The sequence below is a fragment of the Salminus brasiliensis genome, chromosome 14, assembly GCF_030463535.1.
Source record: "Salminus brasiliensis chromosome 14, fSalBra1.hap2, whole genome shotgun sequence".
Classification (NCBI taxonomy): Eukaryota; Metazoa; Chordata; class Actinopteri; order Characiformes; family Bryconidae; genus Salminus; species Salminus brasiliensis.
This window is the reverse complement of record NC_132891.1, coordinates 28,978,871-29,050,959: the sequence shown is the minus strand read 5'-3', so window position 1 is coordinate 29,050,959 and position 72,089 is coordinate 28,978,871. Positions and strand designations below refer to the sequence as shown.

The window sequence follows — 72,089 nt, the reverse complement described above, 5'->3', positions numbered from 1 at the left end:
CCTGGGCAACAGTTTTGTGCTGTGGGTTCTACTCCGGAGACGCAAATACAACGCTCCCATGCACCTGTTCATGGTCAACTTGTGCATAGCTGACCTGGTGGTGGCCTTCTTTCAGGTGAGCACAGTTGAGTCTGCTCTGATGTTGATCACCTAAACCTCTCTAAGAACAGTCTTTGATGTCTGTATCCACTCCATTTATTGACACAAGCTCAAGCCGCGACTGGGGGAACTACTGCCCCAGGTGCCTCATTGTCCGTTCTGTCTAGTGCTCTTTGAGTCTCTGCTTCTCCACTTTGGTGGCTGGCTACGTGCTGTGCTGTTAGAGTGGGATATGGGTGGGTGGCGGTTGGTGGATATCCCCGGCTGAAGTGCTGCGTCAGGCCCTCCCATCCATACCAGCCATAAATTGCACAATAAGCATGTGGCGATGGGCGTTGGATGTGATGGACAAAATGGCATGCGGGGGGCAGCCACTCCTCCAGTGGCTCATGCTTTGGCTCTCCATGTTTAGCTTTAGGTCGCCAGGTTGCTCAGACTTAAGGTGAGGACAAAGCCATGTTAGCCTTTTGACTGGCCAGGGGTATGCTGATGTAAACCTGACTCTTTGGCCCACTCTTTGGACCGCCTATTCCACATCGAGAGGAGAGCAGTACTGGTGAAATACAGTTTAATTTATTAGACTTTGGGAAGATTTTTATACTGACAAAACATTCGGATAATTAGATTGTTCAGATGTGAACAAAGTTAATAAAAGTGGTTGGTTTGAAATGCTCTGGTGCAGAGAAGCATACTGAGTCACTGTTCACAGTGGTGGTGAAAGGAATCAGACATCTAAAGTATGTAATGACTCTAAAAACATCACAGAAAGTCATTACAGATATGGTTTTGAATATGAGAGCTGAGATATTGTTTTAGGATGGCTTTGAGGTTACAAGACAAAAAATTAGTCACTTTGTGTGTTTAAGGTTGTAGTAACGCCAGGCTCTTGCTGATGGCGTTGCGCAAAGATGATAAGATGGCCGTAAATACCTGCGGGGTGTGTGACGGGATTCATAGATTAAAAAGAGGTGGTACATGGCAGTGAATGTCTCATTCAATGTGTCGATGTATGGCCAAAGGCCATAGTTTGAAGGAAGTAGCTGAATTTACAGGTGTAGTGAAGCATACGGTTATACAGGTCTACCAGCAGTGGCAAAAATCCAAGTCTACAGGAAATTTCTTGTCAGAATTGAAGCTGAAAGATGAAACGTTCCCGTGTTTCACGACTTGTGAATGGAAATTACTTCGCTTCCAGGCAAGAATTTCTTCTAGAAGTCAACACACGTCCTTCATCACCCATTTCTGCAAGAACACTCCACAAAAAACGGCATTTTCTCAAGCCATGAAATCCCCTGGCAATCCCTGTCTGTCTACAGAATTTCCTGTAGACTGGGATTTCAAGTCAAGTCAAGTCAAGAGGCTTTATTGTCATTTCAACTATATACACAGTACACAGAAACAAAACAACGTTCCTCCAGGACCATGGTGCAGCACACAATACAGTGCAGACAGAAACACAAGTGCAACACAGAACAAGTGCATACAGACAGTACAACACAATGCAGACAGTACAGTACAAGAAACAGAGTGCAGACGAGACACAGAGGGCAGACAAGAAAATGTACAGGCAGGACGCAATAAATAAATCAGACAGATGTGCATTCAACGTTATTCTGGAGGATCAGCCAGAAAACAGTAGAGTGCAGCAAAGGATACTGCAGTACTCTAGCAGCTACTTTTAAAATAAACAACAAGAAATTGTGCATAAATACAATGGGCAACTATGTGTAGTTTCTGCCACTGCTGACCGTACATGTCCTGCATTACGTCCATACATATGTTTATACACCCATTTTTCACACATCCAACGAGATACTCACTGCACTGTACCATCTCTTCTCAATCTATGAACCCTGTCACATAACCTGCAGGTATATTTATCCCGAGCATCCTCGTGTAACGCCATCTGAAATAATCTGAGTCTGAAATTACTACCACACAATTTTTAAATACACAAACTGACTAATTGTTTTTGTAAGGCAAAACAGTTCCCAAAGAAAATGACTTTTTTTCAGATTTACAGTAATTATTACAATTTAATGTGAAAGCCATTTTAGATAGCAAGTGAAATGGCTGTGTTTTGAAGACATTGTCTTGCTGGGCAAGGGTAACCTGAGAATCCAGACATTAAGCGAGCGAGCCTTGCTAGAGCAGGGAGACCCGCTCCTGAATGCGGGTGTAGCACCGAAGCTGACCTAACCACACCGGTCACCTACAAGGAACCTCAGGAACCTGACCTAACCTGAAGGCTCCATACGGTTCAATTCTCGGCACCGAATGGTGGTGTCGAGACTCCTTAAGTACCCCCCCAGTCCCAGGTGAAATTCATGATAAAAACAATGAACGATAACAACTGAACCAAACACACATGAACGTAAATGAACATGAACCGATACACTGAATCAAATACACATGAACATAAACGATAAGTCCTGATTTGGGCCTGTGGGCGGCGGCTTGGAATCTCCCCAGGGGAGGGCGCAATACTGAGTGCCTGACAATTACCACTTTAAAAAGTCAGAAACTGATTTTACAATGCATTACTTCACATCAAAACCATATAAATTACTTTTTTTACTTTGCACTGATTTTTGGAACATCTTTGGGATTGTCCTTATAATCTATATAAAAATGATATGCCAATAAAAGTATTTCTGGCAGAGCCCCCTGAAGCCTACCAGTAGACCTATCCTGAAGTACAGATTTCATGAGATGTTAAGATATCAAACCCCACTTTTGGGCTACACAACAGATGCGTACCCATTAAACGAAAAGATGTACCCCATGAAAATAGCACGATGTATCCATGTAATCTGCTACCATAAAATGATATTTTATATATAAATTCTAATTATATAATGAGCTGCTGCACTTTCCAGGTTCTCCCACAGCTAGTTTGGGACATCACGGAAAGGTTCCAGGGCCCTGATGCACTGTGCCGCTCAGTGAAGTACATGCAGATTGTGGGCATGTTTGCGTCCTCCTACATGATAGTGGCCATGACGGTGGACCGGCATTATGCCATCTGCTGCCCCCTGCAGGCGTACAGAGGAGGGACGGTTTCACGCTGGAACACACCAATCGTGGTGGCCTGGGGGCTGGCTCTTGTGCTCAGTGTACCACAGGTAAAAGGGTTCCTGTAACTTTAAGTAAATAACTCCATAAAATGAAGTGTCGTAACTGTCAGGTGGTTATACTACCCACTAGCTTGGTCTGCTGTGTTCACTTGATATTCAAGTTTACAACAGATTACGATGAATTCCAACAGTTTCTGACAGTGTCTGCATAGTTCAGTTAAAACATTTAGAGTGGTTTGGTGTGCAATTGTTAATTGTAACTCTTTACAGTGGGGATGATTGGAACCAGGGGTAACCCTGTCTACAACTCAAGTATAGCCATTTTTTTTACTGCCCAACCCGTGTCCAGTATCTCGTTTCCATGTCTTACTAAGTCATGGCCACTACTAAATGATCTTGTTCCCACTATTTACTAAGGTGGCCACAACTTAACCTTATTCATGTATCCTCAGTGGAGCACTGTACAAAACCACCAGTTAAGTATATTTATACGTACTATATATAGAACTCATCACTTTCTTAGAACTAAACTATCAGCAACTCATGCATTAGGTGACATGCACAACAATTTAACTGTAATATTTAATAATATTTTTTATATTTTTTAATACTGAAATATTACAAATATAATATTTGTTTTCTGCACTATAGCTTTTGAAGGCATTAAACTCTGGTTCCTATCATATCAGTTTCAACTGTTACATCAAAATACTCGAAATGCCTTTGCTCACATCTTAACCATTTAATTATTTAGAAATTTGGAAGACTCTGTGGAATTCCCCTTTAACTAATATATAATAACATATAATATATTTAAATAACATATTCCTGGAATCTCCATCTATATCCTAAGAACTGAAATCCCTGTTTTTCCTTTCTCCCCCAGGTGTTTATTTTCTCCAGGTCTGAGGTGGCTCCTGGGGAGTTTGAGTGCTGGGGGCACTTTGCTGAGCCCTGGGGCCTTAAGGCCTATGTAACCTGGATGACCCTGGCTGTGTTCGTCCTGCCTGCCTTCATCATCACCTTGTGCCAGGTAATGCAAGTCTTTCCGAACCTTCTGGGACTCTTATGTATAATTGATTACTTTGCCCTAAAGTTTTTTTGCTCCCCACTGACTGAGCCTGAAACTTACTCACACAGTTTCTGTTCATTAGGTTCACTTTTCATTTGAAATTGTATTTGGTAACATTGTAATAGCACCATTTGTCTCCAGGGGACAGAGCTTCTTCCTCTGACCTTAAAAATTTAGATCAGTTACAAAACTCAGAAGGCAAACAGTGACTGACAACTCTTTTCCAATAGCTATCCATAATTAACAGCCGGTAACGTTTGATATACTGGCTCATAAAATACAGTAGGAGGGGATCGTCTTTGGCTGCCTTTAAGGAAAGCTGCAGCTGAGCCAAGCATAGCATTGCTACAACAGCAAATCTCCTCTGAACTAAACTACAGTTCAGTTTGGGATGACTTTTAGTGTGAACTGGTTTCTAACAAAAGCAGATGTGCACCTGCTAGCAGTGATAGTAATGCTAGGGGCAATGCTAAAAGGCGCTAAACATTTGGTGTACAAAGACATCAGTCCATGTAAATGAAAATGAAAACTAGATAAAAAACTAAAACTATTAATATTGAAATTAATATTTAAAACTAGTAATACTGAAACTGAACTAAAACCTATAGCTGAACATATTATCTCAAATATAAATACAATTATAGCATATATCAAAACTAAATAAAAATGAAAAGTCTGATAATATGGCCTGGTTCTTTGAGTTGTCATGGCTCTTTATAGAACCTTTGTCTTAAGTAAATAAACCTTCAATTGCTTCCTTTTATGGTGATAGAGATTTGGCAATATTGTATTCCCCAGATATTGTATTTACCATGGAGTTCGTAGCTTTCTACAGAGCCCCTAAAGTATCAAGGTTAGTGTTTTCAATGTTAATGTGTTAAGACACACAATTAATCTTCACGCTCACATGTTAACCTTTTTTAGAGCAAATTAATCATCTTACCAAGTTTGGCTGTAGGTCACTCTCTTTACAGAGCCTAGAGACGTATTAGTGTTTTTATTTAGCGATGTAAACAAACCTTCGCTACTATTGAACTTAACAAGGTGGGCAGTGGGTTGCGGGACTCCCCACCTACGATGCTGCATCGGGACCTCATGTCTGAAGGCCGTTGGGCACGCAGGGCAGCCGCTCAAGTTTTAGTTTGACCTTAAAAAAGGTTAAGGTGCACGTATTTGGTAAGGTAAGCTCACCAGGTTTAGCTTTAGCTTCAGCTGACCAGGTTGCTCAGACTCGGAAGAGAGGATGGAGCCATGTTAGCCTTGAGTTTGGTCAGGGCTATGCTGAAGTAAGCCTGACCCACTTTCCACATTAAGAGGAGAGCAATACTGTTGAAGTATAGCAGACTTTGAGAAGATAGTCATAAGACATACTTTGTACATTTACATTGGGGGCCATGAAGAGCCAGATGAACTCAATTAGACACCTCAGTGTAGAGGGGATGCTTTAGTTAAACTGAGGGGGGGATATTAAATTGAAGAAATGATTGAAGAAAGAATGATTAATTAAATTGAGGGAATCTTTCTAAATATTTTTCCACCTTGATACTTTAGTGGGTTTGTAGCTTTCAGTGCTATTTTATTAAAAGTGTTTTTGTTTTATAAATAAAGCACTCTTAAAAAATAGTACCATTAGGTGGTGCTTCTGGATTCACTGCATGCCTCTGCTAGCACAGTATTCTAAGAGGTCAGACCTACTGAAGGCATTTTACTCAGAGCTGCCATGTTTTAATAAGGGTGTTCTAGCTTGGTGATATTTTACACCACTGAGCAAAGCAGCTCAAAATAGACATTTGTCACTTTTGTTCTGAAAAGAACAAATCCACGCATAAACAAAGGACTATATAAACATACCCACCCACGTCTCTTTTCTCACTGAACTGTGCTTGGCATTAACCGCTTGCTTAATAGCTTGGGTGTCAAACATTTGTCCTCATAGTCTGGAAATGTTCTTCTTAAATGAGCTTCTTTAATTACTAGATGTCTTGAGCCAGGTTTATTACGGGGCAGTTTGGGTGAGTTTGTCATTTGTAATATGGTTGCTGTCAAAGCTGCTCAGTGGAATTTCAGCCTAGTGATTGGGCTGTATGTTTCAAAAGACTGAAAGCCAGAATGTAGTTTCATTTATTTTGTTCAGCCTTTCCTGGCTAGTCTCGAAAAGTAACATCAGACGAAGGAGTCATTCTACATAGACTAAACAATTGCTTTAATAGAATATATAGCTATATTGTCGGTTTTCATTTCAATGTATGTCTTAAAATAAAGTACATTAAAGGAGCTTCGAAAACATAACATGTTTTTCTTAACATGTTTTTTTTTAATGCCTTTGTCAAAACATATTAATAAAAACATAAAAAAAATTAAAAAGTTCAGGCATTTCTTTACATTAACATTTAGCCATTTTTAGGCTTATGATCAATCAGCTGTGTGGTGGTGCGGAGGCAGGGCTTAAACAGACCAGTTTAAAGCTTTAAAAATCCACACACAGAAAACCTAAACAAAAAGCAATGTAATGCCAAACAAAATAAATGATTGAAAATGCTAATTCAAAACTTACCTTATATTATATTATATTTTATTATATAAAATATTCTCAAAACTCCAATTCTGTTACAATAGCATTTCTCACATCATATCTGTGGTTTGATTAAGATGTTTAGTTTAAAATCCCACCCCCAATATTTGGTGCCCATGCCTGAGCTCCCTTGTTGTAATTTTAGAAACTCTGAGCTCTTTATTCCCATGGCCATATATTTCCAAGGACCCATGTTCCCATGGCTGTGTTTTGCCCCCCTGTTGCTGTTCATAATTGCCTTTCATAATTTGGTATGTTTACAAAAATATTACAAGTCTTTTTGAAGTTGATGTTTTTGGACATGCTGCTTCCAAATACACTGCCTTGTTAACAGTAAAGTTGTCTGTTTTTACTCATGATTTCTTTGAAACGTATTAATATGAACATCATCACCAACCTTGGCATTTGTTCTAACAATGGAATCTTTGAGCACATCATCAATAACAACATTTACTCCCATGTCAATACTGTCTTTATCATGCTCTCATCAACTGCCCTCACCATTTCCCCCTTGGGGAAATCTCTGATGCCATTTTAAGGGGCTTTCCATTACTGTATTAACTCAAGTGAGCCCTTGGAGCAGTGAAGGATCATAAGTTTAGACTTGAAGGGCAGAGCTATTTACTTAGCTACTTACTATTTATTTAATTAGCTATTTCTAAACTATGAAGGATACATTCAGATAGGGCCGCTTAATCTGTTATTAGTGTCTGGTGCTGTGTTACTTTACTCTGCTAGCTAGCTCTGTTAAAATGCTAAGGGCTACACAACTAGCATTAACAAGGAAAATCTTTTCATAAGTGTTATTACATCATAAAGATTATTATTCAGGTGGGAGGAATAGGACACAAACGTACATAGGGTAAAATATAACACCCTGCATATGTGATGATGTTGTGTGTTTCCAGTCTTATTTTAGCTCGAGGGGTTTGTGGTGTTGTGATTAGTAATTAAGAAATGGGGCTTACCTTGTCCTGTGTGGAAGGGGTTAGTCTGGTTTTAATGCAAGGGGCTCTAGAGAACAGCATTAGCCAAATTACATCAACATCGTTGTAAACATAGGGATCACCTGTCTCGCAAACTGCTGAATCCTGACTGAGCCAATGATTATATACTGACCCGCCTTTATACAGGAGCCGCTGTGATATCACAATCAGCATGAGGTCACAATGGCGATGTAGACTGGGGTCACTGAGGTCAGCTCTTTCACTGAATGTATATGACTGTATGTAGTGGAAAAGTATTTGCCCATTAGTCACTTAAACAACACATAAACCACATTGCAACTGATAGTAAGACTGAGTTGTTTGAATACGGTGTTTAAGAGGTTAACATACCATATGAATTTGTGATGTGTCATGTGTGATTTATCATATAAAGATGGACCATGGAGAGGATATAGAGAGGATATATAATCCAGTTTCTGGTGTTAAAGAGCAGCTCTACTGCATGTACTCAACATCTTAAAGGCAGAGCTTTTGGGACTTATACATAAAGTACCATTTTAGCCAGATATAATTTATTTTGTTCAGATTGAGTAATTGCCATTGCTAAGTCATCCTAACTGTCCCGCTCCCAGGTGCGAATATTCAGGGAGATCCACGACAACATCTACCTAAAGTCGGAGCGGGTGGTGTCAGCAGACTTCAAGAAAAACCTTGTCTTCTTCCGTTTCCCCAACCTGAAAAAGCAGGAGGAGAGAGTGAGAGGGAGAACGAGAGCAGGACACATGCCAAGGGAGGCCAGAGGAGAATTCCATTTGAAGAACAATAACAGTGAATCTTTAAATGCCTACAGCTCCCAGCATGCACCACAGCCAGACTGCTGCAGCTGCCCCTGTCGGGATGACCAGTGTGGGTGTGAGCTGACCACAGGCTACAGCTCTCCTGATGTGCTGCCTCACTCCCACACTCACACAAATCACCCTAACTCAGCACATCTTCAGGACTGCTCTCTGAGCCAGAAGCCTTTCACTGAGACTGGCCCTGCCTGCTACCAGACGTCTCTGGCTTACTCTGACTCACTGGAGTCCCCTGCAGAGGTCTCAAACCCAGTCCATTATCCCTCCATTATCCCTCCCACACGCTCCCTGCCTCTACCACCACCAGGTGTGTCCAGAGCAATGTCCAAAACAGTGAGAATGACTCTGGTCATAGTCCTGGTGTACACCATGTGCTGGTCGCCCTACTTCATAGTACAGCTGTGGGCTGCATGGGACCCCAACCCACCAGTACAAGGTAAGGTCATAGATCTTTTTTATTTCTTACTTGTAAGGGTGTAAACGCATGGCTCAGCAGTATACAGGCGGGTTTATAACCCCATACATTCCACACTTCTAGCCAGTGGAAGGCCATAACCGCAGCTCAGTCACTACATTCTAAACGAAAAAAAATACTAAATATAAAATAAAAATACTGTTGAAAAAGGGTCTGTTGACTCAACAGTGAAACATTTTTCTGCTCTATAGAACCAAATTAATTAAATATATATAGAACAATCTACAACAAATGTTCTTTTAGAGAGATTTTCTTTTACAGTTAATGCATCACAAAAGGGTTTATCAAGAGGTAAAGGGAAGACCAAAAAACACACTGAGAGAACTGCTCATAGCAGTGCAAATCCGAAACCCCCATATGACTGCAAAAGACCTTCTGGAAGATTTAGCACAGACTCTGGAGTGGTGTCGCAACATTAGGAAAAAAAATATTGGGGGGAAAAACCTTTCCTGCCACCATCAAAGAAACATCTGAACAAACCTGATGCTTTCTGGAGACAAGTCCTGTGGACAGATGGAGTTCAAATAGAACTTTGCCGCAGTAAGTAAATACCAGCAATTTTTTTTGTAAAAACAAAAGGCAAAAATGAAATGAGGATGGCTTCCACAGCTGGATAATGATCCTAAACACACCTCACAATCCTCAAGAGGCACAGGCTGTAGGTCCCTTGACCTAAACATTATCAGAAATGTATAGATAGACCTCCAAAGTACATACAAGATGGCCCTAGAAAAGGCTGTGTTAGCATTTTTTTTCTTCCGTTTTATTTACTGTAAAAGATTATTAAAAATTTTAAATGAACACAAGTTCACTCATATAATTTGGTGAAATGCCTGATGCCTTTCCTGATCATGTGAATGAATTGTGGGTGTCTGTGGTCCCCATGAAGGAATAAAGAAACTAAGACCATGCAACACTTTTAATATTTGTGGCTTTGTATTGACTTGAAGACCTTTTGTGAAAGTGGATCTGAACTGAATGTCTAAATATCTCGGCTCTGTGACAGATTAGGAAAAACTTGGAAATCTTTGTGCCACTTCAACAAATGAGTATAGTCTAAATGCAGTAGTAGACTGAAGGGGTGGGTGATCCCAACACCCCTTCTGTGTAAAATTAACCTCTGTAAAATGATCCATATTACAACATATTACAACATACAACATTTTACCTGGATTGTGATATCATTACAATAAAGCTCCCTGAGCACTGCTACTCCAGGCCAGGAGAATGTCACAACTCACAGCTTGCTTCGATTTAACTGTTTTGTTCTGTTTTCTTCTGTAAGTGGAAACCTTACATAATAAATTTGAAAAATTAATTAATGGAATCACATTTCCAGAAAGGAACCATACTATTTATTGGACTTTTATGAGCCTTAAACTGTTCTAGAGCAGCCAGTAAATTTTAGGGGAATTATACCATGGATTATCTATTAAATATATTGTTAAAATTCCACTGAAGTTGGAAAGCAATGTCACAGCATGCCAGCATCACAGATACTGCTACAGGATGATATATCGCCCAGCACTACACATTTGTGGTACGTTAATTAGTGAGCAGTTTAAAAGTCTATTCCAAAGGTTCCTGGATCAGTAGCACACACATTATGCTGAGTTTTTTTTTTCTCTCTTTCTCTACGTAATAACTCAAGTCCTGACGGTGGAGTGTGTCCTGTGGCTGTCCTCCCTCTGTCCTCTCCTCCCTACTCAGGCAGCACATTTGCACACGTATCCCAGTGCCAATGAAGAACCTGTTTTGAATAACATGTGACTGTCCCATGCTGCTGTCTCACCCTTAGCCAGATGCTGGTGTTTCAAAAGCAAACAGCATTGCCAAAAGGTTTCTCAGTCAGAAATACACACACAGACACACACACACACACAAACACACACTTGATTTAATTACTTAGTATTTAGCTGTGTGTCATATATCCACCGCACTTTTCTCTTTTTTTAGCACCAAATCTACTATTGCAGCTGCTTTTGATGAAGATTTTTTACACTATTGATACAATTCCACAAGGGTTCTTTGAGGTGATGGACAGTGATATCGGTGATAAAATCAAATCAGTATTGACATATATTGTACATATATTTCAAACCAGTATTTAATAAACTCATCAATTGTGGACTACTGCCCTAAAATACCTGCATTTTATTCATTTCCTGGCATTTTCTGTTATCGCATAACAATAATTATTTTTAATTATTTTTATTATTTTTTATTTTTTTTTATCGCAACTTAGAGATAACTCATGGCAAATTATGATCAATAATATCAATATCAGCATTTAAATTTCACTGGCAATTGAATTTGGTAAATGTGTTGTTTGAGTAACTAAGGGGGCATTTATTATTTTTCCTAAATAACATTTAGTTTTAGTTCACTGAGAATGGTTCTTTTATGGCTAGCCTAGTTTATGGATCACTGGAGATGTTTGCACTGTGTCTTGAGTGTGTATCGGTCAGCAGCCAGTAAGATAACTGATATATATATATATATATATATGGTATATACATCCAGTATACCATTAATAGAGCACTATATATATATGGTTTATGGAATAACATTTGCAATAGAAGTGGAAAAGGTGAAATGAAGGACCCTGGGTGGGATATCTTTCATGTGTGTATTTTTTCTATGAGGTGTGTGCATTATAAAAGAGGATAGCTTGACCTCTGCTGTGATGTATTGCTATCATCTACTCCCCTTTCACTCTATAGGCTAATTCCCTTATACGACAATGCTGAGATATACAGTTTGTGCTTGCTCTCTCATATATTCATGCTCTCTTTTGGTCAACATGTTTATCCATCTATATACACTACATGGACATAAGTATTGGGACACCTGCTGTTGTTGTAGTGACTCCCCAACCTATCCCAAACGTACTGGACCGTCATTCCAAAGAGCACAGTCCACTGCTCCACTGCTCAGTGCTGGAGGACTTTATAAAAAATATATTATATTATAAAAAAGTATATTTTTTCTCTTGGAAATGTACTTTTATATTTAGAGAATATGGAATATTACTTCTTCTAGTCATTATTGAGCAGGTTAAAATATGATTTTTGTGTGTTTTTGGAAATGTGAGTGGTGACAGTGTTTGTTAGTAACTAGCTAACTAATTAGCCTAGCATCTCCTAGTTCTATTGAACATTGTCGTAGTAAATCGACTGCATCTGGTGTAAGTGTTAATTAGATTTTTATTAACAAACTATCATTTTAAGTGTTTTCCACTCGTTTCATTTTCCAGCAAACGTTTATGTCATGTCCACTTTCAAAAGCTTATATAATTCTGGATGTAAAATGTAGCCTAAAATGTGATCATTTAATACTTCCTCTCAGGTGTGGCCTTCACCATACTAATGCTGCTGGCTAGTCTGAACTCCTGCACCAACCCCTGGATCTACACGGCCTTCTCCAGCAGCGTGTCCCACGAGCTTCTGTCCTTGCTGCACTGCCGACCGCGACCCACACACCCGGGGTCCAATCTTGAAGACTCCAGTGCTATCCACACCACCACCACAACCAAAGACAACACATACTGACCTGTGGTAGAGCATAGAGCATGACTTTGCTCCTTGAACGCCTTGATAGCAGCAGAATGTGGAGATTTACAGTGGCGCACGTCTTCACTCCAAGCACATGAAATATGAGGACTCCGGTGACATCAGTGAGATTTGTCATTGGAAGATGCTGCACTGCATTCATTGTTATGTATGGAGTGTGTTTAGGCGTTTAGCATAGCTGGAGCTGCCAGAGTGCGCCTGACTCAAGTGAGCGCATCTCCGAGCTCGTCTCATTTATTTATGACCAAGTGGGACCAATTCATAACATGAACAAGAAAGTGATGGAAATTCCATGCAAAACAGGACGCTTCCAGATACAAGCAGCTAGTTGTGTTGTAAGCAGTGCGCCTGCGGATATCATGAGCTGTTTGAGATGTTTTGAGCAGACTAAAGAACTGTAACAAGACACTAAATTAAACTTGGAAGAAATACTAATATATTGGATCTATTTAACCAACATGGGCAGAGAACTCGAGCGAAAAAAGAGGATGCTCACTTTCTTTTCTTTTTCTTTTTTTTTTTTTTTACAAATTTCTGCATTATGCAATTATGTAAACAAAACCATTTGGAGTGGTTTAATGTGAAATTCATTCATTGTACAGAATCATACACACAGATTTCTTTGCAGCGGTGGTGATAGGAACCAGGAGTTGCAGTGTCTACAATAATGGAAATAGAGCCATTTTATTTACTATCCAAAACCACCTGTAAATCTAAAGTCTTGTTTTCTATACAGTTTTGATATATAATGTTGAAAATTCTAAAACTGTGGGAAATTCTGAGTAAATTATTTGGGGACTAAATTACCTTTTAATGCCCCCTGCATGTCTTAGGTGTAACACGCTCAAGGGCAGGGGACGAGAAAAAAGAAAAAGAAAAAAACTAACAACATCAGTGTTTCTATAATTTTTTGTAGAAAAAAAATCCTGAATTTTGGCCAATTAACCCTCCCATTCATGACATAACTTCCCCTTGCACTAGCAGTGCTCCCAATACTGGGAGTGTAAGGATTTAACATGCAAAAGCCAGCCACCATCTTTTTTCAATGGGCAGCTGACACGCTCGGAAAAAACGCTATGTCCCCACTTCCACCACACCAGCTAACAGACACCGCGTTAAGAATGATGAGGGGAGAGAGTCTGGAGAAAGCACGGCCAATTGTGCCCTCTCCAGCTCCAGCCACTGGTGGCAAAGCGGCATGGCATGGGGAAGTGTGGTACTCTGCAGTGGACTGGTACGCTATCCATCTGTCCTGATCTGTGGTAGGCTCCAGGTAGGCTCTGGACCCTCTGTAACCCTGACCCGGAAGAAGCGGGCAGGAAGATGGATGGATTCAGACACCAGGAGAAAAAAGTCCCATGTGCTCAGTAGTGATCTGTTTTGTCACAGACAAAGCATACACAGCCAATAACTTTCTATGAGGTGGATAATAGAGGCATTACATGCTCCAGACATCTGGTTCCTGTCACAGCTGTGTGGAACAATTCTGATTCAGTAAGGTTTTGTAGAACAGAGCATTTCACACCAAACTGTGTTTACATTTTATTGACTAAATTATGTGCAAAATTTAAAAAACAACAACAACAACAAGACATTAGCATTCCCTTTGAAGAAGAAAAACAAAAGGAAATGACTAAGCCATGGCATCCAGCCATTCTGACACATTTATCAGCCTTTATCAGCTTCTTCCGTAAATCTTGCTTACTTTTGGATTTTGTGTTCTCATGGCAAGGAACGCTGATGAGGATGCATTATGGAATGCATGCACGGAGAACCTCTCCAAAGGGATGACTATAAATATTTGTCAAAAAGCGATGATGAATGGAGTGCGAGTATGGAAAGTAGGACTCCAAACATGGCCCAAAAAGACTGGAAAGGAACGAAAGTATGGCAACATTCCTTGTTTTTCTCAGACGTGTACGAGTAGATGCACAAACCAGTATTGATGAATTTTTACAAGTATTTCAGCAGTGTTGTATCATTTCATTTCTTCATTTCATAAATGTAAAAATGCCACTAGTACTCAAGTATTTACTCTGATCTTCTGAACAAGGCCTACAGTTGCAGTCAAAATGATTAAACCCTCATTAAATTAGGTTCATTAGCAAAATGTACAAACATTCAGCTGTTTGCAATAAACCAATCAAACAAGACCCATTTCAATTTAATATTACATGTGAATTCTTCAAATTCAACACAAAATACCACTTTTAATGATGACTGCAGTCTCAGAATTACTCAACCTTTCTTAACAAGTGTCTCAGTACTTAGTAGAGCACCCTTTTGCTGTTATGAGCTGCTGCAAACGTAATGCATAGCCAGACACCAGCATCTGGCAGCATTCCTCAGTAATCGTAATCCATTCCTCATGGGCAGTGGCTTTGACCTTCTTCAAATTCCACCCAAGATGTTTTTTGGGGTTTAAGTCAGGCAACTGTGACAGAACTTTTTCTTACAACCCCAGAGCATCAGCAAGCCATCACCATGCCTAACTGTAGGCAGGGTGTTCTTTTCAGCGCATGCTTCAGTCTTCTCCCTCCACACCAACCGCTAATCCATGTGCCTGAAAGGGCACGGAGACCTTCAGCATTTTGTATGCTCCTTACTGTGCAAACTGAAACCTCAGTGCCTGCTGGCACCAAATGTTGCTGCAGTGTTTTCGACCACCTGCCTCATCAGAAATCTGGTGGTCATAGCTAGTGATATCTTCTGCTTTCTGCCACATCCAGGTAGTGTAGCCAGTTTTCCTTTACTTCTGAACTGGGCAAACTTTGCTTCCAGATGTATCTCTAGGAACATTCAGTGCCTTTGCTGACTGATCTTTTTGTATCACTTTCTTTGTTTATGAAGGCAGTGAACTCTTCTCTGAATTTTTTTGCAGACTCTCTTGACTCTTTTGGCCATATTTCTAACATGCAGTGAAGCATCACAGTCAACACACCCATAGCCAGCCAAATCTGGGATTCTGTTCAGTGGGTTGAATAAATCTGAGACTGCAGTTGCCATTAAAAGTGTTATTTTGTGTTCTAAAAAGTTTCAAAGGGAATCATTCATTTACTTGAGTCCATATATGGAGCCTAAGCTGCAGAAACAGCCTGTAAATCTAATTCTGTTTTAAATCCTATCTATTCTTCTGTCTTAAATCTTATTTGGTAATTTAGTGATACATTCAGTCTGGGCTGCTTTTTAAATGAGGCACAATGCAAAAATAGAATACAATACACAAGTAAATATTAAGGATAAGTGCACTTTAAGATTTGGCAAAATTTGTAGAATCTTAAGTTCTTCTACCAGAAGTTTCAGAATTCAGTTTCTAGTCTAAACAGGCCTGTAAACTGTCTGGGAAGCTACGTGGACAGAAGCAGAATATGAATGTCAGATCAAACGAGTGCCTTTAATGTCACTCATATCAACATATATAATAATCTGTTTTCATGAACTTCTCTTTATCCTCTCCTTTCTGCACTTACATATTCAGCATATTGTTACAATACATTTAGCAAAGCATAATGACATTAATAATTCTGTTAAATCCCTTAAAGGATTTTAGGCTCTGAACTGCATTTTAGAGCCAATCATTTCATTTATTGATATTAGCTGTGTTATGTGTAAATGTTGACATTGAGCATTCAATTGTTTTTTTAATAATATTGTCATTTATTTAAATATAATAAATGTATGCAAAAATTGTGTTTTTTGTATTTTGCTAATTCTGTAGCAATATCAGGGACGTCATCAGACATTGCTGTGCCCCACTAAATCACAATGGTAAACTGTCAATTTTATCTTAGATTGCTGAGCAGAACTACAGGACACATCGTGCAAATTAACTATAGCCAAAGCTTGAGCAGCTATAGCTTTCATTCAGAGGCAGTTTTTTTTTTCGGTTTCACAGAGTAATAGATGTTTGTAAATATTTAAAGAAAAGTCAGCCACGCAACTGACAAGGTAATAATAACACATAGCTATGTGTTTTGGTTACAGTAATTGCTAAATGTAATTGCTAACAGTAACTAATGTTAAATTATCTTTAACTCTTGGTCATATGGATTTTACCCTGGAGTTTGACAGTAATAAAATAAGAGGGCTCTAACAAATGACACAAATTGCACAGATTATGAATCACTAAATTACTAAATAAGATATAGATATAGATAGATTGTAAATTTAGCTTGAGGTTGTTTAATGCATTTGCTAACTAACAATAAAGACAATGAAGATGAATACCTTATTCAGAAATGAACTGTTTTGATGACCTTTCCTGATGATATATGAGAGAAATAAAACTACAATACGTATCTTTCCTGTCAAAACTTAAAACCGAGGATCTGCAAAGTAGCAGCAATAAAATATAACCTATAACCAGTTTTCCCTTAAATTTTCAGATCAGCAAAAAAGTAACTAGGGAGACAGTAATTTTGTGTTACTGCTACATTTGTCGCATCCAGCAAGCCAACTGGCTATTTCTGTTGAAGAGCCTGTGTACATATAAGACTCCCACGCCTCACACTAATAGAACTCTGCTCTCCACTCCACACACCAGAGTGATGTTGCTGCAGATTTGTGGCCATGTTGCCTAATGGCGAAATGTGCATGTGATACGCAGCTGCTCAGTCTGTATGTTTTTATACAGCTCTACATCAGATTGATGGAATTTCTACTGGAAGAAGGAACAGTGGCAGTAATTCAGTGTTATGGTTAAACTTTGGCCATTCATCCATGGTCCATGTGCTTTCAGAATAATTCCTAGGTAGCGCAGGAAATGTGTGATGTCTTCACCAACTAATCGACTATTAAATTATTTGCCAGCTAATTTGGTCATCCATTTTAGTCAAGTAAGTCAATTCCTTTTTGCACTTCTAAATAAAATATGGAAGGAGTTAAAGGAGCACTAGACAAGATAAAGAAAAAGGAGGGAGTGAAAACACCAACACCGGAAAAATGTTTTCCCTTTAAATACGTCTTTCATTTAACGTTACTTATTCTGCATCCAACCTCTGCAAGTAGTAATTCTCAAACACTGAAATGTGCAGGGTAGTCACTTCATGGCTCTGTTTGGGTAGCATCTTTTTATTAAATGACCCACCTGTGATTACGTCACAGCAGCCAGCGCCTAGGCTAAAAGGTGGAACACAAGGTGGAATGAGAATTCGAGGACGAATGAACCATTTATGTGTTGCTTTTGTTTTATGGAAATTCACTTTTTGCAACAAAAAAAACGCAAAAAAACAAAAACAACCAAACAAACAAAAAAGTAACTATAAACAACTGCATTGCGGTAACACAAGAAGTATGGTCTGAATATGTGAATGATGTCAAGTCTGGACATGGTAAAGGTATCCTTGTGATGACTCGGGTTTGGTGTGTGAGATGGGCTTTTTTACGCTGGTAGCTGAGTGTTTGCTAGTCAGCTAGTCAAACTTGCAGTTTGCAGGTGTTCAAGGTAAAGGTGCATGTATTTGTCACTGTACAGTGTACACTGCACAGCGAAATGTGTCCTCCGTGTGTGTGGTAGTGAACAGTGGAACACACACACACACACACACACACACACACACTAGTGAACTAGGGCCAGTGAGTACACACACACCCAGCACCCAGAGCGGTGGGCAGCCAACAGAGAGGGTAAAGGGCCTTGCTCAAGGGCCCAACAGTGGCAGCTTGCCAAGCCCAGGAATCGAACCCACAACCTTGTTATCGACCTTGTGCTCTAACCGCTGAGCCACCACTGCCCATTAGTCCATTCCAGTAAACTTAAACTGTATGCCACACTCCACTCAGTGAGCAAGCATGAACCAACCCTTGCAAGTTCATTGACTTCAGAGGACTTGTGCTGATGGCATCATGAGGCCACTGGTTTTGAGGTGATTGTTAAGGTTAAGGTTTCCCTGTCAAATAATGAAACTGGTCAACCTTCTGTCTCACAGAAACATTTATAGCCTAGAGAAACAAGTGAACGCTGAATGGATGTGAATGTGCGGAGGTTGATAAAGGATAGTTGGAGTCCCCTCTAAAGTCTGCTTGAGTTAGACCCAACCTGGTGTTGTATTCCTGAGTAATGACATCATTACGATCAGTATAAATCCGTTTAGGAGCACAACAGCAGCAGCAGGGAGACTCTTAAATCTTTCCGTTATGTCATACTTCATCACAGAAAGTTCAGAGAAGGTTTGGGACAACACTGACGAGTTAGGTAATGCATATTGGAGAATATAAGAGATAAAGCAAAGTAAATGCACGGTTTGTAAAGTTCTATCTGGCTTCCACTCATTCACATTCTTTATAGACAATATTAACAGCTTTATGTTAAAGGAGTATTGGTCAAGATTCAGGTCAGACTGATTTGACAATCCTTTACTTGTGTTTTATGTCTCTTTTTATGTCTCAGGTTGGTATTGTTTGCAATACCAATGGACAACAATGCATTATGTTGTTTATTTCGAATCCATACATCGTCACATCGGAAACACGTCCATAGCCACAGACATCTGTTGGGTGGTGTGGTGGAGCCGGGGACCCCACACTTTCTTCCGAGTGTGCCGGCTACAATTCATACATATACAGCTAAAAGTGTACCCCAATAAATTTGCACAAGGATATTTCATATTTATTTTACAAGGATTCATATTCACAAGGAGCTTTTGCTAAATACACAATTTACTTGAAGAATTGAGAAAACAGTGTTGCTACAGCTACATTCATACAGCTTTTCTCCATTATGGAGCTTCTAAAAAGTGATTAATGGGCAGAATCTCCTGCAGAACCAGTAAAAATGTCACATTTTACTATAGTTAAGTTTATAGTCAGGGTTGGGACAGGGGTGCTATATGGGGGGAGGGGGAAAGTTAGTTAAAGTTGACTCTAAGTGCCTGTGACTGACAGAGGCTCTAAAAATATATTAATTGAGTGATTCGCCAGAATGGTTAAGAGTTTTGGGGTCCAGTGACATATATTTTAATAGGGCCCAAAATTCCTGGCAGTGCCCCTGGATTAAGTTCATGTTCAGGTGTAGGTTCTGGTAATAAAATCACTCTGGTTGCTTTGTAATTTGTGCATACGTATCAAACTATATTTAGTACACACTGTACGAGTTCTGTAAAGGTCTTTTAGCCTTGACACCAGGCTGTTATTGCCCACAGCAATGTAGGGCGCTTACCGCTTCCTCCATCATTTTCTAGCAGAACAAACGGAGACGGTAATGGAGTAATGAGGCATTGAGGAGATGAGGGTATCTTATACACATGCTGATGCCATTGCTAAAATAATAATTGTCTTTAATTATGTTCTACATATTTCACAGATTTGAAAGGTCCTTTAAATATTACTTTATGAAGTGTGTTAGAGAACATTTCCAAAAGAGCATTTCAACCGACTGTAATCGAGCCCATGGCTGGGTTTAATCAATCTTAGAGAACTGCTCTTTACACTTGATATTCCAAGTCTCCCGTGTAGGTGACAAGTCTGAATTCACCACGAAGAGTCTGCAAAATGTCAAATTTTGACAAGCGGTTCCAGGCTGGGAAATTTCAATGTCTCTTCTTCCAAGCAAAGTCTGCAGTTTGCCCAACAGCTGCAGTTTTGAGTCTGAGTCCAGCTACTTCGTCTGGGTCCTGAGAATATTTTAAAGTTAAAAACAGGATATGCACAAACGTTCAAGTGCTTTGAGATTAGTTTTTGGCTTTAATTTACTTTAAGAGCTTGATGAATCTACGTGAACAGTACTGAAAATCAGACGCTGCTCTAGCAGAGCCAAAATGGCAGGAATAGTCATTATTCCATTCAAAACAAGTCCTAGGGAACATGGTGTAAAAATTCAAAATGTTTGTCTGATACTAAAGTGGAGTGTTATTTTAACATCCAGGAACGCTTTAACTAAGATGTAAGATGTAAATAACTAGTTTAAACCGTCAGAGTCACATTATGTAAAAAAACAAACAAACAAAAAAAATACAATATACAGAGCATGGGTAGCATCTGATCCAGAGGGATGATTTCAAGTTAAGATCAGATCCTGGGTCAAAAACACATGCTGATCAAATGCTATTAAATCAGTGTGGGCTAATAAAAAGTCACCCTAGGGAGATTTGTTCATAGTCACACTTTCCCTAAGAAATATTTATCTTAAGATTCACAGCTATACTCTACCATTCTCTTCTTGTTTGTTTTGTGCCGTTGCTCTAGCCAGACGCATTAGTTTCCAATAACGATGAAATTACTTACACCTTGGATTTCAGTTCACCTTAGACAACCCCGGTTGAAGGCCAAGGGACTGGCAAAGTAGTGGATACTGAGCACCATGCTCTACAGTGCCATACCAGACAGACTGCCAGAATTACAACTTTGGCATGTTCAGTTACAACTGTCACTTTTCAAAGCTTACACACATGGAAAAATCAACAGTACACTTCTGTGTACAGTTCTGTCTTTCTTTTCCCAAAATACAGAAGGTTTTTTTAATGGGATCAGAACATCAAATTGGATACATTATCAAAATCTGAGTTCAATAAGTGAGAAAGCAGCCAGCATTCTGACTCTATCTTGCTGGTATTTCATCCTTACATAATGCAGAATCTGGAACTACGCAGGTCACTTTCGCTGTGTTCAGACTGCAGGCAAGTCGGACTTGTTTCTCAAATAAGATCTGTTGTGATGACTGTCCGCCCTTGTTATTTGTGAGTAATCATATCAGATTTGCGTGTCCGGCCATCGCGATCCTATCAGCATGGACTGCTGTGGTAACGTCCTAGGCATAAGCGGGACCCTTTTGCACCCTTTTTGGATCCCCACACTTCTGCAACTTTTCCAGATTCGGCATGGCCGCTGTGTCATTTGTTGTGAGTGACACAAAAAAAACACGAAATCTGATTAAAGCGTCAAGAGCGTCTACACTGAGAGACATCTGTAAAAAATCTGATTGCAATCGTATTTCAAATCTCCTCCAAATGAGGTTTGGATTTCATGGTGACTTTTTGCTGTCCAGACTACCACAAATCTTTTTGGATACAGTCTACAAAAAAAAAAAAAAAAAAACTAATTAGAGCCACCTCTAGTTCTGAGCTTAAAATAACAGATGGCAGCTAGATGCATCACTGCATCAACTAATGATGCAGTGAATCAGCCTTACACACAAAAAGCACAGAGAGAGAGAGAGAGAGAGAGAGAGAGAGAGAGAGAGAGAGAGAGAGAGAGAGAGAGAGAGAGAGAGAGAGAGAGAGAGAGAGATCTAAATGACAGCTTGCAGTATAAAAGATACAGCATAATCCACCGGACCATCCAGCTAAAAACAAACAGACTAAAAGTATTCCAGCAGTACCACCATACACACTTAATTACCAAGAAGAAGAAGAAGAATGCAGCACACAGTCACTGGCTCTGTTGTCAAAAGAATGAGAGTTCAATCCTTGGGAAAACTACATCCATCTGTGGCGGAAAGACCATTAACAGGCTTTCTGTATCTGGTTGGGTAAAATTACCCTCCCTCGGCCCAGTCAGTCAGTGGGTTGCGCACTTATAAAAGCACTTATTATGCAACCCTTTTTTGCAAAGTTAGTAAATAATGTTTAAATCCTGATGCCTTTAGTCTCTCTCTGGTGAGGTATATGGTTTATTAATTTAACAATGGTATAGGGTATAGGCCGATTGTCTTTTAAAGTCATTTAACCCCATGAGAAATAAATAAGTCAGTGTTGTAAACAGAGCAGCAACACTCATTATTTTGACCCTATAAGCAGGGCTAGTAGAAGGGAAGATGAAAACAACTAAAGAACAATGTAATCACTGATGTAAAGTTATCAGCAGTGATTTAAAGGTAACAAAGTCGGACAGAGAGCTTTAAAGCTAAAGCAGCAAGTGTGCTACTAATTAGACTAGGCCTGTCACCATTATTACGTTATCAGCTTATTGTACAATATATGGACATGACCTCAATATTTTTGACCGGCCTCAATGTTGCCCATTGTGTTTACTTAACCCATTAACGTGAATGAGCTACTTTGTTTTAAAAGAGGGATTTATTTTATATCAGTTCTTGTAATGGGCCTAAATCAGACTATGAACAAGTCTTAAGTCACTGTGGTTATAATTACTGAGACTTAGACTAAGAGTAAGAGCTTTTCAATGCGCCACTGAGGATTTCCATTGCTAACACTTGCTAACAATCTGGAACACTTGCCTGGTTGTGCTTGTTTAATTAGTTAGTCTTAAATAGTTGATCACATGTGCTTTTGTTTAGTATGAGTGAAAACCTGCAGCTACACCAGCCTTTTGTGGACAAGATCGGTGACCCCTGCTTTAAACTGTACTGGGAAAGAGTTCATTTCTCAAAAGCTTAGAAATCTGCTCTGCACTAGTGACACCTGGTGGATCAAAAGACAAACAGCATGTGGAAATCTCACTACTCTGGGGGAATAATTAAAAAAAAGAATGGAAAATTAATTAAATAATGAAACAACTGTACTAGAATAGGCTGTGAGCTTGTTTTGATGTATTTATCACTAAAAACATTATTATTAGCATTATTACCATTATTTACTCCCAGACCTTTAGAAAAACTTCATTGGTTAAATTTGATGTCAGTAGACACGTAGGCCCAGTGCTGGTTGTGGAGAAATATTTACAATGTCATGTAGAACTTACAGCACAGGGGGATCAATTCCAACCCCTTCTAATGAATGCATACAAAATGTCTAGTGATAAACATGAACCTATTGGTACCAAGCCTAATGCCAGGCATTGGCTAGAGATGTATAAACCCTCCCCCCATTAAGCTGTGGAGCAGTGAAACAGTATTCTCCGGAATGATGGTGCTCCATACAATACTGTTCAGATGAGTTGGCAAGGTGATCATCCAACATCCTGACCTTACAAAGGCTTTTGTTGCTTAACGCAATCAAATCCTCACAGCAATGCCCCAAAGTTGAAAGCCTTCCCCGGACAGTAGAGAAAGTTACTCCAACAAAAACAAGATCAACTCTTTTTAATATCCTTGATTTCAGAAAAAGATGATTGAGCAGGTGTCCCAATACTTTTGTCTATATAGCAGGTATGTAATATTAGGGATGGGGAAACTGAGAGACGGAGTCCAGCACAGTTGGATGCCCTGCTCGAACACGTCTACTAATTCTGGCAACCGACTAAACAGGGGACTTGAATCAGACGTGCTTTAGCAGGCAACTATGCAGGAATCCGTCCCTCCAGGTAACTTCACAATACCTTACGCCATGTAAAGATGCTGACAGGCTTCCTAGTTGAAATATTTAATTGCAAAACACCAAACAATATTTCATAGCCTATTGTGCATGATTTTGGGAATAAATAGCTTCTGAAAATAAATTATCACTTAAGCTAACAGGACAATCACAGGTAAGGTTACAGTAGATTTGATAATGGCAGTCATACACAGAGGAGTGGCACAGATATACTCTCTTGCAGTATGATTACAAAATGGGCAGTGAAAACTTCCCCACTGTTACCGTCAAGTCTATGACGTTTCTTTTGGAATTAACACTGTGAGGAACTGAACCACTGAATCTTCACAAAGACAGATCACACCACTGTTCGTGTCAAGTTCTCTTTTGTTCATCGATACAAACAGACTTGCTTGTATCGCACTTCCTCTAAGTCTCAGTGTGCGTCCAGCTTACATGTCCTTCTGAATTTCTCAGTCCGTCTGCTGAGATGGTTTAAAAACGCCTCTTCCTTTCTGCATCGCATTTCCTCTCCTCTGCGGGTTTTGAGGGGGTGATACAGAGAAAGGGGAGGTTTCGGTGGAGGATTGCTCATGGCGAGAAGCAAGCTCCTTGAAGACGGAATTCATCTGACGACAGACTTCCTGCAATAATACACAAGTTATTGTATTTATTTTTCAGAAAATGAATAATCATTGTTCTAAACAGCTGTATAGATGTAGGATCCACTGCACCGTACTACCTCTTCTTAATCTATAAATCCTATCACACACCCCTCAGGTATTCATAGCCATACTTGTGCAACACCAAGCAAGGTGACTAATGTTTTGTATTGGGAGCTTAAATATATATTAACTGCAGTAAAATCACTGTAATGTGTGAATTATTGCTTTATTTTATTAAGCAGGTCTTACACAACAGTACAGTATAATATATTATATATTAGTATGTGAGCTCTTTGTATTCTAACTCATTCTCACTGTATCTGTCATTCTTGGAGCAAAGCAAGGTTTCTTAACCTTGTCCACTTGTATTTTGGATTCCTTTTCGAAGTCTCCTTCCGTGGCAGACCTTCTCTTCTGGAGGCTGATTGAAAGAAAGAGACAAACAAACACATTGCACATGTTTTGTCTGCAACTGAGAGGACAACATGCTGTCCAAAACTTCACAGCAGATGATAATCTAATTGTAGAGAACATAAAGTCTTCAAAAATGCACTTTGGTCACATACTCCAATGATTTACGTAATGCCCCCGGAGAAGTGGATGGCCACAGTTGTCCTGTGGGTATCTGTAAGGTTATCTTTCCACCAACTCCGTGCTTGTCACTGAACACCTTGGGCCTAAAAAAATTTACAAAGATAACATTGCAACTGCACAATATACATATTGTTATCATGGTTTCAAGACCAATCACAGTTCCAGAGGAGTGTTTTTGTGGGTGTAATGATGAATCAATCAGCCATGCAATTGCCATTGCAATCATGTTCATGTAGTCAGTTTAAGATTGTAAGACCTACCTTTATTGTACAGACCTATGAGTGTTTACTCTTGTTTTTGCAGAATGACATACTTTTGTTCCTATTGTGCTCAATTGGAGAAATACATTTTGCGTGCTGGACATTAAAATTGGTATGGCCAGCACCCAAAATGTATTTCTCCTTTAGCTATTAGCTAGCAAAAAACAGTTCAACCTGTAATCTGTAACCCATCTCTAAACTATAGCTTTTATCTGACCATTACGGCACTACAGTTGCTTACGTGCAGCCCACAGCAACCATTGAAAAACACCACAGTGCAAGCCCCACCTGAGACACCACAGTCCTTGATTATATTCATTATATATTTGTGATTTGTACAAAAGATAAAAATACACAGAGCCCATTCTGTTTTAATCACAGAGTTGTCAGCGGCAGTGGTTTGCCTTGCACCATATAAACAGTTCCATTCGCAAAGGTTAATTACCGCATGTGGCTTGCCCCAGATGACTGTTCCTCTGCTTGACTTCCTCCACTACTGGTTCTTTCAGCATCTTTGTCGTCCTGAGCCCTCTCCACACTGAAGCATGAGTGATTTGAAAAAATCTAATCAAACATTTGAATATTCTTTTCTGACAACAACACTACTAAAAAGTGTGTCTATCTGTGCTTTTGGCCATTTTTGAAAACAACACTGTCATACAGTGTTAGAAACGATAGAAACAAGTCTACATGAGCTCTTTTAACAGCCCAGTACAGGGTAAACAGGCAAGTCGATTTTTGACCAAACTACTCAACTTTCTTATGGTTCTTATGAATGACTTTATTTGCAGTTTATAGAGTAAAAAGAACAAGAGCCATGGGAAGACTCACCTTGGCACACTGATGTATTTATCTGGGATGAGACCCTTCGAGCCATTTACCTCTCCTCTCCACCAGTCAGAGGAGGCTTTGTTGTGAAGTATGAGATGGCCACCCTGTTTAAAGGATAGCTCAGCGGACGAACGTGCCGTGTAGTCAAACAAGGCCACTCCTTCTAGCTCTGCAAAGCCAATGCAGAAACAACTGAGCAGGTTTTGAAATAATATTCATATCCTGTGGGCTCCTGAGTTAGAGATAGCCATGGGCTAGAAACCATTGTGTGGGATTTCAAAAATTTATACATTTTGATCTCCTGCATGAGTGTTTATTAATTCTACTTATTGTTTAAATACCCAAAGTTTGAATGAAGTATTTGGATCTAAACTGTCGGATTTAATACTGCTTTTTTACACAATGATACTATTTACACTTCTGGTAGCTGCTAACTGCCTTTCTCTGCCTTGTACTTGTACTGAGCAATAACAATAAAGCTGAACCGATTTACCTATGATTCTCCCAAGCTGGGAGGGTAGCAAGCTTTCTCCAAATGACAAGAAATACCACTGCTTATGAACTGCTGCTAATGCAACATTATTGGACAGCTTAACGCTAAGTGCCAATTCTGTTATGTCAATGTATGCCCCTGCTGAATGTTGAGAGAGTATGCTCTCTTGGACACCCGGATCCGAACTCAAACATTTTTTCACAATAATAAACGTTTAAATCCTGCAATTTCTAATTGTTATAAAAAAATTGTTAATGCTGTATACATGTTTTCAGTAAAGGTCAGTAAAAAATCCCAAAGTTTTCAAATCACTCCTACACTTTTGTTTTCCCACTTACCTTCTTTGATTTCTTTGCTTGGAGATGCATCTGATTCCATCTCTCCTTCCTCTGCTGCAGGCTCACTGCAGATGCAAAAATCTTAATTGTTTTTTTGTTCTTCCCATGTGCTTATATATACACACAGTCATATCCGAATATTATACCTAGCCATGGTCTGGAATGAACTAAAGCTAGTAAGTAACTGATATGTTGAATCAGGTGATTTTTTTGAGCAAAAAAAATAATCAAACAGTGTTGGACGCTGGCTGTCCAGGCCATCAACTGATGACCCCTGATGTATACTGCTACTGACCAGATATATTTTGGGTGGTGGTCCATTCACAACACAGCAGTGACACTAACATGGTAAACTAAGTGTGGCTCTGTGGTCTAATACTGACTGCTGATGAATGACTAGAGGATGGCAAACAAACTGTGTCAACAGACAGACTGTAGTCTCTAACTGAACACCAGCAAGATGGATCTAAAAGGCGCTGTAGGTTATTTTGAGTGAATATATGGCTGCTAAATCAACACGGACATAACACACACAACTGCCGTTGACTCGATGTGAAAATAAAAACTACAAATATGTCTAAATGTAGCCAAAAGGTAAAAACTGGTCTGATATAACTGGGACTTGAATGGTCACGTTGATGTTTTTAGGGGGAGAATGCTTAGACCACCATTTCGAATTAACAGAATAATAAAGTCATTAAAATACATTTAACAAAGAACACAAAGAAAAGTAAGTTGCACATCTGACTTTATATTATATTTAACAACAGACATATATATATATATATATATATATATATATATATATATATATATATATATATATATATATATATATATAACCAAATGTAAGATTTCAGATGTTCCAAACTCCAAACTCCACCCCTCTCAAGAAATCAAGAGTCCTGCTAATGCCAGATCAGTACCTGTAGGCTACAATTGCACATCTTTTTTTTTTTTTTCTAATAAAGTTCTCAGTGAGTGCAGTTAAATGTATGAGTATGCGGGTAGGGTTCTCACATATCCTCTTGTTCTAGTGTCATGCATGTCTCATAGACTGGTCCCTCTAATTCAGTCTGGCTGGGGAAGATGCTCTCATGCTGGATTATGATGGTTTTGACCAGGGCATTGATCTGCTGAAGAGCAACAGCGTCTGCATCCTCAGGCCCCCTGATCAGGCTGGGCCCAAAACACACAGCCAGATTGTAGGGCTGCATCATGTTCTCATCGCTGTACTGGGAGACACTGCACACACACACATAAACACACAAACTTATAACAATGTACAGCCTAGATATGCCGTTAAGAACTGTTAGATCAAGGCAGTGTACTCACTGGTGAAGGAATGCAAAGAGGTATCTCATAACAACAATGAGTGGGGAAGGGTATGAAAGGATGACTGTTTTTAACTGAGCTGCTTTTTCCTCCTCATCTTCTGTTCCTAGAAAAGACAGACAGTAAAAAGTCAACCAAGAATGCAGTTGAAAATAATATTATCTTGTAAGATTACAGGCTTCTGATTTCTATGTTTTTGTTAAGATCTATTCTTTCTGACCTTATGGTTCACACATTAATGTTTGTAAGTCACCTACGTCTTCAAGATAAGTTAATTATTCAGGCAAGATTATTTTCTTTTCTCCATCTTTCAGAATCAATATAACTTTAATATAACAATAATAATTTTTATTCTTGTTTGGGGACAAAACAAAAATACACTAATCTTGTTTAAAATGTAAAACCAAAATGTTTCATATCTAACTTAATGTGTTTTAGAGATCAGTTAATCTTCTACTCACTTAACTATTCAGAGTAACAGAAATGTGCCCAATATAGCATTATATATATATATATATATATATATATATATATATATATATATATATATATATATATATATATATATATATAAAAAGTGGAGCCTCACATGCAGGAATGCAGAGCAGACTCCTTAAAAAATCCAATTCACTCCCCAGTCCACACAGTACATATACGGAAACTAAGCTGCCCAAAGCAGCCCATTGTGATTTTAAGTAACTCATTAGAGCTCAACCTCGCCCATTCATATTACTTTTTTTAAAAGGCACAACGGCAGACATAACAGACATTAACAAATAGAATACAAAGAAAACAAACAAAACCATTAACTGTAATGTTACAAACAATAGTCACAAGGTTTAAGCTGTGAATATAACACTATAAAATGTTTAAGCTGTAAAATGTAAACTATTTAAAAAATAACATGTCACATTAAAGAAACACAGACACACACACTTTGTTTAAATGGTATTGTGGTTCTCTTTGTATTTTCTTCAGGATGAATATAGATCACAAAAAAAGTTTTTGCTTTTCTTACGTCCGCATTCCATCAGCTGCTCGTAGCTGTCCTTAGGAAATAGCGGGTTTTCCATTCCTCTGAAATACAGCTTCAGCACGCAAGCCACTGTATCCATGTCACACACTTCGTCAGCCAGCGGGTCATCCCCTACACAAACACACAGACACAGAACGCATACAGAGAATACTTTCCCTATTATGAATGGCCTACAGTGGTGAAGGAGCACATATACAAAGCTCAGAGGAGTGAACATGCGTACCATTCTCAAAGGCATCTCTCAGTTGATTAATCTCCAACTGCGAGCCAGGTACTCGGAAGATCCCCTCATGGTGCAAACCTTACAAAGGAAAAGAGGAAAGTAGGACGGCATGGACTGGTCAATCTTTAAAGTTTTGATTAAAGCAGGGTTTTCAAACTTAATTTTGTTATGCAAACAGTTGATTACCACAGAAAGTAATGTCAACATTCCTGTACTTACCTATGACTAGAACCACCATCATAACTGCCACAGGTAATATTTTCTGGCAAATTTTAGCATTGTAAATACAAATGAGACAAACAATTTGCTGATATGATTAAATGGATATCACCAGTACTTACCGAACACTGATTAAATACATATTTCATGACAAATAGCTAAATAATTTAAGTGGTTGCAAGTAGATCACTGGACGAAGATCGGTCATTACCAATGCATTTTGTCTATGGCAATGTTGTGAAATATATTGTGTATTGTGAAATAATAATTTTTGACATATTGCTAACTAAAACTAGCTCCCTTATTTATAAAAAGGCTGTAATTTATTTATTCAAAAGTAAAATTGGTGGTAATACGTTAGTGTTACGTAGTGATAATACTAAGTAATAGTTTTTAGTGTCTGGCAACGGTGCATTGATACCAGAGAACAAGGAAAGTGAAACTGGTAGGCCACTCTTCTATATCTGTCACATTCAAGATTATTGTTGTTACAGTGTACAAACTGTGGATTTGAATTTACATGAGGGAAGACTAGAGTTAGTTCCTTTTATTTTTTTATACACTAATTTAGCTTTAAATAATTTTGCTTTAATTTAGCTTATCAGTTCAGGTATCACAGTATAACAGTTTACCTGCTACAGCTAAACTGACATGCGTTAAAATGTTTTTCAGAAAATAGTAATTCGGGGGGTTCTGCAGTCTAATGCGCTATCACACTTTAGATCTAGCCTAAGCAGATATGATTTCCTAGGTGTATTCTCCACTAATTAGCTCATTCCAAGACTAGACCACTGTATTATGGAAATTATGGTTTGCTCTAGTCTCAATCTTAACCACAAAGTATTAACATATGGATTACCATTAAGGTTGATGAATCTGATGCAGCTCTCCACCACTAGAGGAATTGGGTGTCCAGATGCCTGTAAAACAGGGACGGAGGTTCAGAGCATGAGTCTGAATATATGCTGTTTCACAACAAAGAGAGAGAAACTACCTGGATGTAAGAAAGCATGTCTCCAGAGAAGGGCTTCTGGCTGATCTGAGAAGCAGTCTGATTCTTTTTCTGACGGACGGACCTCCTAGAACGCTTTCTGACACCAGAAATGTAACTGTGATTAACACTTGGAAGAGTGGAAAGTACAATGATGTATTAAAGGAGCTGCTCTGCTGTCAGGCAAATCATTAATCAGGCAAATCATTACTGTACACAGGGGTATACTACGTATAAATACATTCACTGTCCATCTTAGAAACACCAACCTTGTACTTCAATTCATCAGCCACTGGTACCATGTACCTTAAAGGTTCACAATATACTGTACTGTATTATAAATCAGACAGTTAAGCCATACAAGTCTTAAAAAAATTATAAAATATATTTTTGGTTTTGTATGTCCATCCTTTGCTTTCACTATAGCTTCCATTCATTCCAGGAGAATTACTTATATTTTTTGAACTAAATGTTTTTAGTTTATTTTGCAGATGTTTTTTTTCTCAGCAAAAGCTTTTGTATAGCTCCATATCTATTTAGTGTCATCATGACAGAAACACTGGTGGTGGTGTTTTTTTTACTGATTTTTTATTGATTTTCTTTTTTCCTTATGTAAGTAGATTAATGTCCATGTTATCTCCTCCAACATATCTAGAGCGTCTTCAATAGCATGTTTTAAAAGGCTGGATTATGGACTATGGCTGTCTACTAGTCTGTGGCTCCTAACTTACTCCCCCAATAAGGTGCCTATGATTGTCATGCAGCGTTCGTCAACCTCTATTGCCTATTCACAAATAGCCAGTGTTCAATTTCTGTGGTAGATTGTTGTCAGCACAAAGATTACAGATAAACAAGAATTTTGCACTCTGAATGCCATTAACAAATGGATTAGGCCTAATATGACCAAGGACAAGATAACAAGATTTCAGGTTGAACTTTAAAGCACCATTATGTGGAAAATGGTATATTTGGGCTCCCCCTTCCTTTTATGGACAGGTGAACATGTCCATTTGTAGCGGTTTTAAGGCAAAATTGCTACTTATATGTAATGTTGCTTTCAGCTGCATAGTCTCTACATCAACCAGATGAACTGTACTGATTTCATTACGTGTGTTTTGCACTTGTTTTCCCCCCCTGCCAGATTCAGAATTGGTGGAAATTATAAACTCATTGGGTGCATTATTTCTGAGGTACTTAAGGACAACAATAATTAATATTTTCAGACAGAAGAAAATAAGAAATCCAGATAGACTATAAAATATTACTTTTTTATACTCTGTTTTCTCTCTGTTCTCCTTTGGACACACATTTTAGCTAGTGTGGGCTGGTTTAAAGTAATATTTAGAATTATCATATGCCTTTTGAGAAATGCAACATAAAACCTAACAAAAAGCAACATAACATTCACATCTCAGATTCCAGGTGTCTGTACTAGGTGGATCTACAAGGTAGGTGTTTCTAATACAGCAGGTGGTAAATGCACCACTCTTGAAAAGCAGTTCATTAACATCAAGGTTTATGTAATTTATATTGAGTGGTATCTCACTTGGCTTGAATCATTGGCTATTTAGGTAAAAATTGGTCAAACCTAGAGCTGCCTACCTTTGATGACGGCCATCTATAGTCTCAGCTAGTAAAAGGTAGATAAAAAATACATTTTAGTATATATTTAAAACGTAGGGTCAGATTCTAAAGATCTAAAATTTGATTTTATGGACTCATAAAAACATTCATTAGGATAAAATGTACCTTCTCAGTAAATCAACTTATAATAGTTAGTACATTTCATGACAGAATGCTTATTTTCAATTGTCCTACTGCTCTTGCTGTCTTTTTAAATGCTTCCTATTTTATTGTTGGAAATCTAGGAATGGTTTATTGTTTAGTTTAGTCCACCTTTACCTTTGGTAACAATGCTGTGAAATCATCAGTCAACTACATAATAACTAATACAATTGACATGCGCAGACTTAATGTAAACTCAAGAAAGCTCATTTTAACCTTTTTGTATGGCGACTTTGATCAGGTCATGCTTCGCCTGTAGTTTTGACATTAATGAGCCGTTAACGAGATGCTCCTTCACTTTCTGTGAGACAGTAAAAGAAGCAGAATGTAAATAAAAGGTAGATACTGAACAGATAAACAATATTTTGCCAATCCGGCCAACCTGTACTGGCAGTAAAATGAGAATATATATATATATGTTTAAACCACATTTCATTTTTTTAAGTCAAATTACCGTAAAGTAGGAGTTCTCTGTCTCTTGCAAGTTGGCTCTACGCTTTGCTTGACTGATCTTATAGCTTGAGATCTCACTACCAGTCTCCACTGACTGGCTGGTGGTGAGATCTGCGGTGGACCCAAAAATATCTTCACTAATGCAGTCAGCCAGGGCAGTGTGAGCAACCTCAAGTATTTGATTACACTGTGGGGGAGAATTGCAACAGTCAATGTTAACATAGGTCAATAGTAGTGTTCGCTATTGTACTCTTTTGATTTTACAGTTTTTGTGATTCAGCCACATAATATGGCTGATACACAACTTTTAGCCAAAACATTAATGAAGATGAAGTGAACAAAATTCATTATCTTCATCTACAGTGACATCTGTCAAAGAGTGGGATATATAAGGCAGCAAGCTGAAAAGTCAGTTCTTGAAGGTGATGTGTTAAAAGCAGATCTGAGCCACTTTGACAATAGTCAGATTATGAGAACTAGATGACTTGGAGCACCTCCAAATCCAAGTGAAAAAGCAACTGTGAACCCGCAAAAGGTCATGAGCACCTAAGGCTTATTAATGTAATCCACAAAGGTTCCACCTCAAAAACATTATACACTACTTTAAGTTAACTTATCTAAGAAAAGATCCGCTGCAGAGGTCTTGTAGAGTCTTGATGAGTCAGATCCGTTGTGGCGGCACAAAAGGGACCTACTCCCTATTAGGTAGGTGGTATTAATGTTATGGCTGATCTGTGTATCATCTATTGTGTCATAAAAAGAACTATTTTCAGTGGTAATCTTATCAACACATTTAATGAGAGGAATGTTCACTTACTGAAGGGTTTTTCAACAATAAGACGACAAATTATAACCATTTACATTTTAACTAACTGATGCTTAAAATGTGACAAATAAAATAATTACAAATAAGTTACAAATAATAAATAATGTTAAAATAATGTTATGCATCAAAAATGGCTTCATCTCTGTTTTTATTTATTTCTACTTGATTTGAAGACTGTGTCTGTGATCAGATTGTTGGAAATTAAAATATTCCCTACATATAAATAGTACATCAGCTACTTTCAGGCACCCTGTGTGCACCTGCATAATTCAAGGTGGAACAGAAACCTGCTTTGAACACAAACGATTGTTTCTCAAAATTTAATTCAGGAGTTGTTGTAGATGACTGCTTAAGCCTGGGCTTTATCCACAAAACATCCAGTGCATATATTATATATTAACTTATTTCATTGGTATTCTGTCATCTGCATGTTTGCTTGAGTAACATGGTAAATATATATGATATATAATATACATACACATATATGATATCACAAAAAATAGACCAAAGTTGTCTAACATTTTCCTCAAAAGGTAAACTAGGCAATGGAAAACAATCAGACTGCACATAATATCAAACACATTATTTAAATGCAATTGATTAAGATGTTATATTTAATTATTACTTGTTGACAGTATAGATGAAAATATTATTAAGCAGAAAATATTTTGTCTGTTATTTGGAAACAACATGAAGGGATAAATAAAAAACAATATACTGTGATTTTCTGTTTAGCAAGTTTTCTGCCTCAAGATTTCATCAGCACTTTTGAAAAAAGGCATTCAGATTTTAACCCATTCGGTTATAAACCAACTCTCACCATTCTTTTGTCTGGATGCATTTAAAATATAGATTTTTTTACTTCCTACCAATTATTTAAAACTCAACCCAAACTGTAGAGGAACTGAATCATATCACATCAGAATTATTTTATGTATTATATGCAACAAAGGTGGTTTTGTATGATTGAAAACAGTTAGTGATGTGTAATCCAGTGTTTCTCAACCCTGTTCCTGAACATTTTAGCAGAATCAGGTGTGTTGGGAAAGGTAAAGCAGGGAAAGCACTAAAATGTGCCGGGCAGGGTCCCTCCAGGACCAGGGTTGAGAAACACTGGTGTAATCTATGTGCATTATGTTGACTAAATGCTGAAAGTACCTCTTCATTGTCTTTTGAGGAAAGCCTGCTCTGCAGCTGATGGAAGCGTGTCTCAAGCTCACTCTTCATCTCACAGTCTGCACTCACCTCACACACCTGCACACAACAGGATATTCTGATTAATCTTGTGCACACCCACATACACAAACAAACAAGGCAACACTCTCACATGCACAGTCACACATTCACATACTTCCTCGCACACAGAAATTGCAAAAAGATGCACAAACAAACAGGACAACACTCTTATATGCACCTTTGCATATGCACACACTTCCTTTCACACAGAAATTGCAAAAAGATAACCCCCCACATTCACAAAAAAACAAGGCAACTCTCACATGCACCCACGCAGGATGACAACCCCCAACTCTGCAACGATGCCTCACAGGGAATTAAGAAAGCAATAGAATATCACTTTAACCCTGAGCATTACCAACATTCCTGCAGGTAATGCCCCATGGCAAGTATTTCCATTAAGGTCTAAACGCTCATGTTTTTTAAAATATATTTGGAATCATTGATTCACTGATGAAATTTGACTGCATAAATATAGTTCTTCGCTAAAGTAATGCAAAAAGACAACATTTTCTCGCGGTCTGAGGCCTACATTTTCCCACAAAGCTAACAAGTACGTGGGCTGTGGAGAGGAGATGTAATCTTAAGTAAGCTGAGGTGGAATTGGGTCTCCTTGCTTGACATATTGTGGGATTACAGTGCATATGAAAGTCGAACATTTGTCGAACCTTAATACCACAACATTAGCGGTAGATAGCGATGTTAGTGCGCAGGCCGCCAGCCTCGTCCAGCATCGCAACTGGGGCAACCGTACTGGCTTCGTCAAGCATCACTATCAAGCTGGCTTCGCCAACACTGCTAACGTGTTACCCACAAGCCATGAATATGAGGTCCTGGGCTTTTCACATTGGAAAACTAGTAAATGTGGTCTACATCTTAAGGCTCTGAGGGCAAGGCTTGAGTCCTTTACCAGGCAGGATAAAAATGCCGCAGCACCTTTTACAACATAAATAGCATATATTTTGTTGAAATGCCATTGACGATTCTATGCAGCAATATTAACTTTGCCTGGTTTCTCTCGTTTTTAATACAACCACCCTATTGAGAAATACGAGTCATTCCATTCAGATTTAAAGCCGTTACATTTCTCATCCTTTTTTAATAATGTTTCTGGCATGCAATATTAAGTGAAATAGCAACAATGTGTGGTAAGAGTAGTAGACATGAAATACTCAGAATGCACTTTGTCATATGCAACGCATCTTAACTATTGTCATAAAGTAAGATGTGAAGTTTTTATAAGGAATGTGCAACAAATTTTAATATTCGATTATCCTTAAGAGTTAACAAACAGACTATGGTTAATATTAAAGTGATGCTGTAGGCCTATTCTTTAGGTGTTCATTTAGCACAATAAAGACTGCACTCAGAGAAGTAAATACATTTTACAACAAGTTTTATTTTAAATTAACTGAGGGATAACTGTGATTGTTTGTGTCATATGAGTGTTTAGAGATCAGTGCTTATAGCTGCATCCTTCTCAATCATGTCCTTAACAGTGCTCCCTTAGAAACAAGCTCATGTTTAGTGAATACAAAGTTTACACTTTACAATCCTGTAAAACTGCTGTTTACCGTGAATGTAACAAATACCCGAATAATGATATTACTATAGGAACTTCAACCACTTAACACATGCTCTTAATTTTTCAGGTAAGGGTTAGGGGTCATCCGAACACAGTGTAAGAGGGAGGTACCTGATCTCCCTCGTGGGGCTGGTACTGAAACCGAAACGGCAGGCAGAAGGTGTTCTCGTGAGCCTGCATTAGCGCATCCCGGTCCTGGTTCTGGTCCAGGCCGGACTGAGCGCCAGCCAGCTGATGCAACCCACAGCCAAGGTTCTGGTGAGCCTGTAGGCGTCTGGACAGGTAAATGTGGAGCACTTGGGACAGGGACTGATGGAAACCCAAATCGCTGCACTGTGAGAACATGTAGGGGATTAAACCTGGAGTGAAACCTTTCAAACCTTCCTGACTGACTCAGATTTTTATTTTTTTTTGGTTTACTTTGTTTTCTTTTTTGCTGTAAAGCATTTTCTTGTAAAATGATTTTGGGATTCAAATGTGCTAAATAAATATAACTTATTATTATTATTATTATTAGCTGAACTATAATAGAGTTAAAGTGTCAGTTCTTGTAGCCTCAATGTTTGAAACTTCAATAAAAAAGCTACAGTATATATAGTACATAGTCCATAGTATTTATAGCAACTGTTCTAAAAAATCTGTTTGCTGTTGTAAGCTGCTGAGTTTGGCTACATCTGCTAGCTTGGCACTAACACACTGTAAATCAAAGGTTTCAACATTACACAAATGATTTTCAATTGGGTCAAATTTCAGTGTTTATAAAGGAACAGGCCTGCCAGTTTATTTCCTTAGCAACTAGGCCAACCGGCTCAACAAATAGCTACTTTATTATTATTTGTTTAGGCTAAGTATTTACTGAGGGTTTCACTGTTAAACAGCAAACTCAAAGTAAAATAGACAACACACACCTGCATGGTGCTAACATAACATATACAATAGAGGCACTGGGGAATATTATCATAGGGATGTTAGTGTGACATAGAGTGAGGTAGTAAAAGCCATATGATGATCTATGATTATATTACTGTTTTATTATAATATGTGATTGGCACCTGACATTATTTATTGAACATTAGTGTATTTAAATGAAGTAATAATGTTTTTTGTAATTTAATGTTTTTTTTTATCAGCAATAAGCCACTTGAGGCCAAAGTTAAAGAGTAAAGCACACCCTTGAGTGGCTTTACTAACTACACTTAAACATAATTGTAAATACATTTATGGCTATTTTCAGGTAACAGTTTTCACCTGGAAATGTTTGTTTTTTTATCACTGTTATTGTCTGATGCATGCATTTGCAATTAAAGCCCATCAGAATACTCACATCAAAGATGGCGGAGAGATCATGGAGGTAATACTTGTTCATGGAAGCGTTTGCTGCTTCCAGATTGAGCAGATAGTCGTTACGTGCTTTGGTACACTTCAGCTGAATCTCCTGAACTTTACACTGCCTCTGCACACACAAAAAGCAGCAATGCTATCAAACCATGCAAGAAGACACACAAAGTCCCCTCCCACACAAACACTCAGTGAACCACACATCCGTACACTGTCATTTAGAAAGGGAAGTTCAATTACATGGTGCGTACATATGCCCAACATCACACAGCCAAATACCGAAGGAAGGATGTTGGTGGGCTGCATGGCATAGCATGCAAAGAAGCATGATACTTGTACAATGGTTTCTAAAACCAAGGTAATATAAAAAACTAGTCTGAAATAAAACTATATCATATACTATACCTTCACAGCACAGGGACTCATACAGTGCTCAAAAGTTGTCTTTGGAAAAAATAAACTTTAGTTCAGACAGTACTATATAAGGAAATCTTTTTTATTCTTTACATTCCAGGCCAACACAATTAGCTACTAAAACTGGCAGCTAGGTGATGATTGCTGTGTAATGCAATGTACCTCGGTTACAGTATATTACTGTACAGCTGTATTACCCCTACAGTAAATTAGCCGTTTACTGCCTCTGTCTGAAGAAAAAAACAAACATAGCTAGTCACCATTCTCAGACAATTTAAAGTACTAACCTTGCTGTCATTTTGTAAACACAACCTAGACGACTGCCTAAATAGACCTGGCTGAGTGTAAGCTTTATAAAGCTACTGGCCTCATGCTAACCAGCTGTACTCTTATAGCCAGTGTTTGTTCTGTTCTGTTGTGATTTATGTCTTTATTTCTGCAACTCAGAGAATGACATTTTCCTTATGTTTTGTTTTCTACATTTGTTAGATGTAACTACTCTCTACAGCATTTCAACATAAATGAACAAAACAACATGCTCCAAAAGACAGAATACAATTTTACATGTCAACTTGTTTACATTAACCTGCATTAAAAGTTAAAAATGATTTTACATTAAACTAAAAAAGGTCACTATTGTAGATATGCATGTTTTTTGTAGACAGTCTGTATGTGCATTTAAATGGCGTAAAACATAAATACAATTATGCTGATCAGAATGTTACTACTGTAAAATACTTTAATTTTATATACTTTTATATATAAACCTGCTTGTTTATCAGGCTTGTTGGTATTAAGCATTTCCAGCTCTGTCTGTGGTATACTGAGCGGTTCCCTGTTTTTGCCTACCTTGTTGTTGGGCCTTGTTTTGCTCTTTGTTATCCTGGTATGTTAGCTCTGTACGGTTTTCCATTCTTGCATGGTTTTTGGGTTTGCATTTTTCTAAAGCTCATGTCTAAAATAAACCCAACCCATCCTTTTATACCGCGAGCAAAAACATCCTATTTCAATCTGCCCTCAAACACTGCTGAATTTCAGCACAGCACTAAAGTCAGCCTTCTGCCATTACAATGGAACATTACAGTCATATCGAGACCAAAAAAAAAACATAGATGACGTGGCTGATATTTTTACAGATTTAAACAGGCCAAAGCTAAAGTGACAACTCACCTAACTTTAGTAGGCTGGTCTTTTTATACCTTGAACACAGTGAAAAACAACGTGCTTAACCCAGCTTAACCAGCCGTTTATCTGCGCTCTAATTACACCACATTCAGTGTAGGACTGGCCTGCTTTGTTCTATATCTGCTATTCTATATTACATGCTCCCCAATGTATGATGTCTTTAGTGGAAAAAGTATAGTTTTGAGCGGTTCAGCATGTTGAACACATTGTACACTCATTAATGTGACAATTAGTACAAAAACAATAGAAAAACAAAAGTTAACAATACCTCAAACAGACTCAGCTGTTCTCTACACCACCAGAGTCCACGTTATTTTGAGACCAAGATGACAGCGATTCCAAATGAAGACCAATACTGCTTGTTTATGGTCTCGAGACTAGGTACTACGACACTACTGAATACTCCACTCTGGCTACTCCCCTAACTGAATGGACACTTGCAATAATCTAATAAATTTGTTCTGAAAGAAGCCCACACCACAATGCACATTTTAAAAGTACTCTTCCGCTTCCTCACTTCAAGTGTATATTTTAGGACATGAGTTTGTACACTTAACTAGGCTTGTTTAATGGCCAGAGTGTGGCAGCTTTTTAACTTAAGTACATTTTTGACACTTGATTTTGGAATTTTCAGTATATCTGTAACCTTTCCCAAAGATGTTTTGAGATTAAGAGACTTAAGAGAATTAAGGCTGGTGTGTCAGATGATGGCTTTCCAGGAGCAAATCTCTAGTAGATTTAATCTCATGTGGATATAAATCATCATTATCAGATACAGTTATCATTATCAGAAGTGATTTGTGTACTTTAATGCACAATGAGAAGGGGGTCAGGTGACTGTTTCCTATTATCTGCTATTGTTCAGTTGGACTTGGATTGATGATAATCAATAATAATTCAGATGAAATAATTTGTGTCAGAATATGGTAAAGTACAATTTCCATAATGCTTTAACAAATGAAACAATTCTCTAATGACAACTATTTTTGACCACTGTGCGTTCATAGTAATGAAATGAGTGCATCAGGCACAGTGGTATTGCTGGGGTTTCTCCCATTGCACTCTATGGTTGCACTCAACCACTCTCCACCAAGCAGCGACAATGTGCAAAAAACCCTGCAACACCCCTGCTTTTGTCCAGGTTCCAGTGTAAATACACTGTAAAAGTGTTACTAGGTCAAAGTAAAGTGTCCTCAATAACACAGAGCACAAAGACAATTAACTCTGTGAACTGCACACTCAATTGGGTTAGCTGGCCTAGATTGAACTGTAAGTGTGACCCAGTCTATATCAACAGTTATTGCTACTTTGCTTTTTTTTAAAAGAACATTTAATAATCACCAACCTGGAGAACACCAGGGCCCTAAATTGTAAAGCTGAATTCCTTTTAATGAAACTTTTCATAGTGTGCAGACTACTATCAGAGTCAAGCTAATATGCACTCAACAAGCACTTTAGAAGAAACACCTACACAATCATGCAATTATCTATTCAGATAATTATGTGGCAGCAGTGCAATCTATGAAATAATGTAGATACAGCCAAGTAGCTTCAAATAATGTTTATACCAACTATTAGAAAGAGGGGTAATATTAGTCAATACTAATCATCACTTGAATTCCACAGCCTATCTGAGTATTGTTGCTGTATATCCCATGTGCATTCATGGCTACAACTGATCCATCTTCTACCGGCTACTTTCAGTATGAAAATAAATCATCTCACAAAGTCATTTCAGAACTGGTTTCACAAATATAATAAGTTCAGTGTTCTTCAGCAGCATTTCCAGTCACTAGATCGGAGTCCCACTGAACACCTTTGAGAAGTATAAGAACGGGAGATTTGCAGTGCTCCTTCTTAATTAAGCAGTTACTTGGATGGAGATGGAGTTTAGTTTACTGTTGTGTTGAGTAAATTATTAGTTTGAAGTCTACAGTGATCATGTTGAGCCTCTAGCACCTTGTTTGCATGTTTGTAGAGCTGCTTTGTGATGTAGCTGCTATAGACTGCATACAGTCAACAGTTGTAGCACTGTTAAATGGTTAGTATATTAGGTGACTGTGCTATATGATTTCTGCAGTACATGTTCGGAAACTGTTGATGGCAAAATTTACAGCTATAATCTCCTTCCCACACATATTGGGCTTGTGATTAAAAGGGTAGAAATCTCAGTTACCCACCTCCATGTGCTCTGATAAGAACCCAAGGTTAACAACACCTATGAGACAATTCTTCTTTCAAAGGTTCTTTCAGACATTTTTGTCAACTTATTCATTTATGTTTAATATAGAGGTTTAATATTAAGGTAAACACTGACCAAAAATCTTGTAGCTTACAACTACTGCATTGTGTCGTGTCGGTATTGTGTTGTGACTCTTGTAGATACGTATTGTTTCTGCTGCCGATACCTATGCCCCCTCGGTATAGTTATGTCATTCAGTAAACCTTTTTTTGGCCCAGAAATACAAAACACAAGCCCTTCTTTTTAGTTATTTAAAATGCAAATCATGAATGCATTTGTCCAGGTTCCAGTGTAAATACACTGTAAAAGTGTTACTAGGTCGAAGTAAAGTGTACTCAATAACACAGAGCACAAAGACAATTAACTCTGTGAACTGCACACTCAATTGGGTTAGCTGGCCTAGATTGAACTGTAAGTGTGACCCAGTCTATATCAACAGTTATTGCTACTTTGCTTTTTTTTAAAAGAACATTTAATAATCACCAACCTGGAGAACACCAGGGCCCTAAATTGTAAAGCTGAATTCCTTTTAATGAAACTTTTCATAGTGTGCAGACTACTATCAGAGTCAAGCTAATATGCACTCAACAAGCACTTTAGAAGAAACACCTACACAATCATGCAATTATCTATTCAGATAATTATGTGGCAGCAGTGCAATCTATGAAATAATGTAGATACAGCCAAGTAGCTTCAAATAATGTTTATACCAACTATTAGAAAGAGGGGTAATATTAGTCAATACTAATCATCACTTGAATTCCACAGCCTATCTGAGTATTGTTGCTGTATATCCCATGTGCATTCATGGCTACAACTGATCCATCTTCTACCGGCTACTTTCAGTATGAAAATAAATCATCTCACAAAGTCATTTCAGAACTGGTTTCACAAATATAATAAGTTCAGTGTTCTTCAGCAGCATTTCCAGTCACTAGATCGGAGTCCCACTGAACACCTTTGAGAAGTATAAGAACGGGAGATTTGCAGTGCTCCTTCTTAATTAAGCAGTTACTTGGATGGAGATGGAGTTTAGTTTACTGTTGTGTTGAGTAAATTATTAGTTTGAAGTCTACAGTGATCATGTTGAGCCTCTAGCACCTTGTTTGCATGTTTGTAGAGCTGCTTTGTGATGTAGCTGCTATAGACTGCATACAGTCAATAGTTGTAGCACTGTTAAATGGTTAGTATATTAGGTGACTGTGCTATATGATTTATGTTTGGAAACTGTTGATGGCAAAATTTACAGCTATAATCTCCTTCCCACACATATTGGGCTTGTGATTAAAAGGGTAGAAATCTCAGTTACCCACCTCCATGTGCTCTGATAAGAACCCAAGGTTAACAACACCTATGAGACAATTCTTCTTTCAAAGGTTCTTTCAGACATTTTTGTCAACTTATTCATTTATGTTTAATATAGAGGTTTAATATTAAAGTAAACACTGACCAAAAATCTTGTAGCTTACAACTACTGCATTGTGTCGTGTCGGTATTGTGTTGTGACTCTTGTAGATACGTATTGTTTCATCCTGCTGCCGATACCTATGCCCCCTCGGTATAGTTATGTCATTCAGTAAACCTTTTTTTGGCCCAGAAATACAAAACACAAGCCCTTCTTTTTAGTTATTTAAAATGCAAATCATGAAACATCACTCCCATGTAACAGTTTCCCAGGCAAAGCTACAACATGTAACATGTTTGATAAATCTGATAGAATAGACCATTTTTAATACTCTAAAAAGCTTATGTAATATACATTACTGCAGGAATGCTACATAGCACAATGACCATGGTGTTACTCTGGCAGGCCTGGGCTATTCTTGTCTGTAATAGTTTGGTATAAAATGGTAATGAAGCTTACTTTCTCTATCAGTCTCTCTATCTTCTTGGCTGTACTCTGTTTCTGTTTCTCTTCCTGTTTGGCGGCTTCTTTCAGCTTGAACTCAGCGGATAAGTACTCCATGTGGTACTGGGAATATGTCTTCATCGTCTGCAATTCAATATTTAACATTTGTGGTTAGAAAGGGGCATAGGCCAGATTTACAACAAGCAATTCCCATTTAGAGTGACTGGAGGAGACTGTCACAACTGTTTCTAGATTGGTCACTGCTCATTCATTTATTTATATTCATTTATACTGAACATAAACGTGACACACTTACAATCTGCAGCTCTGCTGTGACCTTCAGGAGTTCTTCCTGCAACTGGGAGCCAATCTCTCTACTCTGAAGGACAATGCATAGAGATAAATGTCAGAGTAGAAGACATGAGGGTGACACAAAATGAAGATTCCTAATAGGAGTGTCTAAGGAATAGTTTTCTCCCCTTACCGCAAATTTTGTCAATCAGCCAGTACGTCTAGACTAGTTTTACATTGAAAAACTACACCCAGTAGCAGCATTTCTATAAGGTCTATACTCTTATATTAGCTAATTATTACAAGAATCTCCTTCCACTGTCTCTTTAGTGTCCATTTCACCAGTTGAATGGAAATGGATGGTTGAATATTTTTGTACTTTTTTGTATTTTAAAATATAATTAGAATGGACAAAGAGAACAATTAAATTGTCCTGTATAAGTGTATATGTAAAATAACAATGAAGGGCCTTAAAAAAGATTAGCGTATAGAATCTGTGCTTTCTATCATGTTTTAATAACTGTATGAAATATGCATGTACGACTTTCATTCTTGTTGGTTACACTTTGTTTTTCCTGTGCAGGTTTCCTGGGCATGCTGAGCACAATCTAAGACATTACATTTTTAATAGAGTAAAAGCAGATTAACTTAATGAACGCAAAAATTGTCAATGTGTAGAATCAGAGCTTTCCGTGAGCTACCACAGATCTATCAAAACAAGTCATGAGTCTTAATTGCAGGATGAAATGTGATTTCTGCCTACTGGCCTGTCTATTACTTCAATTATAAATTAATTTAAAACTCACTCTCCACTTTATTAGAAACATCTACCTGGCACTCAAGTTTCATTTTCTGAGGTCCACTTACTTTATATGTCTTCTACCTCAAGGATTTCCTTAACTGTTTCTCACAGCAGACCAGACAGTCCACATTGTTCCTCTATATCCAAATGCAAGTTGGGTTCGAGCACAAATGCTGACTTTCTGGGGTGGGGTGGTCTCTGCTTGTCACCAGTGTACATTTACAAATTAGAACAGTTTTTAACCATGGGACTACTGCTGACCCGATCTTATCTGTGTGTTGGAATATTCTCAACACATCAGTGACTGTGGTATAATAGTGGTGCTGGAATTAGCAGCGTGGCCTGGGACATGAGGTACACTGGCAAGGTGTTCTAATAAAGTGTCCGGTGCGTGCAGTTTCAGTAATACAGAAGTCAACGGAAATACCTAGAAACATTAACAAGCAAATGTGTATGTGTTTGTGTGTACCTTTTTAGCCAGGCGCTGGACATGCTCCAGACTGCGTGAGAGTTGTTGCGGTAGAGTGGTGCCGCAACTGTCACTCAACGTGGTGTGATCTTTACTCTCCTGACGTGTCTGAGATAACAGCACCTGCCAGCACTGCACCACAGACTGACTACTGCACTCTTTCCTGAGAACCAAAGACAGATAAAAACACAGATAGAAATGTTAAGAGGGTGCTAGACTTCTTGTTTATTACAGCATAGAAACTGAAGTTCTTAATAAACCTTTTGTCATTATGCAAATACAGAAATCACTATTCATTTACTATTTGAAAAACTACAAATCTAATATAAAACTTATATATATTAGGCTTAAAATCTGACATTGTTGTAAGTATTCATATATGTGTATTTGAAATGTTGTAGGAATTCCACTCATTTTTCCATAATCTTTGCATAAATAAATGGTTATGTATGTTTATATCTCATCCACAGAATTACACAGAATGTCCTTACAATGAGTGCAATATTAAGAATGTGTCACTAAGGACACTAAAGACCATTGAGTAAGCAGCTTTAGCATTGCCATGGTGTTCTAACAACTTGTCTTATCCATATGACATTTTTAAAGGTGCCCTGGAAAGGTGAATAAAGAAGGTTCAGTATATGGAACTGACATATTGTAAACCCCAAACACGGCAGCCTCTTTATTAATAAGAATTAGGCTATAACAGGGCTGCAAAAGGGGTTAGTTCCAAAATCCCAATACAGCTTGGCTCCTTAAAAAACACACACATACCTCAAAAAACACACTAGCAACTAGTTAAAGCCCTTATAGCTGTAAAGTTGTGACACAGCTTTGGGAATCAAGCAGGTATCATGCTATGATAAAAGCTAACATTAGCTACCCAGCTTCTCCATCTCTTCCCTCAATCATCCATTAAAAACAAACTGACCTACCTCAAACCAGAGCTAACCAGACATCAGATTGACGGAACCCAATCACTGCACAGTGCTAGGAAGGCAAACCAGCGATTCTCTTTGGGTTTTTTTTTTTGCCAACCATAAAAGGAAAATCAGTGTGTTTCATTCACTTTTCTACTACTGTCGTTTCACGGAGGGCCAAATGCAAGAGCATAAACAATACCCATCGGAAACATACCTTAAATCTTAAACAGAATCAAAAACTTTTTTGACTTACTTTTTAATCTTGGAGGTGAATTTGTCAGCAAGTTTATCCAGCGAGCGGGCATACTCTCCCTCAATCTCTCCTCGCCTGCGCAGGTAATCACTCAAATCCTGCAGCACCTGACTCTTCTGCTCCAGGTGACTATCAAACACACGCAGCTGCTCTGCCAGCTGATTACGAACCTCTGGGAGAGAGAAAAAGAGTCAGAGGAATAAGTGCATTAATTATCTCACGTGAGTTGATTTCATCTTTTTTAATTTCTTTACAAATTGCGAAAGAGGTGGAAAGTATAACATTAAAGGTCAGCTTCCCAAATTCTCTCAAATCAGGCCTTAGCTTACAAAATACCTGAGGAATAGGCAGGTGTTTTTATTAATGTGTATTCTTGCCAGATGCATATCAGCTAATTGTTTACTTGACAAGGCTATCATGAAATCATGTGCCAGCAATTAACCATCAGTGCTGCCATAATGCTAACTTAACACCATCTATCAGTTGTATTCATTCACATTGTATGACAGTTATTTCTACCTCCAGCTGACTGCAAACATTCAAAATGTGAATAGCGTCACGAGTGCAGGTAGCTCCAGGAGGCTTGGCTGGTGTAGCGTAGTGGGTAACAGCACTGTCTTCCAAATGGCAGACAAGGGTTCGATTTCCTTGTCCTTGGGCAAGACTCCATACGTCACATTCACATATTTGTGTAACATCACTTAAATGTAAGTCACTCTGGATAAGGGCATCAGCCAAATGCCATAAATGTAAGCATATCTAACATTTATTGTGTAGAAGACGGACCTTGATGGCATCTGCTGCTAAAAACCTAGCAAGTGATCTGTGAAATTGTCTAGTCATGCCACTATGAAACTGACAGTTAAAAAGCTCTGCACTGAAGCAAAATCAGCCCCCAACTTCACATTAAACAGATATGAGTGATTTGCATTCATAAAGCGATATTTTTATTCATTTAAAAAATGTTTAAAGGTTTGGCTGTTTCTGTACTTTTCCCACTGACTAGTGCCTGGTTTTCTAACAGCACTAGCATTTCCTCATTTTAAATAGCAAAACAAGGGAAGGGGACATACATGTATTTTCAAATATGTACTGTAGCTGTGGCCTATTCACAATCCCCTACAGTGCATTACTTACACAATTTTGTAGTGGTGTCCGAAAACACTGAATTTATAGTGCACTGTGACAATCACACAATGCTCTGTAATACACAGTGCACAAAAATGTACACTAAGCAGACATGGAATACCTATAATGCATCACGCTTTCTAACTGACCATCAGACTGTTTATGCGACACACTCCGCTGCTGCACAGAAATGAGCTCACACACATAACGATGTGTCAAACTGTCAAACTGACAAGTATAGCAATGAGTAATGACATTAGTATTTCCAGACAGTAATACATTAATTAACCCTAATAGAGTTGGCGAGACATAATTAGTCATAAGATAAGATAAAAGATAAGATAAGATAGTCCTTTATTAGTCCCACACTGGGGAAATTCTCAGTAATGGGTCACGTTTTTAGAATAACTGCCCCAAAACTGATAGTATGATTATGCATTTTGGAATGAAACATCATTTCCTTTTATTTTTTTTTACCCCTTTTGCACAGTTCAGTTCTTTTTACTAGCTTTTGCTTCCAGTTATGGTCATCCTACTTAAAACAATCCTAAGTGCACTAAGTGTTTCATTTCCTACTGTTCAGAATCACAACCTCCCACCACTTTCAGGCCAGAAGGAGTTTTTTTGCAATTTGTACTCCCCTAAACGATTAGTAGCCTTGGATATTCCAGCCTTGGGAATTCTTCAGGTCAAAAAAAAAAAAAAAAAAAAAGCATGCACCATCATTTTTTTTGTTAGTTTGTGCCTGGCTCTCCCCTACATCTCAAAACTAATCACTGAATCTGCAGTTTAAGGTGTTATCCCATACTGAAGTACTTTTTCCAAGGGGAGCCTTACTGGCGTATATAAATTCTAAAGCAAGAGCAACACTTCCCTTTGTGTTGTCTTTACCACTGCAGTGCACAGCCTTTTCCGCACGCTTAACTTCATTAGTGAGCAAGTGAGGAACAACATAAATAGTTCCTCTCTGGTAAATGACAGGCTTATTTTAACAACTTCTAAAACGTATGTGCGTGTTTATTTTTATCTTGTACAGGGAAGGTAATAGAGATGTTGATCAAATACTGTGTAACTGACTGTGGATACATGGCTGCTGTCTCCACAGTGAACTGCAATAATGGGGCAGACGTAGGACTGTTCGAGTTCAAACACGTTCAAATTCTGACATGAAATGTTCGAGTTCAAACGGGAGAGCACTAAAAGTGCCGAAGTAAGCATTTACGAATCGCAGCAGTGCATAATTCAGCAGACTGTGTATCTCCATAGGCCGCAAGCTGAGAGCGAGTTCCACTTTTTGCCTCAGGCTTTTAGACAACCTCCAAAATCACTCTCTGGTCTAAACTAGTGAATATTTGCATAACGACACATTTTGAAAATAACATAATCTGATTCCATACAGCATGGAAAACTATTCAGCTATGCACATTTCCATCCTGAAGGAGGGTCACTGCTGGTACATGACAGATCGCACAGTGCAGTGGTAACGTCTTATCGATAAGTACAAAACAACTGCCACCGACTGTGATTAAGAACTGTCAAATGAATAAAATTTTAAAGCTTGATTCATTTTCTGACTCATTAAACCATGGGCTCTAAAGATCTGCACCAGAAAGTAATCAATCCCCCAAGGTAGTGGAAGACTTAAGACTATCCATAATTTTCCACAATTTTGCCTTTCACATCCTCAGACAATGCTTTGCTCTTCTCTCTTTATCCCCATGCTCGGTGTGATACTCCGGCACAAAGATTGAGTTGTTTTTTTTTTAAACTGGTTGAACATCTTATTTCTATGCTGCACCTTTGATTTCTATAGCCATCAAATTATCAAAAAGCCAATTATCAATTATTTCTTGTCATTTTTACAGGTGCCAATAATTTTGTCCAGTCCATTTCAGGGGTTTTGTGTGGAATTATATAAAATTATACTTTTTCCTGTGCTTTTCTGTGTTGTTTCAATGCAAGAAATATTAATATTTGGTGTGTGAATACCAAAGCATTTGTAACTGCAACAAATGTCTGGGAGAAGTGAAGGGGTGGCAATATTTTTGGCCATGACTATACATGACTCATTATTTTTCTTTCTATTTACTGTCTTTTGTGCCAAAGTGAATGAGTGCCCAATCTTTACACTGAAATAACTCAATGGTCCAGTGTTAATATCTTAATGATATAGACTCTACAATGCTTTTACACTGTGTATTTACTGAGACACTATATGGACAAAAGTATTGGGACACCTGCTAAGGGCATTGAAGGAAAAAAAAAAAAAAAAAGAGTTTGTCCTGCTTTTGTTGGAGTATTGCCCAGGAAAGGCTTTTTGAGCACAGCTGTGTAAATCTGATTACATTCAGCGACAAGAGCGTTAGTGAAGTCAGGATGTTGGATGATCATCACCCCACCTCAACCCAAACGTACTAGATAGAGAACCATCATTCCAGACCAGAACCCAGATCCACTGCTCCACAGCTCAATGCTGGGGGCTTTAAAAACCTCCAGCCCACGCCTGGCATTATGCATTAGTTCTAATAGATTCATGCTTATCTGCTTCACAGATCCTAGTCTATTGACAGTACTTCTCTACAGTGACTATGCATATACACATCTGTGTCACCACTAGCTGCAACCTAAATGCATTCATGAGAAAGGGTGTCCACACACATTTGGACATATAGCTTATCACTGTTCTCAGTTGCTTACACATTCGTTGATTGTATTTGTGAATCGAAAGCTAAAACGTTAAAAGGATCCTACCTTTGATCTGTGTGTCGTAGTCTGTAGTCGCGGCCCTCCTCAGTTTGACGTTGTACGACGACATCGTAGCTCGGACTGCATGCAACTCTGCTTAGGACAGAACACCAGTTAAGTGGCAATGCAATGGCAGAGCAGAGATTGTAGCTACATGTCAGTGCTGTCACTGAGAAGCGTAGACACTGGCCACCCACGAGTAATCACTGCTGGTGGTTTGGTTAATGGTGGACTTTTTGCTTATACATGCTTGTAGGTATCCAGTGGCAGCCAACATCGTCCTCCAGACCAACATGTGTTCAAGTATATCCTTAAAGTGTATTTGTTTTCTATTAACACTTTATAGGCGATGCAGGAGCCCGCTGCTCTCACATGTACTGCACTGCAAAAGCAGTTCGTCACATTTCAGAGGTCTGTGTGTGTGTGTGTGTGCAGCGATGTAGCAGTGATACAGTAATATACAAATATTTAAAGCACCTAAGCAAACTGTTTCAAACTATTATTCCATTTGTAAAAACATTTAATACCATTATTAGCTACAAATGTGGGGAAAAAATCAAATTGAAACATTTAAAAAAATGAGCTGTTTAAAATATAACTAAGGTTTCTCCTCCTTAACCTCAGAACTCATGAATTTGTTCAGTTTCACCACCAGCAGCAGCAGCAACAGCAGCTCGCCTAACCCCAACCAGAGCCTGTGTGACTGAGCAGACCTGCGGCCGCTGGTTGAGATCTGAATGGGAGTTATCGTAATTCTCAACCTGGCGTCTGTTTACAGATAAAGTCCCGCCCTTCCACAAAAAGAGCCAATCAGCTTGCTGGTTACGCTCGAGCAGGGGAAGGGCCATCTACAGCAGGGTCTTTTTTTTTTATATCGGTCATTTGAAACGGTCTCTCCCGGTGCACAGGTCAGTGTCTGGTCTTGTGTGACGAAATGACTGCCCAGCGGCGTTGCAAAGATGGGCATCGAGCGAACAGGCTATCCTACAGACCGGCTTCCTGTTTACAAACGTCACTGGGTGCGCGCGCAGCCAAGGGGCACACGCGCTTTGGAGAAATAGCCGGTGACCAGAGTGTAACCTTAGTCAACTGTAATCACAGTTCTTGTTGACTTGTCGATTGCTTTTCATCGTCAATTTTTGGCAAAGAGGTGCGATCCCCTGGGAATACTGAACATTGTCCCCATCCATCTGCTTTGCGGATGAATAACTGCACATAACTGCCCTGCCACGAGGAGAGCACTACATGGATAAAAGTATTGTGGCACCTGCTTATTCCTTATTTCTGTCAAAATCAAGGGCATTTCAAAATGAATGAATACTCAAAAAATGAGTATTGTTGGAGATTATTATTATTATTATTATTATTAATATTGCTGTGAGGATTTAATTGATATTACTGATAGTTATTACTGATAAGAAAAACAATGGTTACTAGCTACCCAATTTAATAGATTTTCAAATAATCTTCTGAGATGTTTGCACGTTGCTGTACATTCTGTGTTATGATTATACATTGAAATATATACTACAGTATATAATGCCATGATAGTTGTATATATAATTATAGAATATAGCTTTATAATGAAGGATACACTATTAATGCAAGTGTAGTTCATTAGTTACAATTAGTACAGGTTTAACCCCTTTGCCTCAACCTGGCTTTAGTGTTTAAGTATTTTATTCTGTCATAATTCTTTATAGCACAATATACTATATTAGCACAGTATTAAATATTACAAATATAATGTAAATGGCTGCAAATGTTTGGATACCCCTGGTCAAAATGTTTTGTTGATCTCCTAAGTGATAAGAAATGAATAAACCCTCTACAATGTGGGTAAATATAACACATCAAATGTGCCAAAATTCCTGTACTTATTGTGTTTGATTGAAATATATTAGATTAAGCTAATAAACAGTAATTGTACAATGTACAAAAAGTGCAGAAGTGTGTTTTCCGTAGAGGATCTGTAACTTATTTTCATTCAGAAATTAACATTGTTATCTCAGTTCTTTTTCATACAGTATATTAAATTACTACAGTATCATGCATATGTAGTGCATGAAATGAATATTATACATGTTGAGGTATTTCTTTGCTAATATTCATTAATTAACATGGTTAATTATCTTTAACCACTTGTTTAACCCTACCGAATATATAATTGTCCTACTTCCCTAGAATACAGTATATTAGTGCAGTGTTACAGTGCTGCTCATTTTATGCACATTAAATATGGTAAATATAACAATAACAACAGCAGTGCATTTTAATGTTTACATGATACTTTATGAGCTAACTGTCTATACAGTGTAATGCCATATATACTACTAATCTTTGAGTGTGTCTGTTTATGAAGCCAGTCTAATCCTACTACTCCTTTTTAGAGAAACTGCTGGTCTGCAAATCTTTTACACTGAAGGCAGAAGAGCGTAACCCCAAGTGAAGCAAGTCCGTCTTAAACAAAGAAACAGCAGGCCACTAAACCCTACATATAGTGCAGAAGGTATGTGGCTGTGCACATTTGCCCTGCAGCATGCAGCGGCAGCAGCAGCAGGTTACAGTGCATCCCCCCCGCCTCATGCGTGCGACCACGCAGGTCGAGGTTAAGCAGCAGCAGATTGCACTTACATTCTACAGCCTCAGAAAAAGGGAAGAGAGCAAGCTTCCTGTGTTAGGAGCAGCAGAGCCCTCAGCAAATCATGCCCTGGCTCCCTCACTCTCACCATGAGTCACCCCTCCTCTCTCCTCTTCTGTTTCTGCTTCATTCTCTCTCTCTAGATCAGACGTCAAAGAAGTGACTTCCTCTTTCACCCTCAAACGAAACAAGCAAACTGATCATTCGTGAAATTTAACTCATTCATCTGGGGCTTTTAAAGGCTTCACTACAGCGGACTACAAGGGCTACAAATTCAGTATCTTCGTTTTCTGCAAAACTCCTTGTACTTTCTTTTTCTGCATTACATGAAAGTACTTCAGCATCTTCAGTGGTTTCTGTATGACGTGTCACAACACATACTCACTTGAAAGTGGGTGCACCACCTAAAAACAAAGGTGAGGGATAAAAAAGGTTTTGTGGAAGCACGTCATAGAAGAACCACTTGGTTTCCTGAGGAACCCTTTCAAAGGGCATTTCTTAAGTAAACTTTACATCGAGAACCTCCATGTAACCTCAAGGCGCTATAGAACTGTACACACAAGCCAAGAACTATTAACACTCCCTTTGGGAGTATAATTCTTCCCAGGAGTATCTTCATGGTCCACTGTCAAACTTCTAAGACTAAGCTGTATACAAAATCATAGTTCTGTTTATGACCCTAGCCACTGTGAAAGGGTTTAAATTAAACCAATGATGAAAGATCACTTACGGAAAAGTAACAAGTATAAGCACCAGTAACCACATACTGTGTTTCTGAAGCAGGGTCACATGGACCGAATTAGACATTTGGTAATGCAGACTGTAGACTTACCCAAGACTGATCCTCAGTGACTCTCACATTGGCCTTCAAGGCATAAGCCTTCAAATCCTTAACAGCAGCAGCCAGACGTCGTTTCTCCCTCACATTAACATGTGCCTTAGTTCTAGACCAAACATAGAGAAATCCTCCTTTCGCACACTCACTCACTCACTCTCTCTCACTCTCTCTCTCTCTCTCAGACTATCTCAGACACACACTCACACAGCGTCAGATACAGTAAGAGTATTGCTGTAACAAACTCTGACTGACTGAGAGAAGGCAGAACTTCACTTTCTAAGTCCCTCCCTGCCTGCCCACTCATTTTGACACGCACACACACACACACAGCCTCTCAGAATTATAAGCATTCTGCACAGCCAATGGTGTCTCCACACTTCACACTCAGCCATTCCCACACCCCTTTTAAGCCAGCCATAAAGCTGCTTGGCTTCACCTGATGCATGCCATAACATCAGTCCCTGACCATGTTGAGTGGAAACAGTGGATGATTAGTGCATATCTGAGGGGAATGTCAGTCACTGCCAGAAATTTTGCACAGCCCCTCGCTGAAGATGCCCACAGAAACAACCAACCAACGGTGCCTGTGAAATGCCAGTAGCAAAAAACATTCACACTTTAGCAATGTTGTGTAAATGACACCCCTGTTTTGTACAAGTTAACAAAACCTATAAAGAAAACATTTAAATCCAGTATTTTTTCCTGCATGTTTTAGAGCACAATTTCTGATATATGCATTTAACATACATAAAATGCTGTAACTTCATAAAATGCAGTATTGAGTATTTCACAATATCCTATTTTTGCACAGCCAATCAGATAAAAAAAAGAACAGACAAAGAGGGAGGAAAGATTAGTCTGCTTCTCTTTCCGGACATAAAAGTATTACAGTAAAGAACTCAGAGCAAATATGCAGTTCATGATGAGAACTGAAACTGCCTGTTTACTTGGATGCTTTTTTTTTTAATGGACAGAGCTTACCAGATATTTTTATTTACATTTTAGTAAAATGTTTACTAAATTTGGCTGATGCTCTCGTCCAGATCCTGATAGCAAAGTAACAAAATAAACAATTTGATTTTATGTCATTTTTTAATTTTTCTTGGCTTTTGGTTGATGACCTTAAATCAATAATGAATCAATGTTGCCTTAACTAATAAAGTAAAACTGACCCAACTAAAAATAACTTATTTAGAAAACTAGCAACTCCAGTAACTGTAACTGTAGTTCAACATAACTTGTCTATTAAACAGATATTGCTAAAAATCGAGGCAACATTAACATGTTTGTTCAGTTGATAAGGCAGTAAAATTGTGTAAACTCATAAAAAGTGCACTATAATCAGATACTTCAGAAATTTGAACAATTAGAGAAAGATATTGTTCACCAAAAGACAACACCTTTAGGAGAAAATGCTTTTGTCATCTGTTACATTACATTTGAATTGCCCTCCTATGCAGAACATACACACACATACATGATATGTACAAAAGTATTGGGACACCTGCTTATTTACTGTTTAGGGTTTAAAGAAATGTTGACGTAACGGTCTCTACTTTCCAGTGAAGGCTTTCTACTACTTTCTGAAACATTGCTGTGAGAATTTGATTGTATTCAGCGACAAGAACGCTAGTACGCTCAGCATGTTGGAGGATCACCACCCCACCCAATCCCTAACTCATTAGGAGATTCTGTCTCCACTTTTGAAAATGGTGTCTATTGGAAAAATATAATTAATAATTAAAATCATCACGATGAACAATTCTGCACTTCTCAATGTTTAAATACAATGTACACAACCAGTCAAAAGTTTTAGAACACTCCCAGTTTTTTTTCAGTAGTCCACTGGCAGTGTTGTTTAGCTGCTTTTCTTATTTTGCCATCTTAGCAATGATTTTCTTACTGACACTCCACCTGTCAAATCTGCAGCTCCAAGTCATGTGAGCCACCTTGACTCTCAGAAACTTCAGAGAAACCTCAATTTTCCGTTTTCTCTAGTTTACAAGAGTCTTTTGATGGTGTAGTACACAACTATACGCACCACACATACCACACTTTCTCTAAATGAAAAACTCACACTGTCAAGAGTAAGAATGCTCCATCTGTATTTCTTTGTTAAATTTGTCATTCTGATAGCAATCCAGATGTGCAATGTTATCTATCCAGCTGTACGTTGTTAACGCCCCCCTCTTTTAAAACTTTTATTGCTTACCTTCGCATATCATCCGTGGTCCCCTCAGATTTCTTAAATGTAGTGATTACACACTAAGGTGCCATAATTCCCAAATTGAATTAAGCTAATGACCAGTAACTGCAGAAGTGTGCTGACAGAAATCAACAGTACTTGTAATGTGACCAGGGTGCCCAACTTTTGCACGTGTTACACAGTACTGAGCAAAAGCGTTTGAAACTAGTTGTGTTTAAATCTATACAACCTGGAGCAGACCGTCCTCACAAACTGAATGACCATGCATGAAGGACACCAGTGAGGGAGGCTACACACATTTCATTAAGAAATGTCTTCCCTTTCTTAATGATGGATTTAACTGAACCAGGGGATGTTCAATGATTTGGATTTTTTTTTTGTATCAATCTCCTGACCTATAATCTTCAATAACCTTTTCTTTTGCATTGAGTGTTCTTTTGTCTTAATGGTAAATTTATAGCCTGGAATAATGATTAACCAGTGACTGGACCTCACTAATTGCAAGACTGTTACTATTAACTGCCTGGACCTTTAAAAGGGGGTGAACATTTATGCAGTGAACTATTTTGCATTACATATTCTATTTAACTGACATTACTGGGTAGAAATCTGTGTTTGTGTAAAATCTTTTGTTACGATATATTGACGATAATTCCATTTATAAAAACAATTAAGACTGCCTTAAATAGGCACTGTAGTAGCGGTCATTGTGTTTCTTTATTACACAAATGAAGTCACTATATATATATATATATATATATATATATATATATATATATATATATCTATCTGTCTATCTATCTATCTATAGATAAAAAAAACTGTTTAATTATACTTATATGGTGGGCAGAAAGAAAGTGCTTGTTTTACTGAACTTGTGTCAAACTGCCGTGAGGAGTGTGAGAAGAACAGGAAATGGGGGGTGAAAAAAAAAGTATTTTCTTGTGGTTACACCCTAATAAGACACAATGTGTGGGGTTTTAACCACACAAACAGAAGCAACAACTGAAATCATACAGAATTCAGTATTCAATTTGAGTGGTACTGCACACATGCAAAGCGATAAAATATAAAAGGACGTCCCCCCCCAACCCTGAACCCACCCACCATCGTTGTTTTGGTTGTCTGAATTAGGTGAGGTTATTTATCCTTTTAAATTTTCTTCTTTAAAATAACACTTAACCCTTAAATATGCAAACTTTGCAGCAACCAAGAGAAGGTTCATGTGACATATGTACATAACCAGACACTGTTTATCTCACGAAGCCATCAGTGACATACAGGGTTTCTGGGAACAAAGATAATCACATCATCATAAGTACTGACCAGAAATGCATCTTACAACACTGCAGCAAAGGCATACAAGCAGAATTGTTCCTTGCACTTACATCGTTGGAGCCACAGCGTTAGCGGCAAGCATAGATGCCAAGGACTAGCTGTGCCAGCTTTTCTGCTGATGAGGAGCTAGTAAGTGTGAAAAACCAGCCACCCCCTCAACAGCCTAGAAAAGAACCTCAAAACACAACACAATTCACACGTTTTCTTAACCAGAGTCACAGTTTAATTTGAATTGAAGTACAAAATAATAAACTGCCATCATTTTTTTTTACGCTTTGAAAACTAAATAAAACAGTATTCATTCTGATAATCAAAATTATGGTAAAACGGCACTAAATTCCAGGTAGAGGGCCCTTCCAGTATCAGTTCTGAGTTTACAGGCAATGTGGTTTTGTTTTACTGAAGTCCTTTAGCTTCCCAAAGGCCTCTATGGTTGAATTGCTGATGCCAGTGATTCTGCCTTTACTGTAGGTAGACACTAAAAACATAACCCACATTTTTGCATGTTGATTCTGCTCTCTTCTGTTAATCAGCAGTTCATAATTAAAAAATTCTATCAATGTCAATCAGTGTCTCATTGTCCCATGTTGGGTTCAGCAAGTCATGTGTTCGGAGCTTGGAAATAGAGATGTTTCCGAAGGAAGTTGAAAGATCCAGGCATCTGTTTGTAGAGGCCTTTAGCAGATATCTGAGACACTTCGTTGTTCACCTTTGGAAAATAACATGCAACACAAATATATCAGGGGCATTGTGCAAAGCAAAGACCTAAAACTGGCAAAAAATAGTCAAACTGATGTCTGTCTGTACTTATAAGGATAAGCCCTAAACAAGCCCATGTAATTCTAAATAAAGCAGACACGCACCAAGAAAATGATTAGGAAAACTATGCTAATACTGGATGATGCTTCATTTTGCTCTGAAAAAACATCCTCAACACTTCGTGGCATGGATTCCCAAAGATGTTGGACACATGCCCTTGACACTCTGGTCCACACTGACATGACTGCATCACAAAATCCCTGCAGATTCATCAGGAAAACTTTAATGCCTTGTCTCTCCCATTCTACAGCATCCCCGTTCTGTTGCATGGGGAAGGTCTGGGGATGGGGAAGAAAACTGAACTCAATGTCAAGTTCATGAAACCAGTTTGAGACAACTTTTGCTTTTGGGGCACCATCATGCTGGAAGTCAGATGATAATGGCTATTAACTGGCCATAAGTGTTACTGCATGATTTTGCAGATGCATCGCACAGCTCCCGTAGAACTGTCTGATTAGAAAATTGCATAAATGTGCATTAATGTATCAAAAGTTTTCCCTTTTCTCCCAATCCCTGTTCTCCCCAATCCTCCTGACTCTAGGAGGGTAATGATGTCTCCTCCTGTACATGCAATGTACATGCGGCATCACCAGACACCCAACACGCTCTGAGGAAAGTGCCAGGTCCCCAGCTCCACCCCACCAGCCATGAGACGCCTGAGTGATGAGGGGAGACAGCATCATCTACCCACTCAGAGAGAGTGCAGCCAACGTTGCTCTCTTCAACTCTCTTCAACTTCAATTCAGGTCCCAGTGCTGGGGCTCATGTTCATACATTTAAAAAAAAACAAAAAACAGTTTCCAAGGATGAGTAATGTCTCAAACTAATTACTTATGGAAACTTGAAATGTGATTTTAGGTTTAGCTCTTCCAGACGTCAAGCTTGCACTAGTGGGGAGAAGTTTCCAGTGTATCACTTATGAACACATATCTGTTTATATATTTAGTTTGAAAAACAACTGCTCTATAAAATAGTTATTTATTAATATAACTATTGCCTATGAGTCATTGGTACAGTTACAAACATATGCACAGAGAGAAATGAAGCATACCATCATTAACATAGTGACGAGGTCATCAGTGCCAGCATTCTCCTCCAATATGCGATCCAACGTCTCCACGTACCAAGAACCTTTGAGTGTATCTCTCCATGACACATATCCTGGAAACAGAATTCATTTAGGACTGTTGGCAAATGCTAACTTTCTCTCCCTCACACCCTCCCTCCCACACGTGGGTGCTATTAGCACTCGAATAGCTTTTGGTGCTGCGCTTTAACAACACTGTGACTCTGTTAACATCTGGTCACTGCATGCGTCTTTAGTATCAGCCATATAAAATGCCAGTGTAAACGCACCCAAAAAGCATTTAGAACAGATACAAATCAGATTGCTCAAACCACTTTGAGCCACATACAGCAGTGTTAACTCATCTATCTCTCTCAGATGCATTCGACATTCAGTATCCCTCCCAGTACGACCAAAACCAGTAATAATTGCCATGCAATGAGCAAAAGAAGCTTTGAGTCTGAACCAGCCACCCTTCACTTTAACCCTCTGTGCAGTCAATACACACTAGTGAGCAAACACACAGAGTGACAGTGAGCACATGTGCCCAGAGTGGTGGGCAGCCATCACTGAGGCGCCAAGGGAGCAGGTAGGGTGAAATGCCTTGCTTAGGGGCCCAACAGCCCAATTATTGAACCCACAACCATCTAACCGCCGAATTAGTTTGATTCCGCGCTAGTTCTGGTTAGTACCAAGTGTTAGGTCATGTCCAAAGAGTACCAAATAGCCAAAAAGCATTCACTTCACAGGTTTGCACATTCTCAATGCAAATATGTTTGAATGAATGCTTGCTAAAATAAAATTCAGCCTTTTACAAAATACTTTTGTTACTGCTGGCAATAGCTCTTGCCTTAATGGAAGACCACATTTTATTAAAACACTTTTTTAATACAGAAGAAAATATATACACATACCTGGAAAGGTGGAGTAAGACACTAGAATGTCACTGGGGGTGGGTAGAGTGGCCCTGGCGTCAGTTTCATCAGATAAACTAAGTGAATCGCTACTGGAGGACGTAGGTATAGCGTCTGGCTGGTCATCAATTCCACCTGCAATGGCTTGCGCCTCATCTGGAGACACTTCAAAACCAATGTCTCTCTGATCTGCCACAAAACACATGCCACACACAGAGTATATGGGTGAAAGTATGCAAGAGCTGAAGAACATGCTGCTGACACCAAGTAAAAAGTGATTCTTCAGTTGATACATAGTACCTCAAACTGTACCCATAAACTTGACATGAAATATGATCAGATCTCATTCCAAAATCCAGATACAGGTAAACTTAAAAAAATGAATACATGATTCAATAACAATAGTGATTTTACTTTTCTGTATTGAGTAAGCATTAAAACATTATTATGGACAATAGTATTTGGACACCTACTCATTTATTGTTTCCTCTGAAATGGGTTTATTCTGCTTTTGTTAGAGTAACTGTCTCTACTGTCATCAGCATTGCTGAGAGAATTTGATTGCATTCAGCGACAATAGTGTTAGAGAGATGTGTGATTATCACCCCCAACTCATCCCAAAAGTGCTGCATGCAGCACCATCATTCTGGAGAACACTGCACTGTTCCACAACTCAATGTTATTTATATACTTTATACCCAAACCCAACTTGTATATCATCTCCAAGAGCACAGCGAAAACATGTACAGGAAATCACAAAGAACATGGAACCAATTAAGCTAAAATAGAAATAATTGGCTTATATGAAAACCGTTAGGTTTGGTGACAACCAAACACTGCATTTCAACATTAGAACTGCATTCCCGGTGTTAAGCATGGAGGTGGCATTATCACGCCCAACGTAGACACCCAGAATTAGTTTGCACCTTGTCACTTCATGCGTTGTGAGTATGAGAACTATATCTGAAGAAGGTCAAGCCACAAAAAACTACAAGTGTAAACATACCCAAAGCGCTTTTAAAGCATCAGGAGGATCAGAATGGATTTTAGTCTGACTAGCCGGGGAAGCATTTGAGCACCAAGTATAAATGCATGTGGCTAAACTCTGATCAGGATGCAATTCAGATAGTAGTCACATGAATGACCAGGTGTAAAGAGTGTTTGGGGCTACTCTGCTACCATAAGTCTAGGGTGGCTTGCTATTATTAATGAACCTCTGCCAACAAATTCAAAAAACAAGAGAATGTCAAGATATCTGTTTATGAACTGAAGCTTAACCGTAATTGGGTCATGCAGCAAGACAATTATCCTAATAACACAAGTAAGTCTACAAAGAAAATGTTAAAGAAATCAACATTTTGGAATGGCCAAGACATGTCCTGTACATAATCCAATAGAAATGTTAAAAGACCTAAAAAAAATAGTTAATGCAAGGAAACTATTGTTCAGGATTGATCATCAGTTACTGGACACATTTAATCGAAGTAATTGCTGCTCAAAGGTGTCAAATAGTGACTGAAGCAAAGGTTCACATACTTTGTTTCTGACACTTATGTTGAATAATTTGCTCAATAACTAAAAGAACTACAATGTGTCAGTGCCATTTTGAACTTTAACCTTCGCAATTTCAGGTAAAAACTAAACAAGCATAATTTGAACACCAAAACAGTCTTGGCTGACAAAAAAAATGTCTGCTGATGATTTTTTGCAGAACCATTTATTTAGGTAGTAACTGCAAAATAGTGATGAGTGGTATATGCTCATTATTAAATTGAGGGCAAAATACTGACTGGCTGCATGAAACGTGCAGAAGGACAGGAAGGCACTAGGCACTAGAACGTCTCAGTCACTAGCCTGTGGTAGATTTGAAAACCTCCCCTGAAACCACCCTAGTAAACAAACTACTCACCTCCTCCACATGCCTGTATAAAGAAGACTTTGGGCTTGCCCTGCAGAGAAGAACAGTTCTGGCCATTGAGGTAGTTTGTGATTATCTGAACAGGGACAGAGGAACCATCCACACCATGTACTGCTCCAGGGAAGCGATTGTGACTTGCCTGAATAACAGAGATGATGCAATGTAACAGGAAAAACACACATTTTCTTACCTAACTAAAAATATTATGTTGCCGTGTTAATACTGCATGTAGTACTAATTTTAAGCCATGCAGTTACATATATGCTGGAATAAAGCAATGTATTATGAAGAGACTTAGCATGTTAACTTTTTAATTGGAACCCAGATTAAAAGCAATTACAGAAAATATGACTTTATACTAAATGTTAATTGAAAATGTAATGCTGACAGAACGCAAAAGGCGGAGATTGGAAGTGCACACCATCTAGACAGTCTGTGGCATGACATAACAGAGACACAAGATGAGTGAGCGAGCGAGGACCATGAGGCAAGCAATGTCAAAATTTCCACCCAACTTGGGAAGTGTGAAGCTCATTTATTTTGTTTACTATTACAGCTTTTTTGCGTTGGATTAACTCTCTTCCAAGACCTGAACTGTCCCATGTCCTCTCCAATGTCCGCTCGTGGATGGGCATGGCTGCCTACTTCTTGGCCCAAGGGCATGGGCCATTTTTCATTGCAGGCAACCAGAGTACCATTGAGCAAACAATGTCAAAACTTCCACCCAACTTTGAAAGGGCGATGCAAACTCTATCACAACTTTCATCCACTGATACAGAATCTGTGCATTTTTTCACAGATGAGTGGCAGCTAGCAGTGAAGGAGAGCCACATGGGTGCAAATATGGCTGAACCATGCCTCTCAGTGAGTGCTCAAGTTCGCCACTGTGTCAAGGCTACTACTACTGACTACGTTTTGCCCCACTGCAAAACCTTCCAGTTGACTAGCCATGTCTTTTACATTTGTTTTATTAATAAAAGACATTGGAAGTAAATTCATTATGGATCATGACAAATACTTTGCTTTGAAAGTACCAAGTAGTCATAACAATAAAAGAATAAGAAAAAATGAAATCCTGTATAAAAAAATATGCATTCAGATGCAATGATAATCTGATATGATAATGATAATCAATTTATTGAATCAAAACATTAGATGCCTAAAGATTTCCACCCCACCTGATAGTAACCTAATACTTTACAGCCTGTTTGTGTTTAATATATAGACTGCTTTGAGTTAAATACTACATAATATCTGTTATCTGTTAGCAAGCTATAAAGACAATGCACATTGGCATCATATTTTAAATTTTTTTGTCAATGGCAAGTGGTGCAGCAATCTAAGTCAACCACTAAGATCGCAAAGTGTAGACTGACCCTCCCTCTCCTCCATTAAACACGAAGCTCGTCAGTGCTAGTGTCTGTTAGCAGATGTAACAAAACTGGTAGTGCGTGTTCAGCTGTTCAATGACGAAAGGTTCAAAAAGATGCATCTGTCTGGCTTCACCTGACAGAAAGCACACACTATCCTTCACCCTCCCAGATCTGGTTGCATTGCTTAATACGGCAGAGTCTAGTTGACGGGAATTGGAAATGGCTAAATTGGGGAAAAAACATTTTACCACCCTTACCTCAGTTCCATGTGACAGGATGACCACAACACAGCAGTCGTACATGGAGTGATCCTTCTTAGCTAGAGAAGACAGCTCTTGTCTTATGTGCTATCAGGAAAAAAAAAAAGCCACAATATTACAGAAAAAAACATACTGATTTACAGCATCTCTGTTTGGGGTACTGTGCACACACACACTTACTTTACATGTCAGGTTCTTCTTAACAATAACGTGAAAATTGAGGGACTTGAATCTGTCCTCTAGCTTGTCACAGTCTATGTCAGACCCCTTACGCTCTTTCAAGCTTGAAGTAGGGGCAAACTTCACATTGTTGATGATCAAACAGATTCCGCACGGACTGGCATCCATCTTATAGCTCTGTAGGCATATGAGGAAATCAGTGGATATTTACAGCATGAACATTTAAACATAGGACAAAAAAATTATATATATATATATATATATATATATATATATATATATCACTTGTTCACTAGGGTGTCTATTTACCTGTATGCTGTCACGTCTCTTTCTGGGTCTTGTACCTTCTTTCTCGGGAGCTGTGAAAATACCAGATATTCTGCTAGAACCTTATGTACTAATGCCGCACAGGAGGGTCGTGTCGATGTGTCAAAAGAAATCAAGCTATTAATTTCAAACTAATTTCTTTTTTTGTGTTGGAGTAGCTCTTTCCCATGTCATGAGCTGCCCCCTGCTGCCTGCTCCATGCTGGTGCGAGTCTGCACAAGGTCACTGCTGCCTGCCTATTCCCTGATCCAAGCTCACAAATATTACCTTACAAATATTTGTCATACTCCTCCTTACCTTTTTGTTTTTCTTTTCTTTGTGTTTTTTTTTCACAAAATCACAGAAGTAAAAAGTCAATTTTGCTGAGCAGAACTACGGACATGCCACACAAATTCACTACAGACACCACATTTCCCATAATCCCTCAGCATCTTTCCAAAGGCTTGAACAGCAAATAGTTTCTTTAACTTTCAGTCAAGGTCAGTTTATTTCGGTTTCACAGAGTAATGAACAATATTTAAAGGAAAGTCCGCCATGCTACAGACAAGATAATGCCACTTATAACCATATAACTAGTAAAAGGGGCTTTGATGACAAGTTTGCAAAATGAGCGTTGCAATATAACCAATGTAATAGTAAACATACACATCACAATTTCATATGTAGTTTTATTCTGGAAAGAAAACATTTTATGTGTGTAACAAAACTCCAGAAATAAGCTTGACAAAAGTGTTGGCACCCTTAGTTTAATATTTAGTATGCACACCCTTTGGAAATAATAACTAAAATCAATTGAACCCCGTGAACATGAAGGGGTTTTCTGCGCCGTTCTCCTGCAATTTTGAACCACTTCTCTTATACCAATTGCTCCAGGTCACTCAGATGTGTAGGGTGCCTTCTATAAAGTTATTTGTACATATTTTCTCTTTTTGACATTGCACTTTGGGTCCCTAAGACCCTTGGTCAAAGTGCTTTTGTGCACACATTCACCTAATGGGGATAAATCTTTCATATTTTCCTATGCAAAATACAGAATAAGGGTTTCACTCCATATATTATTAAAATCAATTATGTAAAACTGAGTTTGATATTTTCATGTTACATCACCAATTATAATCAAATCAAATTAAGTCATTAATAAATTTTCTTGACTTACACTGACACAGACAGTCCTCTCTCTTAAATTTACTTACATGGGCTGGGAAGTACATCCACAGGCAGAGTGGTTGGTTTTAGTGGCACCAGCTTCTGAGGAGTATCAGCTCTGTCAGGGTTTTCTGGATTCCCTGTGGAATCATGGTACAGTGATAATGAGGAACAGAGGTTTGTGTGGAACATGGTGGATGATGCAGTACAAGATGAACAAGAGATCACTTGAAGCCAGAAGGTTTCAAGGAGGATTTAAAGTTTATACTTTTGAATCAGCATCAAGGCAGGACTGGAAACTACTCCTGAAGCTGTTCACTTGCTTGACTACAATACAACATTAGGTAAATTATTTTTTCATTGATAAGCTAGGCTCATTAAAAGTGTTTCTCTCAAATGCTGCTGCTTTTCCAACTCCTTTTTAATGATTTTCTGGTTACATCATATTGAAAACATCCCTAGAGTATACATCAGACAAAACAGCTTCAGATCTCCAGCAGCAAAATGAACCCAGAATCAACTATTTAGAACGGTCCTTAATTACAAATCTTCAAAAGTGGCTCAAAAATTGTCAGTATATTTCATTGTGAAGCCTGAAGTGTTCTACAAGATGCTATACAGGAAATCATGTTGTAAAAATCACACTCACGGACTGGGAGAGGGATTACAGTGGGCTGCACAGGGAGCGGAGTGGGCACAGAAACAGGATTTCCACTCTCTAGGTGCTCTGCCAGGTTGGCTTGCCCAGTTGCGCGAAGACACTCCAGGAAGGCTGGGAAAGCTTGACTGCCTCTTGTCTCCAGGTCCTTCACCAGCTGCCTGGCCTGAACACGTCTGGTCCCAGAGCTCTAAGAAAGTTACAAACCAATTTCACAAACTGAGACATCTTAGGGCCAGTTTCCCCAGACAGGCCCTGAGACTAGTTCAGGACTACACAGCAGGATCAGCTGAATATGTGACATCCTCTATATGAGGGTTAAATATAAATTAAAAATAAAATTCATTCTTATTGATTTTTTAACAGGGGGGGTGGAAGAGGAACTTCCAGACATTGGCCTGGTATTGCAGGTCTTTCATGTACAGTTGTACAGCCAAGGCCTAAATGTTAGAGAAGCAGGCATGAGACTCAGGCATCCATGGCTGAGGCGCACGTGAGCCCCTACAGCACCCAACGCCCACTCGCTCTCTGAGAGCTGAGGTGGCTACCCACCGTTCTGGGTGTATTCTCACTGCTACTGCAATAGCAGTAAAGTGTGCTTCATTTTTTAATTTTTATTAATTTCTAATATAAAAATACAGTGATGATTAGGCTTAATTTCTGTCTGGAAACCAACCAAGTACGAAAACTAATAGCTGTTATTTAATACATGTATTTCAGCACGTTGATCACTTCCGCATAGCAGTGCCCCTGATAGGATGTCATGGTTGCATTAGAAAAACTATTTCAAAAAACTAAATACTATTTCGAGTGGTTCAATCAATGTCCACAGTATTATTTGGTATGATAATTTACTTTACTAATTTTCCATAACACTTAATAGATCATTTAATTGAATAAAAATAAAGCTAAATTTGTAGTTCTCCCATCATTTAGTGAAGCTACTCAGTCGAAGGCGGGTGTTGTTTTCGCTAAAGCTCTTTCATCTTACCTTTATCTCATCTATCATGTCCTCAGTGAAGATGCCCCTTTCCAAAAGACCATCGTAGATATCTGAAGGATCTAAGGTCTTCACAAGATGAGCTCTGTTCTTCTGGAGAATGGTCCTATGTCTGTCTTCCATTCTGTGAACAGTGTCTAACGCAAACGATAGAGTCCGGCAGCCAACATCAGAAACTGTGTCAATAAATAGAACTAGAACAGCATGGCATTACAGAAGTACACCTTACTAATTACAAATAACACACAAAAATAGGAGCGTTTCACGGTTTGCTTCCTTGTTTACATCACGCGTTAAGCCCACCCTTTTGCATCACTCCGTGTGCGTTCGTGCGATCAGAGATGCGTCTCCGAAACGCAGACTTTGTGATTAGGTCAGTGGCGCAGATGCGCATTTCCGCTCACGGTTGATCACAAAAAAATTATGTTGGACTATTTTCACGAACCAGTGTAAATGTCTGTCATTACTGTCAACGCAGTTAAACAATGTATTTATCTTAGTTAGTAGAACTGGTAGCGCTGAGAAGATTAGATTAGATGAGCCAATTATATACTGTGTCACTATAGCAGTGTCCCCGTTAGCCACCGTCGCCCAAGACCCCCATTTTTAAATTGAAGGCCGTGTTAAACGTTTTAGTGTCAAGTAATTTCGTTGCATTTTTATTGGTTTATTCATCCAGAAATTATATAATAATAATAATAATAATAATATGGTTGTTGTTATTATTATCATTATTATTAGTAGTAGTAGTAATGATTATTACTACTACTAATAATAATAATAATAGTAATAATAATAATAATAATTGTTGTTATTATTATTATTATTATTATTATTATTATTATTAGTTTGTGACGGTAGAATAAAAAATATTCAAATGTTTTTTTATCCGGAGAAACATGTGGCCAGTAGAGGGCGCACTACTGTCACCAAACGATGTTGCTGCTCCAGCCAAAACGTTCTTTGTTCATTAATTCACTTGATTCACTTTCTCCTACGTTTAATCAACTTGTAAAAATTCATTAGTGCTTTTTTATATTTAGAAATTATTCGTTTTATAGTGTTGATTGAATAATGTTTAGTTCTGTGAAGATTTAGAGCATCCCAGAAAGATGTGGTGTCCTGGGCATGGATCATTTGTATTATGTAATTATGTAAATTTTTGCATGAACTTGCATGAGTCTTGCAAGAACTACATGACTGAGCAGGCCTAGACTAAATCTCTCCCAATTACATAATGAAGCAGTCAGGGTTGTGTTCAGTCAGTGAACAACTTAATGAGACACTGTCTTGCTGTTTTGGCTAAAATGATTGCTAAAGTCTGTGGAGTCAGCAAAACAGTCGCAGTGTGATATTTGAGGGATGAATATACAGTAGGTCTAGTGAAGCATAAACAACCAAACTCACCATTGATTTTGATAATGTTTACAGTAGGGTTTATGTTTATTCCTATTTACACAGTCAATGTTGTGTAATAAGAATAAGGTTGTTAAGAAATAATTTCTCTACCTGTTTTGTCAAAGATATACATAATTGCAGGTAGATATTTAGAAAGAGCACGAGAGAGTGTAGACTAATACTGCACACATGCTGTATCTGGCAGAAGCTGCTCTCTGAACTTTGCAGAGTTCAAGAGGCCTTCTTCATGATCCATGATAGGTGTGCAGGGCAGCTGTGGCGGCCTGAGGTGGAGAACACACAGATCCGCACAGAGTGGTGCATACTGCTATTTATACTTAATAGTGGAGTTCTGTAGGAAACCAAAAGGAAGCAGACACCACCACATGGGTATATTTATAAGCACAAAATGGCTCTGTGTGTCTTTTGGAAAGCCATCTCTTTCAAGAAAAGCTTTCCAGCTCAGTAAACAATGTCTCAGACTATGGTGTCTTATGAACATACATAGTAGGTAGGAGTGTACTGGATAATGAATATATATTATTTCAAAATAACAGAGTAAAATATCAAAAAAGGCATACACAAAAGGATGTAAAAAAGCATATGATACCTGATGTGTCAGTTTTTGAAACAGATGTGTCCTGTTTTATAAAATTCTACAGTACTAACAAGTCTATGTGCTGCCGAGAGGAGATGTATTTTTAACAAATGCCATTGACAATTCAGCCAATGCAGCCAATGGCGGTCCGGTCCAGGGAGTCGGATTCTGTCAGGAAGTCGGGACTTGGCACAACACCACAACTAAATATAAATCTCACAGACCATGTGAAATTTTCGCTGGGGTCTTCAATAAATAAATTCTACAAATAAATTATGCAGAAAGTTACTGAATTTACTAGTCTGCTAAATAGTCCTTATATTGCAGTAAGATTTATTTATTTTTTGCTGTTCCTAAAGAGTTAAACTACTTGAACCTCAGAAAACCTCATTTTGTCCAGTGTGTTGTAGGTGGTTTACTCAGGGCTCTCACAAAAAACAGGGTTCCCTATTAGTTCATTCACTTGGTACAACACATGCCATATGCAATATAATGCCCTTGCAGCCCTTGTCTGGCTGAAGACCTTAAAGCATGCCCACAAGGCAGATGACGCACATTGACGAGAGCAGGTGAACCCGACCCTACTTATAGCCCAGTCACATCTTCAGCTCACTACAAACATGTCTTCCTCTAGCTAGTTAGCCCAATTCTGTTAGCAAAGAAACTTTTGAAAGCCTACTGCTCCAATAGGAAAAAACGGCAATGACCTCTTGTTGGTGAGTCGTCTTCCCGCAGAGTGCTGTTTGAAGGATCTTGCTCTGTGCCAGCCTGTTTAGCCTTGCTAATGATTATCTGAAATGGGCTCACAAGCAACATCTCAGCCTTGCAAGAAAGCCACCTGTTCACATGAATGTGGTTTTGCTGTTCACAAGACAGACACATGTGCATGCACAGTCAGCTTGACAATCATCCATGTTAGGAGAGCATTAGCATAACCTGATGCATGTGTGTTCTATCGCCATCTCAGACCCTCGAATCCTCAAATGTTGTTTGAAATTCATTGAAAAAATGATCAGCTGTGGACCATGAGCACCTGGTTTTCGAAAAAGATGAGGTATCCCACTTGGACGTAAAAGAAGCTGAAGGGGGGTCTTGCCATAACTGGGCTGAGCAGATGGAGAGTGTGGAAGGTGTGTGTGAATTGGAGTGGCTGGGGCCTCAGGTTCCCAAGACTGTAGCTCGATGTAGATTATCTATTCGGTCTCTGTGTACAATGACAAGTGGCAAGTGTAGAATGCTATTACTAGCATTATATTTTTTTGAGGATGAGCAGGAGGAGCTGCAGGCTCTTCTTGCCTCGGAGGCTGATATCCCCTTCAGTTCCCTGTACCGCTGTGCAGTGCAGAAGCTGGAGTGGCCCTCCCCACACCTGACCAAAAAGGCAACAAGATTTGTGGAATCTGTGCCATTTCTCCTTCTCTCAGCTAGACAAGGTTTACCTCGCGCAGGCCAGTAACCTCATGTCTCCTCCAGACATTCCAGGTATTGTGTTTGGTGGAACCTTGAGACCAACTGCCTGTGTGGAGCCCACTAACCACTTTGCTCAACAAGGTTAGAATTGCCTCACATTTCATCCTGCGTATGTCCTGCTGTGCTGCGCTGCGCAGAGGAATGGCAACTTGTGGCTGATGCTCTGTGACATGACAAACAGGGACCAACTTATTTGGATGATCTGGTCTCCTCATTGGGGCTGTTTGGTCAGTCACTTAAAACTGGTGTACAGTCAACAACCTTCACTGGAATGTAGAGAAGACCAAGGAAATGGTTGTTGACTTCAGGAAATCAAGACCGGACCACTCTCCGCTTAACATCAACGGCTCCTCTGTGGAGATCGTTAAGAGCACCAAGTTCCTTGGTGTCCACCTAGCGGAGAACCTCACCTGGTCCCTGAACACCAGCTCTACAGCCAAGAAAGCCCAACAGCGTCTCTACTTCCTCCGGAAGCTGAGAAAGGCCCGTCTCCCTCCACCCATCCTCACCCTCTTCTATAGGGGAACCATAGAGAGCATCCTAAGCAGCTGCATCACTGCCTGGTTTGGGACCTGCACAGCCTCTGACCGCAAGTCCCTCCAACGCATTGTGAGGACAGCTGAGAAGATCATCGGAGTCTCTCTCCCCTCCGTCATGGACATTTACACCACCCGCTGCATCCGCAAAGCAACCAGCATTGTGGATGACTCCACCCACCCTTCACACAGACTGTTCTCCCTCCTGCCATCAGGAAGAAGGTACCGCAGCATCCGGTCCAACATGACCAGACTCTGCAACAGCTTCTTCCCCCAAAGCCATCAGACTCCTCAACACAACTCAACTTCTGAACTGATATCTTTCTGGTACATGTACACTCTCCCTCTCTCTCTCTTTCCAACCATTTACCCCAGATAACATGGGAAGCATTTTTTGCACAAGCATTTGCACTAATAACTTTACTACCTCACTGGACTCTATTTATTGCACATTGCACAACTTGCACACTACCGTCATTATTTATTATCCTCTGTCTGTACTGTGTTGTGTTGTCTGTCCTCACTTGTTTGTTTGTGTTGCACTTGTGTCTTGTATGCACTGTCTATGTTGCACCATGGTCCTGGAGGAACGTTGTTTCGTTTCACTGTGTACTCTGTATGTAGTTGAAATGACAATAAACCCACTTGACTTGACTTGACTTGACTATCCAGGCCAAATTCAAGCTGGGAAGACCTATTCTGCCAAGATGAGAAATAATGCAAAAGCTGCTGGTGAAGAGGTCCACTGCAGCAGTTTCTCCAGGGAATCCCCCTTCCAAGAATCAGCCATGCAAGCAAACTCTATGCCACTTGGCCTGGAGCAGGGGTCCTCCCCCCAGGCTCCTGAAGGATTTGGTAGTGAGGTCTATTCATGTAAATTAATTCACCAGACCGACCGAATGAAGAAACCACTGAAGTGTCAGCATTTTGAATTTGAAAACTCTCAAATGTTTGTTTAATATTCGTAGGTAAAGAAATGGACAAGAACGGGCTCATTCCAAAGGAGAAATGGCCACGTCATGAGTCCTTTTTAACAGTGT

At 38.8% G+C, this 72,089-nt stretch overlaps 3 protein-coding genes across 5 annotated transcripts in view; 1 reads left to right on the top strand and 2 right to left on the bottom strand.

Annotated features, from left to right (window-relative positions):
- avpr2aa (arginine vasopressin receptor 2a, duplicate a) overlaps window positions 1-12,665 on the top strand; it is a 12,916-nt gene extending 251 nt beyond the window's left edge. Inside the window, exons 1-5 of the mRNA XM_072696532.1 lie at window positions 1-115; window positions 2,979-3,224; window positions 4,063-4,209; window positions 8,400-9,057; window positions 12,445-12,665. The exon at window positions 1-115 is cut by the window's left edge and continues 251 nt beyond it. Coding sequence (XP_072552633.1) covers window positions 1-115; window positions 2,979-3,224; window positions 4,063-4,209; window positions 8,400-9,057; window positions 12,445-12,647 — 1,369 coding nt within the window. The 3' untranslated portion in view covers window positions 12,648-12,665. The remainder of the gene's footprint in view (window positions 116-2,978; window positions 3,225-4,062; window positions 4,210-8,399; window positions 9,058-12,444) is intronic.
- A 10,964-nt stretch (window positions 12,666-23,629) lies between these two features.
- arhgap4a (Rho GTPase activating protein 4a) lies at window positions 23,630-54,102 on the bottom strand. Of its 3 annotated transcripts, XM_072656431.1 has the most exons (24): window positions 53,837-54,101; window positions 50,370-50,456; window positions 46,491-46,662; window positions 45,315-45,477; window positions 44,069-44,131; window positions 43,768-43,896; window positions 38,049-38,177; window positions 36,836-37,057; window positions 35,062-35,157; window positions 33,079-33,264; window positions 32,841-32,925; window positions 32,442-32,469; window positions 30,843-30,939; window positions 30,708-30,768; window positions 29,630-29,707; window positions 29,389-29,517; window positions 28,371-28,476; window positions 28,056-28,280; window positions 27,036-27,100; window positions 26,205-26,373; window positions 25,819-25,911; window positions 25,086-25,196; window positions 24,874-24,940; window positions 23,630-24,498 (listed from the first exon to the last, which is right to left on the bottom strand). In XM_072656431.1, exons 2-24 carry the CDS (start codon window positions 50,431-50,433, stop codon window positions 24,328-24,330), a joined length of 2,709 nt encoding a protein of 902 aa, XP_072512532.1. In that variant the 5' UTR covers window positions 50,434-50,456; window positions 53,837-54,101; the 3' UTR covers window positions 23,630-24,327. The 3 variants fall into 3 exon arrangements, with proteins under 3 accessions (XP_072512532.1, XP_072512533.1, XP_072512534.1); XM_072656432.1 differs by lacking the exon at window positions 25,086-25,196 and having other exon boundaries at window positions 53,837-54,102; XM_072656433.1 differs by lacking the exon at window positions 43,768-43,896.
- Window positions 54,103-57,586: 3,484 nt separating this feature from the next.
- casp9 (caspase 9, apoptosis-related cysteine peptidase) lies at window positions 57,587-67,341 on the bottom strand. Its single transcript, XM_072697151.1, has 10 exons — window positions 67,039-67,341; window positions 66,039-66,237; window positions 65,437-65,529; window positions 64,226-64,275; window positions 63,917-64,093; window positions 63,734-63,823; window positions 62,095-62,242; window positions 60,186-60,374; window positions 59,257-59,366; window positions 57,587-58,095 (listed from the first exon to the last, which is right to left on the bottom strand). Exons 1-10 carry the CDS (start codon window positions 67,168-67,170, stop codon window positions 57,988-57,990), a joined length of 1,296 nt encoding a protein of 431 aa, XP_072553252.1. The 5' UTR covers window positions 67,171-67,341; the 3' UTR covers window positions 57,587-57,987.
- Window positions 67,342-72,089: the final 4,748 nt, after the last annotated feature.

What these genes read in the sequence shown, in the direction of transcription:
- arhgap4a (XM_072656431.1), bottom strand. Translation starts at nt 50,433, where the DNA reads ATGTCGTCGTACAACGTCAAACTGAGGAGGGCCGCGACTACAGACTAC. An exon ending in TCCAGCGCCTGGCTAAAAAG is followed by an intron (nt 44,132 to 45,314) that starts GTACACACAAAC and finishes ATTGTCCTTCAG; the next exon opens with AGTAGAGAGATTGGCTCCCA. An exon ending in CAGATTCATCAACCTTAATG is followed by an intron (nt 29,708 to 30,707) that starts GTAATCCATATG and finishes TTCCTTTGTAAG; the next exon opens with GTTTGCACCATGAGGGGATC.
- casp9 (XM_072697151.1), bottom strand. Translation starts at nt 67,170, where the DNA reads ATGGAAGACAGACATAGGACCATTCTCCAGAAGAACAGAGCTCATCTT. An exon ending in TCCTGTCACATGGAACTGAG is followed by an intron (nt 62,243 to 63,733) that starts GTAAGGGTGGTA and finishes TCTGTTATTCAG; the next exon opens with GCAAGTCACAATCGCTTCCC. An exon ending in TCGTCACTATGTTAATGATG is followed by an intron (nt 58,096 to 59,256) that starts GTATGCTTCATT and finishes TATTTTCCAAAG; the next exon opens with GTGAACAACGAAGTGTCTCA.